This window comes from Centruroides vittatus, unplaced genomic scaffold (genome assembly GCF_030686945.1).
Source record: "Centruroides vittatus isolate TY-2023 unplaced genomic scaffold, ASM3068694v2 contig_549, whole genome shotgun sequence".
NCBI classification, from domain to species: Eukaryota; Metazoa; Arthropoda; class Arachnida; order Scorpiones; family Buthidae; genus Centruroides; species Centruroides vittatus.
The window spans coordinates 6,197,509-6,269,597 of NW_027122325.1; the positions used below are offsets into that span (position 1 = coordinate 6,197,509).

A 72,089-nucleotide genomic window follows, 5' to 3' on the forward strand; every position below is an offset into this window, starting at 1 on the left:
ATTGCTATTTAAAAAGTCCAATAACGAGTTGCGTAATTTTCCAGCGCAAGAGTTAAAATTGTTTGTGGCGTCATCTGTTGCGAAATTTTATTTTAAAAACCATTTATATTATTAAATGCAGTATTATGCAATGGCAATAAGCTTAATTTGAGGGAAGAAATGAGTTTTATCAAAAAAAAAAAAAAACCAAAAAAAAAAAAAAAAAATGTAAATGTTAATAACGAGTAAAATCTTCATTAAGTCCAACCACACTCGAGATATGACACGCGACTCTTCTCTATCTCACCACCCTTTGACCTATGACTACCAAAATTTAATAGCATCAATGCCTATAATAGGCAAATATTCCTGCAACATTTCAGAAATTTTCCAAAAAGCATAGGAGTTATTAAGCTTCAAAACAGGCAAAATCGTGCCACAAAAGACACTAACATCCATGCATACAGAAATTACCCTCCCCCAGAATTTTTTCATTCCTCGACATTTCAAGGTGTCCTAAGTTCAAAAATATTGGGTCATTTTTGCCTGACAGCCATACTTTCCTTCTGTTATAACAGTCGGGAAAGTAAAAATACCAAAATATTTAAAAAACACAGCAATGTTTGATTAGTTTTTTGTTTTTTTTTTTTTGCTGAAAATGTTACCTGCTTAATAGGCAAAGGTGGCAATTACTACGACACAAACGCGCAGAAGCGATTTTATATATCGTCTACTCAAAAGCCAGCACCCAAATATGAAATCTGCTAAGAACCCTCGTTGTTATTTATTTTAAACTCGGTCAATTACAAAGAGATAAATTGACTGTTACAACTGTTCAGACTGGACCCTAGTCACGTCCTACTCGACCAACATCGAAGAAAGACCCCACGAATTTCTCGCTTGTTACAGTTGATATCGACCATTATGATACTTTTGTCACTGGTCAATTACTGTGGACATCTATTTGTAACTGTTGAATCCAATGAAAATTTACTGTAACAATGAAAACAACAATTTTCGGGAACGAGAGCACTATGGAACCTTACGCCTAACCCTATGATTACTGATTTAAGAGATTCTATATCGACTGTCGGTTTTAAAATATCGATATTGGAACTGTATCTTGAAGAACATGTACTGTACAGTAAGTTGAAATTTCTCATTAATATATCCCCGTCTAATGGTCACGTATTAGTTTCAAAGACGTGCAGATCAGTGTATTTAATAAATATGATCCTTCCTGAACTTCTGACTACATAATAATGTTACAGTAGCAATAGCGAATTCCATATTCTCTCCGTTTCAAAAGTGCCGAGAACCATGTTGAAAGTTAAATCTAGATTCATCATAAAAGGAATTCATGCGCACTTATATATACAGTAATTATATTGAATCCTATTTATCGACTTGGTAATACGTAGATGAGCTTGAAATGAGCTCTTGACTACTAAAATGTTTCGATAATCTTATAAATGACGCTAGCAGAAATTTTCGTGGTGATGAATAAGTTATTTCAGCTCGTTCTTGATTGCTTATATCGTGTGAATTGTTGTCTATTATATTGAATTGCTATTTTTGAAATTTTTAAAAAAACTTTTATAGCAAAAATACTGATAAAGTTGTTTAAAATGTAAGTTAGAATTAATCATGTGAAAAGTGTGATTAATTTTCAACTATATTTCTATTTCAATATTGAAGAATAATTTTTGTTATATTTTAAGGAGTATGAACATATAAATAATTTATGAATTAATTAATAGAGCTTTATTTTTTATATTCTGTGCAAATAAAAACAAAAAATCGATTCTTTAGACATATAAAATAGTTAACAATAACCAGTTGCTTGTCTAAAGACTAAAGTATATATCATAGAAGGTTGCCTGACGCGTGATATATTATATCTTGTGTCTGCAATCTGTCGGCAAAAACATACATTACAGAAAAACTTTATAATTTATAAAAATGATTTATAATTTTACAACTATAAATTTTGTACAAGCTTCGAATCTAAACTAACATAGTTTAATATAAATTCTTTTGTTGATCCTGAAAAGAAATACAACGTTTATTGTGTTAATTCAGTGAAATAATAACAATGTAAATTTTATAAATATAAAATAAAAGTTATTGAATTTTATCGAAGTATTAATATTCTCAACTAGTTAATGTACTTATTAATTTTCTACTCTGAATATACTAATAGAATTTTCTGGGGAATGAAAGGACACACTCTATTTGGAGGATACACGAAACCCTTTTGATAATATTAATAGTTGGAAGAATTCAGGTAATATAAATATTAAATTTAATACTTCTTTAAGTGAATACATTCACGGTTCTTCAAATTATGCATTTATTATAGAAATTATTGCTTTGTTTAATTTTTATTAGGTCAGATCTTTTTATAAAATATTGAAGTTTTAATTATAGTTTCAAATTACTAATGGATTATATACATAATATGTAAATAATATTCTTAATGGAAACTTTTATAATTGACTAATGTGATATTGTTATTTTAAATTTAAACTCATTCATAGAAATGTTTATTATTGAAATATTTTTATTTTGTTATAATCTTTAAATCAAAAGTTTATTACTTAAGTTTTAAGTCGTTTATTTGATATGTATTCATCTCACTGTGTATGTTAAAATATGTTAACAATTGTTTTCTTACTTTACTGTTGACAACTTTATCAAGTTTTTCACAAGTTCATTTACGAATATGCTAAAAGCAATGATTCTTGTAGAATCTGTGTATTCAAAAATTCTCGAACTTTCAGGCTCCAGTGTGGTGGTGCCCACGCTGAACAGTCGTTACGGACCTACACTTTGCAAAGCGTAGAACATGAAATGATTTCTGTTGTCCAGTCGCCATCTCGAAAATGCGGAAGTGACAGGTAAAGGAAGCGTGCGGGTGCTGCCAATCGGTAACCGCGTAAAACTTGAGAATTTCCTTTTTCTAACAGTACTGTACATCGTTCGATCAAAACGGTTTAAAAGCTGAATAGTTATGATATTTTTAAATCGGATGATTCTTTTTGAAACACCCTGTATTATAATTTAGGCAGACTGACAAATAAAATGTTCAGTAGAGTTAATAAATTTTTTAGAAACTATGACTATTATAGGAGTAATGAATTGAGAGAAACTTCATTTGAACTTTTTAAAAACAGAAATAAGAAAGAGGAAGGCCGGTTACGACCAAAATGACGTACCCAATATTGCCTACGTCTTTTTTTTTCTGTTTTTGAAATAATACTAACTACTAACGCGCTCCATGAAAAACAGCTCCTCTGACCACCGACTTAATCACCATCAATTTTTATATCCGTGCGGTTTCACGCTCGTCTGACATTAGCCTTAGTGCTCAATATGTAAAACTTTTAAAATGCCGTGAAACTGTTAATTTCTTCATGTGCATGCAAAAGTACAATGTTACAAGACACTTTTATGTATTGTCTATTTTAAGAATTTTCTTACAATTTTGTAAGTTTAAACTTATTTGTTCTGACAATTTTCATCAAATCGTTCGTATAATTTTCATCGTTACGTTTCTCGAGAGTCTATTTCCGAAATTAGAGAAGGGAAATTAGAAGGGATTTCAATACGTTATGCTCATTTTTGAGAATGTATTCATTTTATTTAAATCGAATGATAAAGTTCTAAATTGAGAAGTATCCTACAGTACACGTAAAAAATTTATTAACGGTTTTTTTGTATTGTATTATTTATATAAAAATTTGGTTTTTTTCTATTTAAAAAAAAGTAAAATGATAGAAATTTGAAAAAGTCTAATAAAAGAAACGAGCAATTATTTATTGTGACATCGTCACAATGTCGAGCTGCGATTTTTAATCACATTTTTAATTTATTTAACTTAAAATATGTGCTCTCCACCTCAAATTAGTAGTGGCTTGCCCCTGTACAAAACACTTTTCCTGTTAGCAACAGAGTCATGCTGTCATCTATTAACTGCTTTCAGATTTGAATATAATACGTAGTATATTAACTGATAATTTGAATATATATCATATATTATATTCAAATTTTACCGCCTATTGTAAACTTGTACGTAATTAAAATTGCACATAAGAAATCAAACTTGGTGTTATTAGGAAAAAGCGTAAAGTTGGGGTTTTGCGGGGCCCAGGGCGCGTGCCTGGTGTGCCCGCCGTTAAATCCGCCTCTGGATAAAGATAAACTGGCATTTAATGTATATAAGTTTTCTTATTATGTATTAAAATTCTTAAATGCATTCACTTTATTAAAGTTGGAATAATTTAGTTTGCTTTAACTAGGAGTAGAAATTTTATGAAATTACTAGCAGATGAGCCCGGTATTGCTTCGGAAAAGTAGCGATAGCGAAGATTGAGATTATTAGATTATACCCTATCTTAACCGTTTTCATCGGGTTCAAGAATTAGGTCCCCTATTCCGAGGCTAATTAGAGAATTTTTAGATGAGTCTAAAAATATGTTCGATTTCCTGCAAAAACGCAAAAACCGCAGGGTAATCCGCGTCTAAAATAGTACCATAGAAGTCGAATTCTTCAGAGTAATAACCCTCTCCTCTCCCCAAGGGAGAAAATCCCTTCTTATTGTGCATTTACATGGTGTATCTTAACTTTGTACCAAATTTCAGCTTTCAGCTCCTTACCGTTTGGGTTCTGCACTTATTATTATTATCAACCTATCTCGATTATAAGATTAGTAAATCTTTAGATTGAATGGAAGTCTATTCTTGCCAAATTATATACTGTACATTTATCATGTATCTAGAACTCCTCTCTAGCTCTGATATATCACAGTAATAATAGATATTTATATATGATATTCTTTATTTTTGTTCTTAGTTTATTGCATTTTCTTGCCTTCTTCTCAATGAAGCTTATTCTATTATATTTCATTGACTTATATTTCTATTAGATAATCTGAAACCATTATTCAGTTGTCGTTCATGTGCCTAAATAATCCTCGAAATTTTTTCTTTTTATGTTTTCCGTCACTGATTAATATACTAATTACATTTATTGAAGCGGAGCGTTAGCAAAGCTTCTTCTATTAGGCTTAAAAAATTGTGTTCGTTCTCAATATCCGTTCAATAGATTTTGATTAAACTTCGTCATTTCCCATTAACTGTGATGCGGAATCCAAAAATGCAATAAAAATTTGGGATCCATGACTTCGTTTTCGAGATATAAGATTATTTCACGAGCACGCGCGCACAACGCGATATCGCACGAATCGTGCGATAACGTCACGCGATGTTTTACGGTCGCTAGCACGTCTTATATGGGCTTATAGAATCGAGTTCGTTCTCAACATTTAATGGATCGATTTTGATAAAACTTTGCCATTTTCCATCAATTGAGACGAGGAATCCAGAAATGTAATGTGGGTCCATTTAAATGTAAAAAATTCGGCAACAAATCTCTTAACTTTTCTGGTAACATTTAAAATTCTGGTGGCGCTATCCGTTACAATATTTCATTTAAAAAACGGCCCACCAGTGGCCAAGCGGTTCCGTTCCCTGAATACTGGGAGTTCGGATCGTGGGTTGGCCAGGAGAGGCTGGTCACGTGGAGTTTTCCGGGTTTTCTCCAAGTCTGTAACGCCTGAATAGGGCCAGTTACCCTTAAAAAGACCTCTCAGAAGGCATTATTCCTCGCGTACCAACAAATATAAAACATATAACTACGAACCACGTTACATAGCAATTTCGTCACACTTTACTACAGGGTATAGTCTAGCAGCTCTCATAGTCTCGCCCAACATGATAACATTTTTTTATTAAAAAAAAGTTTACATTTTCAATTATTACAAAAATGGCAAAAAGCTTAATTTTGAGGGTAGAGTGGGTTTTATTTAAAAAATTGCAAATGCTAATAACTAGTAAAATTATCACTAAGTCCGACTATACTCGAGATGACACACGACCACACCGTCTCCCCATCCCGTCGACCTTAAACCACCAAAATTTAATAGAGTGGATCTTTCTAATAAACAAACTTCTCTGCAAAATTTCAAAAATTTTTCACAAAAAGCACAGGCGTTAAGGTTCATAGAAGGTAAACAAAATCGTGCCACTCACAAGCACACACATACACACATATTAGCGTCTACACATACAGAAAAAACACTGGATGTTTTTGCATTTCTTGACGTTTCAAGATGTCCTGAGTTCAAAAATGTAAACATCTTGGAGGTCATTTTTGACCGATCGCCACACTTTTCCTCTATTATCTATAACAGAGCCAGGAAATAAAAAAATGGAATTCCCTAACTTCGTTTTCGATATACAAAGGTATTACAATGACAGTGACCATGCTCTCTGATGCGACGAGCGCACCTAACGGGATTTAGGCCAGGGGTCAAAAATAAAAACAGTATTACATGCGCCTAACGGAAAATAAATGCGAAAAACGAACAAAACACAAAAACAAAGCAATCGCCATCGATCTTGGATCGTCTCTCTATGCCTGACTAGTGCAAGGATCATGTCTCCCGTGGCCTGCAAGTACGAGAATAGACTCTTTTGTGGCGGCATGTGCAAAGTTCACCTGTCCGCATCCGTCAGGTACTTTACAAGAATCGCCTCTTCTGTGCCTAACAGGTGCAGAGATTGTTTCTTTCCTGCCGGTTCTGCTTTAATTCTATTGCAATACGACAAAGTCATGCGATATCCTGGTTAAATCCTAATATTTTCATATTTGTTGCATTCAGTTTGTTTCAATTTATGGCATTATCTGGAGATTTTTACTTTCACGAAGTGGAAGTTAATAAATTTCAGACTTTTCATTTTGTTGAGCCACAGTCTTTAAATGTTATAACTAATTTGATTTCTAATTGATTGTTATCTAAATTTATTTTATAATGAACATTTGATATATATTCTAAATAACAAAAGCTTGTTGTAATACGTTTTTCATCAATATCAAACAAGTTTCTTTCTTTTTGTAGTTTTGATTTTTTATTTTTCTCAATAATTTTATGCATTAATTTCTGAAACTGTTTACATATATTAATTTATTACTTGCTTAATGTATAGGGTGGGACAGAAAGAACGGACGTTTTTGAAATGACTAGAACTCTTCACCAGGTAGAGTGACAGATTTCTGGCAGGTAGCGTGAAAGTAGTGAGATCTTAGCATTGTCTTTTGAATTGAAGACACGGAGCCGTGGATGATAGAACACCTGGTGTTTACGTACGACTGTTTCCTCAGTCGTACGCAAAGGGGATCCTTCAGTCATACACATCTGATGGCAATACATTTCCGTATCCTTGCGTACGATGGAAACATATTCCCATCAGACGTGTGTGGTTTGAACAGATGGCCCAAACAGCTAGAACATCAATTGACATTATTCGTCGTCTCTTCCCTGATCGCCTCATTTCCAGGTTCGGGGACATTCATTGGCCTCCTCGTTCGCCCGACCTATATCCATGTGCAATTATTTCTTGTGGGGACACCTCAAGGCACGTGTATATGAGCATAAGCCCATTCTTTGCAAGAACTGAAGGAAGCTATTTGCGTGGAAGTCGCCAAAATCGCCTCCAGAAATGCATCACTGATAACAGACACCATATAGGAGATGTTGTTTTCCACACTTGATTCTGTAAAATGCTATTTCAATACTAACTCACATCTTCCAACATTATCTTTTGTAGTAACAATTACAGATGTTGTGATTTTTTAAAAAACGTTCGTTCTTTCTGTCCCACCCTGCATAATACTGTTTATATAATGTATACTGTTTAACATATTAATTTATTCTATCATCTCTTAAAACGTTAAAAGTTAAACGTATGAATTTTGTAAACAGTTGTGTTCTCAAAAAGTGCAAGAAATAAAACGTAATTATTTTTTCAATTTAACATTGTTAATCTTTAAACAATTTAATTTACATTCGTATTTTTACATATAAGTGTATTGTACTTATGTACTTTTGGCATAATATAACAATACATTATAAACTATAAGATAGTCTCAATTTTATCCATATGGATAAGCCAATGGACAGAAACTTGTATAAAAAGGAACTAGAAACAAACAATTATTTATTGCTCGTTTCTAGTTTCTTTAATTAAATTGCAATTGTAATGAAATTGTAATTTCTAATTTTTAATCACATTTTTCATTTATTTAATTTAAAATATATGCTCTCCACCTCTAATTAGTACTGTAGTGTCTTGCCCCTGTACATCATACGTTTCCGTTAGCAATGGGTCGTGTCAATCATCTTTCTAACTCCTTTCAGGAAAAAATTTTTGAATTAAAATAACGCGACTTCCGGTTTGTATCGGAAATTATTATATAGGGCTTCCTTCCTGCCTCTAAGATTTCCATATCTGGTCTTCAATTTCATTTATATAACACCGTTCTCGAGAAGTAAAGACGGACAGACAAACGACAGTGGGAATTTATAGATCTACAATTTTTTCAAATTGTAACCCAATTAGAAATCCTTGATGCCAACTATCCACGTGAAATTTCGACGGTTCAGATAGGATTCAAATTTGGGATGTAGAAATATAATTTACTATATAACAATTACATCGATTAAACCGACGTATAAAGCAGCATAAAATAGAACTAAAATTAAAATAAGACTTTAATTTAATTTAATACAGGAATATTTATAATAACAACGTCCTAATTAGTTATGAATTAGATATATAAAAACTGCAGAAAAATTCAATAATAAAAAATAATATTTTAAATATAATTCGTTTGCATTGCCTTTATACTTTGCCTGTAATTTCTTAACATTTCCTGTGATAAGTTTTATAATGTAATACTGATATAAAAGAACATTCACATTATTAACTGAAAAGGATATAAGAAGTAACATTATTTAAAAAGATTATATATCGGAATTTAGCAAAAAATGTGATTCCAGGATTGATAAGCAGAAATGGTCAAAAAGAGTTGATGTTATAACAGCTGAATTGCTAAGGCTGGAGGAAAAAAATAAACCGATTGCCAATTACCAAAGATTAATTTCTATAATAGTAGAATGTCGTGTCATGCGGCGTAATCACGCCTCCAAATCAAAATTTAAAAATCAATGGTTTGACAACTCTTGTTATCACCACAAACTTAAAAAGCAAAAAGATCTTAAAATTTTTAGGAAATTTAGTACTCCTGAAGCATTATCAAACTATGTGAAAAGCAAGAAAATATATACAAACTTAATTAAGGCAAAAAAGAAACTTTACTTGACAATATTAACAAAAAGCTAATAGAATCAAGAGACACAAGAAACTTTTGGAAAGTTATTAACAACTTTCGTAATACTAAATCTGGCTCCTTCAATCAAAAAAAAAAAAATTGATTATATTAAATGGATAAAATATTTCCAAAAATTTTCCCAGGAATACTTACATAATCAAAAGAATATTCACAAGGAAGATAAAATAGTTTACCAAATTAATCAGGACGAAATAATAAGTGTAGATGAAGTGCACAAACGAGTTAAGGCATTGAAAATCAAATCGGCTCCAGGTTCAGATGGTATTCCGAATTCCTTTATTAAATTGTTACCTCCCAAATTGATTCAATATTTAACTAGAATATTCAATAATATATATTTAAGCGGTATAATTCCAAGTAACTGGAAGGAAGTAATTTTTACTATGATTTTCAAACATTGCAGCAAAGCTGATCCAGCAAATTATAGACCGATTGCATTATTATCCAGTTTCAGGAAAATATTTACAGCACTACTGGCAGAGAAATTTAAACAATGGATAGAGGTGAACAATTACAAGAATCCGACACAATATGCTTATACAGAAAATGGTGGCACTCAGAAAGCTCTATTTGTTTTGCTAGCAATAATCCAAATACAACTATTAAAGAAGAGACGGAAGATTTTTGCAATTTTCTTTGATTTATCAAAAGCTTATGATTTTGTTAGTATAAAGTTGCTACAGGACAAATTAAAGAACTATAATGTAAGCAATTACTTAACTAAGATAATTGGTCAACTATATGGTAATTATAATGCAACTATAAATATAGCAAATATAAATAAATCAAAATAATATATGCTGGAATCCGTTTATGACTAGTAGAGGCTTATTGCAAGGTGATCCCTTATCTCCAATTCTGTTTAATTTCTATCTATTTGATTTAAATAACTGTTTCTCAAGGGAAGAAGATGGGATATATATTGACAATATATGTATACACTCAATGTCATATGCAAACGATATCATAGTACTGGCTCCCACCGCTGTGGCACTAAAAAGGAAGATTCTCCAGATAGTTGAATATTTAGATACTTTAAAAGTCAAAATAAATCCTGATAAATCAGAAATCATGATTTTCAGAATTGGAAATAATCTTACGAAAAGAGCTAAATCCTTTTACATCAAGAATAAAAAAATTAAAATTGTTAATGAGAAAAAATTTCTGGGTATAATCTTCACGTTTAACGTATCATTTAGTAGGCATTACAGATATATTACTGCTAAGTCCAGAAATCTAATGAGTAATTTAATAGCTCTATGCTGTAAGGCAAAAATAAGAAATATCAAAACTCATTTTCAGCTCTTCAATGCAATAGTAACAAACGCATTGCGCTATGCTGCTCCAATCTGGAGTCTAAACAATTTCTATGATTTTGAAAAAATCCAAAATATATTCATTCGAAAAACCTTTCAATTAGAATACAATACGCCAGGTAGTGCACTGCGCTTGGAACTTGAGAGATTCAAACTTAATACTATTCTGGTAAAAAGATATATTAATTGGCTTCAAAAAATAATTAATGCAGAAGATTTGTCATCTAAACGAATGTACTTATTATACAATAGATCTAGAAATATAAACATTCAACGGAATTGGATAACTCAATTATCGAAGATTTTCAATGCCTATGGATTTTCGATAGAACTGGTATTTGATTATCTCAAAAATAAAGACCGACGAATCAGTCAATTACTATATAAAGTCATGGAAAATTCAATAAGCCAAGATAATGAAGATATACGAAAAAGAAGAAATAACTCACACTGTAATGTAATCCTTAACTACCCTTATATCAACAACTATATGCTTTCAAATCTCCCATTTAATGTTAAAAAGTTTTTCATTCAGTTAAGACTTAATCAAAAAGGTCTAGTTATTATAAATAAATACATAAAATATAATCAATTTACCTGCTCCAAGTGTGGAAAAAATTATCAAAACTACACTTAATCTACGGATGTGACGAGAAGGAAGAACAAGATTTAAATATTATCAAGGATCAAAGTTATATCCAAAAGACGGAAATTGATATGTATAGAAAACTGGATAAAGTCAATAGTAATGACATTTATGGGTTGTATAATGTTGTCAATAGGTTCTTAAGGCAATGTGTTAATAGTTAATTAAGCCTCATGGCTAATTAATAAATTGAAAAGGTATACAATGTTAAAGGATATCTAAAATTGTAGATTATGTTATCCTAAAAAATGTATATTTAACCCCCCTTGTAACAGGCTAATGCCTACTACGCTAATAAACTCGATTGATTGATTTATATAAAAGAACAAAGGATATATCAATTCAATAAGTTTTTAGCAATATATAAATTTCTTGCGATTACACTTAAAAAGCCTGGTAAATAAAGTACCTCTATTAAAAGCTGTCGAGAGGTACAGTATATTTAGCAGTTCAAATGCAACTAAATTTGGTACGGAGTATTTCTAAACTTGCGAAGACAATCCAGTAAAACTTTAATATCACAACATACCACTGTAACACTTTTGGAGGCGTCAAACAAACATATTTTTGTATAAGACATTTAGGCTAAACAAAATCCTTAACACTGCAGGGGATACTATTTAACATGGTCCCCATTTTAAAGATTCAAAACCCGAAGGCGATGAACAGTATGTTCGATGGGTGGTCGTAATTGATACATTGAGATGCTACTCATATATCGTGTGTTACACTCTTTCAATTCTGAGAAATTTGCAACATGTCCTCAATAAGTTAGTTTTTAACTTCTCCACAAAAGAAACTGTTTTATCGTTGCTTTTTCGTACTTTCGCATATCCTGATTGCGTTTGAACTGTAAATATATCTCTAGACAAGGACATTTTAATTACGATCACCGGTTCCTTAAGTAAGTGCTAACTGTTACAATTAAGCATAAAAATGTGCAGTATGCGTGAAAACTTTCTTCAATTATACTGATTAACATAAAAAGTCTATTGCCTATTTAATAATCCAAATTTAATAATGGCTTCTTGATTAGGTTTCTCTAAAATATTAAATGAATTTAATTAAATATGATTGAAGATGCTGCATATTAATTCAAAAATGTAATCCTAGAGACGACAGCATAAAGATTAATTAGCGCTTTCATGCGAGTCCACATTCCTATTTCTATTCAAGTAAAATAATTTTTCGAATAGTGTACGTTAGTTAATAAACGGTGATATAGATAAATTCATCGAATACGTTAAAACAATTTATACATTTATGTGTAGATTATAAACTTAATAGATATTTTCCTCGAATATTGACAAAAAAACAGAAAAATAAAAATGATTAAAGCTAGGTTTTCACATGCAAAAATGGTTATTGACGGCAGGAACATACCAATTTAATTGTGCCAAGGAATACAGTACATCGATGCATACTTTTATTGGCTCAATGATTATTGGCACCAGTCAAGTGCCGTCACCTAAATTTGCATCTTTCTACAGGCAAAGAAAAAGTCTATTGGCGCCAATAATCGTTGCATACAGAAACCTAATTTTGGGAAAAAATTGAATTATTAAAAGTTTCAAAAAAGTATATAAAAATGTTTGTTGTGACATAACAAAATATATTGGTAAATTATGACTAGCGGTGCCAAGACATGACCTAGTAGAATAATAAATATGTGGCCATTGGCAAACGGACAAGCCAATGAATATTCCGTTTCATTCGAAACGGACAATGTCATTGGCTTACTCATTTAGCTGTATTAAAGCCGCTTTACCAGACAACTTATCCATTAACTTATCCTGTACTAACTATCCTGTTAACTTATCCTGTACTAATTAACTAAATATTAAAAATATAAAAAAAATAATACATGTGATAGTTATAATCGAAGCATCAGAATAAAGTTTATTTATTCAGACACTTCTTCAAGAAAAATTATTTATTTAAATACTCTGAAGATTGATTATTTTATATAACTAAACTTTTAAATCAAATTAATGAAGTGAAATAATTTATTAATTTATATGAAATGACAACAATTATTAATGTTTTTTTATGAAATAGCGATACAAGTTACTTTTAATCATTTATAATTTCGCTATCGTAATAATTCGATTACAGTTTTTATTAACTTAGCTCTGAGATTTTCTACTGTAGACGAATGAAAAAGGAAATAATCGTAAAAATTCATAGATAAATTTTAACAAATTTTATAAAATGTAACAAAACTTATCGAAATTTTTTTTTAAATTTATATAATATTTAATTTGTATATTTATTGTAACTTGTAAATCAAATTTGTATTGTAAATATTTACAAAATGTACAATTGTTAATATCTCTTTCTTTGCTTGTGATTTTCGCATGTTTTTTCTTGATTTGTGATGTTAGTATAGGTTTAATTATTCTTCACAAATTATCAAAATTGAAAATTTTAAAATAATTTTTAAAAATACTTTTTTGAGTAGACATAAACCAGATATATAAAACTTAAATGTGAATATTCAATAGCAGTTTTTCAAAAAATAAGAAAATAAAATATGCAATAAAGATGATCTAATATTCGAAAGTTTGTAGTAAATACATATACTTCTGTCCAGAAAAATTATTGTGGGTTTTTCTAAAATTAGCGACTTAAAACGTCAATAACTAAAGTGAATCAATCTTTATAAATTATTTCCAAGCAATTTCTTATCGATTCCTATAGTTTTAAAGATTAAATTTTAAAACTTATTTTCTGGGTCTTTTTAAAAGTTAAACAAAAACTAAGAGTTTAAATTGAAAATTTCATAATAGTATTGAAATTTTGTTATTGCTTTTTCAAATTTTTTAATGTAATATAATATCAATTATAATACAAAGCAATTTCTCGAATAAATTTTATAAAAATTTACAATTTTTCCTTTTTATCCAATATAGTAATTTAATAGCTTAAATAAATAAATAAATAAATAGGAAGTAGTAAGTATGGTTGCTGTGTATTCTAATTCTGTGTGTACCGTCTTTGTAATCCAAAAAATGATTCTGGTAGACGATCATACAGCAATGGTTAGGAAAATTTTCGTTTATTTAATCAAATGCATTTTGGGTTGGTTTATCTCCCAACCCCTCTTCAGTGCTGTCAAAGAATACAAAATATGGTAAGGTTTCCGACAATATTAAACATCACGTAAATTGGAATACAACAATATAAAACTTACATATCATATATTGTACGTTTTATGTTGTTGTATTCCAATTTACGTGATGTTTAATATTGTCGGAAACCTTACCATATTTTGTATTCTTTGACAGCACTGAAGAGGGGTTGGGAGATAAACCAACTCGAAATGCATTTGATTAAATAAACGAAAATTTTCCTAACCATTGCTGTATGATCGTCTACCAGAATCATTTTTTGGATTACAAAGACGGTATACACAGAATTAAATAGGAAGTATTTAAAAAGTTACAATTTTTGTAGAAATAAATGTATCAAATAAAATATCATATTACAAACTGTTTTAAAAACGTCAACTCTTTATTTTATTTATTTAACAAAAAATTGAAGTTTAATATAATATTATCTTTACGAATTTCCTATTATTAAAACTGATTAATCCAGCTGTTTCAACTTTTAAAAATAACATTTGCAAATTAAAGTTTCCTTTTTAATCAACTCCTTACCTTGTTAACCTCTTGCATGTTATATAACATTAAATCTAATCTTTCAAAACAGACAGCATTATCACTAAAATTAACATATAGTTATAAATTATCTGTATGTGATTTGAATACATAAATGCAGAACATCATTGAAAATATAAAAGGTTTTCTGTGTATAGATCATTAACTTTACAAACATATTGATCAGGTAGAATAAACATTTTAAAATGTTATTTATTTAACACTGTATGGCTAAACATTAGCTTTTGCTTATTTAACTTTTTTAATGTAATTGGAACATTTTCTAAAATTATTTTATATATTAAACACGTTGATTGAAAATTTTTATCACGGCTTCTATTTTCACTTATATAAGAAAATGGTGTTATATAACTTTAGGGAAGTTATATAAATCCCACAAACGTTATAGTATTTTAGAAAAAATTATGCATTTATATATATGTTAAAATATACATTATGAATGTATAAATCTCTTATATATTAATTGGAAACGTATAGATATTAACATATGTTTAATAATGCTGGTAAACATCAGTTTTACTTGTTGGAAACGAAAAACGATGAAAAAAGATGTTTATCTTACCATTCCATTTCTCTATAAGCTCATTCATTCGTCAAAGCTGAACAATAAAAGACTTAAACCTAGTTTCTTATTACTTCCGATATACTATTTCAGTAGCAAAAATTCTTCACAATAAAGATCTCGTTACACGAAATATTTCATTAAAAAATGTTGGAGATGGAATAAAAATTAATTGTTATGTCATAATAACTTTTGACATTTTAAAAAATCATTCACCCGCTATTTTCCAATTAAATTTTAGGCTATTTAAATTATTTGTCAATTTTCTCCGAATAATAAAATAACGTTAATAATAAAAACATTTTAAAATATTACGTTGCAAAAAATATATATTTTTATATTGTATATTCAAATATTATCTCGACGCCCATTGGTCCTTCACGAACAGCGCCATCTAGTGTGCCTTATTTAAGTGAGAAAAGATGAAAAAGTTGTTCAGATAAATTTGAGTGAGAGGAGATGCTCCCGTGTAATTGTATAGGTAAGTCAATCTTTATAAATACAAAGCAGTAAACACTAAATGTGGGGTAATATAATAATTTATATTAATTCGAATTTATTGCTTATAAATTTCGCCTTAATTTTATTATTATAATATAAATACATTTAATAATAATTAATGTGATTTAAAGGTTTTTATCGATATAGAAATAAAATAAAATTATGATTTATTTAGAAATTATTATATATTAAAGAAAATAAATATCACTCTCTATTTAAAAACTTTATAGTAGTTATTTTTATGTAATTTTATATTAAAATTATTATTTTATATATATTATTTTTTTAAGAAAACTTTTCAAAATTACATTTTGTAATATCATCCAAAGCTCTTTCTGAATAATTTTTCGTTTGGTCTAAAATTTCAGAAATGCTGACAGTCGATAACTGCTAGTAAGAATTGTTTTCCTTTTTTCTTATAGATGTCTAATCTTCCTTAATATCGAATTACACTTTCTCAAGGGTGAACGTTTTATCTTCTAACCTTTTGTCATTTTCAATGATTTTCCATTAAAACCATACAAAAACATAGAAGGAAAAATCTAATAAATATAACTATAAAATCTGTAATTCATTATGTTAATATATTAAAAAATCAAGCGTTTGACACTAGTAGTGAATTTAATTTAAATAATTTTTTTGAAATATGTAAGGAGGAAAACTGAAAATAATTTGAATATTTATTTTGCATAATTTACTTTTATTTAATATTTAATATTATATAAACAATTGAGTTTGGGGAATTGGTAAATGATTGTTAAATTTATGTAATCAGATTATTGGTAAATTTTTATATCGGAAAACTATTTTTTCTTTTGGTAATTGAACTTTAAAATAATAAATATAAATAAATAATAAACAGATAATCCTTAATTTTTTCTTAATTGATAAATAGATATCGTTATAATTATATTCAGTACGTGAATTGATTTTTAGTAATTTTCCATAAAGAATATTGATAAACACTTATGGTACTTAAATCATGTTTTAATTAATTGAAAAATAATCGTGTAGGCAAATGTAGTAATTAGTAAATATTTAGCGTGTATTTTAATTATTTTGTTGTTGTTTTTTTTGGATATAAGAGGCTATATTTTGTATATAAATTAATTCTTATGTTGTATAAAAATATGTTAAAATATAATTATAAATAAAATAATTTTTGTCAATATTTAAAAAGTATATTAATTTATAATTATATTATTTTTAAATATTTATAAAAATTAATATTGAAAATAATATATGTTTTCTATAAATTTGAAAGTCGAAAACTCATTTAATGAGTTTAAAATATTCGTAAAATTAATTATAAATTTGTAATTTTTAGTTTTATAACAGTTAATATAAATAATAAAAAATATAAATGTTTATGTAAACAGGTGCTTAAACATAAAAATTTTAATTTAATGATAAAATTATTTATTAATACTCTTTCAGTATCGTCTTAGTTTTAAACGAATCTGACATGCAATAAACAGGATCACCTTGGTCAAATCGCAATATTATTAATCATTCTTGGAAGTTATTGAATAATTGATGCAGTTTCTAGCTATATTTATTAAAATTTCTTTGAAAAATTCTTCTAAAATTACATATATAATTAAGATAATTATGACAAATTAAACATAAATTATGTCTTAGATTCATTAACGAAGGCTGCACTTACAAAAGATCTTTACACTTTCTTCTTCAAACTTTCTGTGAATTAATCTCTTGATAATTAATGGTTAAGACAGTTGAAAGAGCCGAAATATGCGAACAAAAGGTTATTTTGAGGATATTTTTTCTTAAATTTTAATACAAAAATTTGAAAAAGTATTTATACATCAGTTGATTTATTCAAGGACATTTCTAATTTACCCTGTTATGTATGAGTTGTTAAAGTAATGTAAATATTCTTTATAAATGTTAAAGATGGATAAATTCAAATATAGTATTTCCTTTCGTTTCCTGAATAATATTATGGGAATTTCATAATATGTTTATGGTTCAAATTTCATTAAAGCAATTTTCATTAAACTTTGTTATATTTTAAGAATTTAATAACTACAAATGTTTTCTCAAAATTTGTTTGACATTTTCTCAGTTTATTTCTTAATTTTTTTAGGATTTTATTTAACAAATATAAGATGTGTTTAAATTGAAGATGTTTCAGTATTTTTTGGACTTTCTAATTAATTAAGATTATTTTTCAGTATTAGGTTTTATTATTTTTTCAGTTTCATGTTTTGATTTAATTTTAAGAATTTAATCATCTTTAATTAAAATTAAAAAAAATTGTTTTAATTAAAAAGTCATTATCTCAAATAAAAATAAGGATTTTTATATACCTTACATATTAATTTAATAATAAAAACAAATTTTATTTTCAGCTTGTCCGAATGTAGTTTTATGATGTCAGTCTAATTTGAAGCCATATTTCTGTTTTTATAACAAAGGACAGAATTTAATTATGCTAATAATGAAAGACAAATCACACATAACATTAAAATATCTGATATACTCAGATATATTTTCACATTTAAAAAGTGAGAATATGTCTGAATATTTATTATAATGTTATATAGAAAGTAGTTTTTAAATAATTTTTCATATAAGCACCCAATAAATTTTTTTGATGCTTTTAGTCCAATTATCCACCGTAATTGCTATCAAAACTATGACATAAAATCGATTTTTTCAAATAAAATAATCTTCTCATCATATGAAATATACTTTTTACTTTTTATATTTTTTATTTAATTATATGGTATTGTAATTATTAATAATTAACGAGTTTATTAATATAGTTATTTTAAACTTTCATTGACGACATTTTCATTTTCCTTTTTCTATAAACTTCGATAATATTACATGATATTATAAGTTTATAATTAACAAGTTGTTTTCATTAATTGACATAACTCTTCTCGTATAAATATTTATTTTAATTCTATTTATAAGAGGGTATAATAAAATAATTAAAATATTAAAAAGTTTTCACTAGATAATCGGATATTTATGCATTTTTAAAAATGTAATTAAATTTCTATAAAGAGGGAATTTATTTTCTAGAATATTTTATGGCAACGGAATCTCAATTTAAGCTGACTTTATTTCGTCTTCATTTCTAGAATACTTAATGTTAATTACGTTAATTAAACCTTAATTTTCTGGATATAGTCTTAGAGATAGTTTAGCCTTTTGATAACTACTGTAAATACTTTATAAGCAAACATATTTATAACATATTTGAAACAGAAGCTACGTATATTCCTCATTATAAACGTACTGTACTGTACATATTTATTAACGTAGCATTTAATATATGTAATTTATTTTATTATAGCGACTAAATAAACTGATAATTCGGTAAAAATTAAACGAAACTGATTTTATTTTTATTTTTTCTTCATATTATGGTGATATCTTGAAGGCAATAAACGTTATTAATATTTATAGAAATGATGTAATAGCTACTTAAATTACTTTAACATAATTATTATTACTGTTATCATCTGAACTTTTTTTTTATAAATATTACTTGGATATCTTAAACAAATCGATGATCAGTTTAAGAAAGTTAAAACGATCGTCAAAAGAAGTTAAAAAGAAAATAGATTATCAATTTAAGAAAATCGTTGAGTACTTTAAGAAATTAATAGAAGATCTTGATCTAATTAAGGAAGTAAAAAGTTAAGATTTGTTATCAATTCGTGAAATTGGAAGAGACTAAATTAAGTTAATCTGAAAAATGTATTAATATACCGATTTAAATGTTTAAAAAATCTACTTATTAAAAAAAACTGTTTATCAAATAAAATATATATCATGAACATTCCTTTTAATAATTTTCACGGCTTGATTCATAAAAAAGTATCTTTATATTGGCAACTTTTTATGTTTTCTATAAATAACTGTCTGACAGCTTCAAAAATAAAAATTCGATTTTGAGATATTTATAAATAAATCGTCCCATGCCATAGCCCAAAGAACTTAAAACTTATGTTGCGATAAACTGCAAAAAAATATCATTTAATCTAGCTTACGACTTTTTTTCTATTATTGATGAAATATTTTAGATTGATTATTAATTTTCATGTGAAATATTTTGATCTAATTTTAGATTTAATGATATTTGGAAAATTTAATTAGTTCCAGTTTAATCTTTATATTATTTTTCTATTTTTATTTACACTATTTTACTAGAATGATCGCAAGTGTTGAACTTCGTGTTTAATTAAAAAGTTCTATTTATATTAATTAAGTCTACAACGTCGAATATTTTTTATGCGAAAAATAATCTAAATAATAAAAAAAACATTAAACTAATTTAAAATCATTAGAAATTTTTGATACTATAAAAAATGTATTAAAGTTCAAAATAGATTCCTCATCAATTTAACAATATATCGCATCTATAACAGTTTGATAAATGTTTTTAAATAAAATAAATACTAAAATTGTTTTAAAAAGTTTATAACACTTATAAATTGGAGGTATTAAAAATAGATTAAGCGATTTTACTTTCCTAAACATTAAATTTTAGAAAAAAAATAATGTTATTTTTAGAACAGCGAATAAAATTCCACAATAAAAATGTCACCACAAGCTTTATCAAGATTTAGAACTTTGAAGTAAAGTTTAAAATAAAAAATTATTCACAGTAAAAAACTCTTGATCTTTTCATCATTCTTAGTGAAGATATATGTTTGTAATTATAATCTTTTACTGTAAATCTGTCAATAGGATGTCGAGCGGAATAATCCAATAACAGAATCCTGATACATTTTTCATTATTATTATATCTAAGTAATTTATTAAATGAAAGTAAAAAAAAGACAGTACATTAAAAAATGTACTTTTTAAAAAATTTAATTTAAAAAGTGTATGAACTTTACAAGACTTTTAACGATGAAGTCAGAACATTTTTCGAATGACTGGAAGCGTAAACGAAAGTTGGCAAATTTATAAGAGGTAGCCGAGAAACAATGCTGACGTGTTAATGTCTCTGCTAAATCATCGTATATGTTTCAAATCTGAAAAACATTATCTGATTTCAGAGGTCGGAAACATTTATGCTTATTTCAAACGTGTTTTAAATTCTTTTGTGTTTTCGAAGTAATCAAATTTACATTTGTCTTTATAAAATTTGCAAATATTGTTGTAGAAAACGAATTTGCTGGCTTCCTTTCCATAAAAGTATGAGAAAATTATAGAAAAATTTTTATTGGACATTAAGTATTAATTATCTCATCTATATTGGTTTTGAAATAAAATGCTGGTATCAAATTATTATTATATATATAGAAAATGATAGCAATAGACATCCTTAGGATAAAATCCAAGGAAGCAGAATATTTTAATGGGCCAAACATCATATAATGCTGTCAATAATAGTAAATATGTATGGGAAAGATTTTAAATCATAGACCCCAGTGACAGATGATTCAATAATCCTACTGTGGATCACATGATAACAAGATTATATTTATTTGTGCAATGTTTAACTTATTTTATTCAAATTCTTTTGTGATTATTTACGGCTGTTTATTCACCAAACTATTCGGAAGGAAGCTTCGATCTAATATAAACTTTGCGATATCGTTGAAAATAATTTTTAAAAATTTCAAAACTTACTTTAAGTAACCGAGAAACAGATGGAAGCAGAGGCTGACAAACAAAACAAATACATCCAACACTACTTTTACACGGTAGATATGGCCCGAAAAATCCGTGTAAAAAACAAAAACTACAGAAAAGTTACTGTTCGTATGGGAAATTGGAGATTGGTTCCAGACATTAAAAACCAGTAAAAATAATACGACAAACCAAATCAATATAATAAGATGTATTTAAACAAACTATTTCAAAATCATCATCATTGGATGTTACTGTTTTGAAATTCTTAAACTTACTTCTAAGGATTACAGAGAAACGAAAGAAACTACAGTGAAACCTCGGTATACGTCTGCTTTAGAATACGTCCAATTCGGAATACGTCCTGTTTGGACGAAACAAATTTTGCTCGGTGTACGACTTTTGTTCGGTATACGACTTAATTCAATTATATGCGCCATCTATGAACAAGTAGAAAATCTATCTACTTGTACTATCGGTGTACTAGCACTATCGGTGTACCAGACCAGACTAGACGTTCGCGGTGCCAAGGTTTATAACTTTGTTAAATTTCTTCTGATTTTAATTTGTAAGTAAATTTTATTGTTTTTATTAATCATAAATTACAAAAAGGCAAATGAAAAGCAACAGAAAACTAAAAAAAAAAAAAAATGACTAGAATCACAATGGAACTGAAAAAAGAATTGTTGAGAAATATGAAGGTGGCATGTGTGTAGAGATTTAACTGTTGCATACCGTATTCCAAGAACGACGATATCGACAATCGTGAAAAATAAAGACATTATTAAATCAATTTCTAAACAGATTATTAGTATTAATTAGAGTTTGATTTGATTTGATTTTGATTTAATGATTTAAATAATATAATACAATATACTGTAATAACTTTAAAAATCTATAATAAAATTTATTTTTTTATTAATGTGCTCAAACAATGTTTAAATTATTTTACAACCCCATTAGTATACCATATCAAGAGGGGTTTTTACATCAGAACGGATTAATCATTTTTACATTACTTCTTATGGGAAAGGTTAGTTTGATATACGTCCTATTCGGTATAAGTCCAAACATCAGGAACGGATTAAGGTGGTATACCGAGGATCCACTGTATTTCAATTTTAGTTCATAAATCAAGAGGAACAATTATAACTTATCACAAAAATTTAACATATTTATATTGTTCGCACAAATTTTACTTTTTATTTCATTTTTTTCAAACAATTAGATACCAAATCATCTCTAACTTTTACATCAAATGGCATACGAAAACTATTTCATATTGAAAGGATTGGATTGATGAAATAAAGTAACACAACAAATAAGCGATCTGCCAAAGAGAGAATGACTTTCTAAGGACATTCTACGGGAAACTGGGCCCTATTTAGATATTTGAAAACGTGAAGAAAACCCAGAAATTCGACGTGACCGGCCCGTTTGTCAGGAGCGAACCCACGACCAACGTTTAGAAGTGTTATCTACTCGGCCACCGGCGGCTCCGTATTGAAAGAAAGCGAAAGAAACACAATAGAATAATCAAATCGTGAAACTTAAATTGATTTTTTTACATCAATCGTGAGATAAAGTCAGAACAAAAGACTGATTGTCGCTACACGAGTTGGAATAAGTCGTAAAAAACAAACCAAATCTTTAAATTTTCTCGAGCGTGTGTAGCAGCTTTAAATGCAAATTCGGATAAATTTTTTCTTTAAAAAGAGCGATTTTCCAGAAAAGGTGATATTAAAGATTTTTTTAAAATTAAAATTAAATGGAGATTTTCAAAAAGTCAAATTTATTGAAACGTGTTAAATCAAAACAAATCGTGTGAAAAGAGAATTGAATTTCTTTTCAGACCGTTTTACGTAAAAAAGTTTGTGTAAAAACAGAATTGGTATATTTAGTTTAGAAAACCCCAAATTTGATGCGTAAACAGAAATTTTAGATGATAAATAATTGATGTGATTTATTTTACTTTTACGAAGTTGAAAACTCGAATCAACAATCGACAAAATGTTTTATATTTTAATTCGAGAAATACCATCGATTTCAATTGATTAAACCTACCGCTTATAATAAACAATTTATCGAATATTTAAATAAGGTTTTAGTTACAACATAATAATTTTTAACACTATTAATTTTTTTTTCATATTTAACACAGATTTTATTTGTAAACCGCTTTATAAATCAAGCTTGTTTATCATTTCTTTAATATTTGGAAATTACTGAATTCATTTGTTAATTATATCATTTATCACATAAATTTTATATGATGTAAGAAAAGAAAGATTTCTCGACATTTATTTGTAAATACTAAAATTAAGAAAAAATATAATAAGTATACTCAAGATATAATAACGCTATTGTCATGTAATTTTATTCTCATAATTATTAATGAATTAACCTATAAATATAGTATTAAATAATTTTTGTTGAAAATCCGCTAGCATTTAACAGAGTTTAAAAAATTGATATATAGATTGTATATAGAAAGAATGTTGAAATGTGCATCAGTGTCAGTAGAAATGGTTTCTTTACAATCGATAACTTATGTTTCTTTAACCAATTTGGGTAAACGTTTAATAGTTTCTGAGAAGAAAACGTTTAAAATTGACAATAACAGAAATCTATTATACCATATCGCATCTAAACATTGAATGTATAAATTTTTGCCAGACGTGTATTAAATATAATTAAATAACAAATTTTTATAATTTTATTAAAATTTTAAATATTAATTAAGTTGTTTTTGCTAATAACAAAACAGTCTAATTTTTTTTTAATTTGTGTTTTAAAATGTACTTCAAGCAAGAGTGTTAGTTTAGTGTTAATTTTTCTGTCATCAAGCGATCTTCTGTTAGATTTTATCATTAAATGTGAATAAATTTGATGATTTTTTTTTTATTTTAAAACAAAAATCTATCTGAATCCAGAAATTTTATTTAAATTATTTCAACGTTAGCTAAAGAAGTCGAACAGGATAATTATATTTATCAACTGTATTGATTAAATTTATTAAATGAATAGTATCTGATACGAAATCAACTTTTTATAGCCGAATAAGTTATTAAACTTTTACAAAAGTATTTTAAGTAAACTGTAAGTATTTTTTTCCATCTGAAATTTACAGTAAATCGAATTTTTCTTTTTTTAATAGATAAAGAACTTAGAGACTAAATATTTATGTAATAACATTACGACTCATTGAAATGGAAACTGCAGAGATTTAATGAAATGATTTTTATTATTGTACGAAAGAAAATTTATATATACAGAAAAGAAGGCTTATTAATAAATTGTTCGAAAATTAATTATTAATACTCGAAAATGATTAGAAAGTGAACAACTTTTCGACTTTATCAAAAAAAAAAAAAAAAAGGTTATCTGCCAAACTTATTACTAAAAACTGGAAAATCCTAAATCATTATATCCAAACATATATTTTGGTTGATGTTACCTATGGTTCCAAAATGGCGGCTCGTCTCTGATTTCAGCAAATAGAAGAAAGGAAACAGTGGAAACGCACGTTTTAACCTGACCTAACCTATTCTAATAAATTACCATACTTATTACCAACGAAATTATTAGAATAGGTTACGTTAGGTTAGAAAGTGCATCCCCACTGTTTTCTTTCTTCTATTTGCTGGAATCAGAGACGAGCCGCCATTTTGGAACCATAGGTAACATTAACCTATATTTTTACTTTTATTATTATATATTCTCATATATTTACTCACATTTGATACAATATGAAACAATTTAGCATAATGTATTACGCAGCTTAAAGCTGCGTAATACATTATGCTAAATTGAATATTTTTAAATTTAACAGAAACTATAAATTCATCTTAGCTTTTTAGTATTAAAGGATATATTATCAGGATTCTTGATATTATCCGAATACTCCAGAAGAAAAAAAAATAAATGCAAATTTTAAAAATCAATTTGTAAGATTACAACTGAAGTAAAATATGACCATGACAGGAAATAAATAAATTTGTAAGTTTGAGAAGTGTTAAAATCTCAATTTAAATATTTCATTGTTTTCTAGAGTTTTAACAAAATTTTAATAATACAATTTTTAAACTAGAAAGATTAAGATTAAATTGTTAATATCGTGTAAATTTTGAATATAGTTGTCTTTGTTTATTTAATTTTAAACATTTTATCAAATTATAAAACACCCAAAATGAAATACAATATATTTTTATAAAACAAATTGTAAAAATACAAAATATTAAAGACTTATAAGAATAAAATGTATTGTAGTTTTTTTTTAAAATGAGTATTGTAGTCTTCTTTGTCGTCCTTTTCACGGTTACAGGAACATGATCCACATCATTTTATCAAATTTTTTCATGTTGTATCAAGTGTTAGTCGGTGTGCAACATTATTATTGATATATTTTTGATAAAGTTTTACTATGTATTACATTTGAGTACAATGATTTGATTTAAATATATAAAATATATAAATAGTAATATAATAATGTAATAAATAAATATATATATATTACATTATTATATTACTATTTATATTATAAAAATATTTGAATATCTTCGCTAAAAATTGAAAGTTATTTCCTACATTAAAAATAGTTTATATTAAATAAAATTAAAGTACTTTTTATTTGATTATTATAAAAGTTTTTATATTTATTTTTATAATAACTGAATATTAATAATTAATTTATTGTGTTACAAACTTGAAAAAATAGGAATGTTAAATGTTACATTGCTGCATTGCTACAGGTCTATATTGTTTCTAGGAAAACATATATTTTAATACTCGATGTGTACATGTAACATTAATACATTTATATCAAATCGATAACACTTAATTTACGAGAAATTCCATTGATTCGTTTTTTTTCTATCTCCTTTTGATTTACTTCCCGACGCGCTCCTATCCAGCTGTTGGTGGATGTTCCATTAGATACGTCGCGTTATAAGCTATTGTGCAATTTCAAAAGGAATTAGAAGTGGAGAAACTTTAGTGATTAGATTGATAAATTGTCATTATTCGATCCCTTGTTGCAATTTTGATATTATTAAAGTCACTTTTTGAAAGTAAACTAACTCCATATTGTTATACGAGTAGAGAGTTGGAATAATTAAAGTTACTCGCTTTAGGCAACTTTTGGAAATGAATGTATTTAACAATAGACAAACAGAACTATTGATAATATGAGTCTGTTTTCTATTAAAAAATTATGTAAGTATTGAATAGGCTTCCGTAAAATAATTTCTTTAAACAAAGAAAAATAAAAAATAACAATATTTACTCTGTACGTTCGTAATCTTCATAACATTAAAAACAGGTATCCGTAATTGATATGAGATTACAAAGAAAAGAAAGTCATTTATAAATTTATTTTATGTAAAGATAACCAATTTTTTGTTGTAATTGGTATTGAAGAAAGACAAAAGTCTACACAAGCTAAAAGGGAAGAGAAGAAAGAAGGAAAAAGACAGATCAAAGTAAGAAGGAAGTACCAAGGATAGCCTAGATCAGATATAGGAAAGGGATAAAAACACAAAAAGTATATTAATGTAACTACTAAATATATTTTAATATACATTGATAAATTATCTCGATATAATTGTTGTAGACAATATATTTTTCTGACAGAATGAATTCTTTAAATTCGTACTGTTATAAGTTATAATTTGTTTATTTCTCAATAAAATTGTAAATCTTAAGCTAAAATTTTTATTTCAGTAATAAATCTTTATAATTTTTTTAAATAAAAATAAAAAATTAATACATATACGTATATATTTCGTATATTGAATTAATCGAGACTAGAAACACTCATCATGTTTTAGATATTATCAAAACTGTTCGTCAAGTATAGAAATTTACTTATTACAGAAGTAATGAAGCACAGAATAATTCAAATTGTATGTATGAAAAATAAATAACACTCAAACTAAAGAATTCTATAGCGGCCATTAATCAGATTTAAAAAAAGAGAGAAGAATTATCCTAAATAGGATCGAACAATATCATTGAAAGCAAAAACATCATAAATGCCACATTCATAATAAATGCATTCATCGCATATACAAAGAGAATGAATAGTCCATTCTATTTGTACGAAACGTTTATTTTACTCCAAAAATGATGAAAATTAATGCAATATAACAGTTAAAAAATGATTGATTAATTAACAAACAAATAACTAATGAAATATAAAACAATTATTCTTTTTTTAGGGAAGATGCGTATGAAAACTTCCCAATAACTTTAAAATTCCAAATATATAACTTGCATAATAATACATTATTTTATTTTATTTTTAATATTTCAAGTCATTTTTTATGAATAAATTTAAATTGATTCTAAGAAGCGTATTATTATTAAATTAAAAAATTCTTTAGCAGTAAAAAATGAGCGAAGAAAATTCTATTCTTCTTCTTCCCTTTCTTCAAATTATATTCATTTAAAAGAAGTATTTAACACTCAATTTGAAATTTTTCAAGTATTTCAGTTTTAACAAATTAAATCCTTTCATTTAAATAAAATAAAAATTAACTTAGGTATTTTCTTTATAAAAAATAGTATTCAATATTAAAAGTTATTATTTTTGTATTAACTATTTTAAAAATTTTGATTAGAATTTAAGTAATTTGTTAATTTTAAAGTTAATTTAATTTCTTATGTACACGATATTATAATTAACTTATACAGTATTTAAAAACCTACTTTGCTATTTAATTATTAATTTTTTTAAATTTGATTTTAATGAAAAATTTTATTTAAAAAATTAAAAATTCTCCTTTTTAAATTAAAAAAATTAAATCTGTATAAGATTAAAACATTCTTATGTTGAATATATTATTAATTCATTTACTTTTAATATCTTTTACATATTATCGACTGATTAAATTTTTAAAAAATCAACGTTTGCAATCTTGAACATAAAAATAAATTTTTAAATGACATTCATTTTTTATTATTTAATTTTCATGATATAATTGCTATTAATGTAATCAAATTAATGTTCCAAGACTGATTAAATTTAACGATTATTTAAAACGATGTTAAAAGACAAGAATCTTTTTTACGTGAGGTTAATTTATAGGAACATTAATTTTTGTTAAATTCATCCTGCATATGAAGTGTAATTTAACATAATGAGAATAAATAACGAAATATAGCTTATATATATTTTTTTTATTTGGTTAAGAATAACGTGAAAACACATATTACAATCTGTGATCGAAAATTAAATTAATGAGATATAATCTCTCTCAATTAATAGAATACAGTTGAAATTACGAGTACAGAAACACCCGCTAACTCGAACAATTTTTTTCAAAATATTTTACTGTATAATAATTTAAGATTTCTTGGCAATAGAAATATTATAATTAACAGCTGTTTTCATATCTAGAAGTCTTTGCGATACCGTAGGCTACATTATTTCACTAAAACTGTACATTGCGTATACTGTACGATCATAAAAATTTTTGAACTTTGCTCCCGTAAAAATAAATTTAGCAGTATAACTTACTAAATTCCAGTAAAACTTCTGTAAAAAAAAAAAATATCTATCGTAATAAATTGATGTATTCTATATCTATCTCCTAACTTTCCACGTCGTCCCGTTAACTGTGACTTTCGTAAACTCGGATGGCCTTTAACCAATATTAATTTAACTTAGCGAGAGTTTACTGTATTTGAAATTAAATTAATGTGATTTATTCACAATTAACAGAATCCAATTGAAATATACAAGTATTTGAAATTTTTAAGTCGTGAATTTTTAGGTTATTATAGATTGTGTATGATCATGCGGGCGATCTGCCAAGGGGTAATGCTCCCGGGAGGTGCCTTTCGGGAGGAGTTTCAATGGGAATTGACACCTATTTAATTGTTAAACACGCGAAGAAAACGCAAAAGTCCACGCGACCAGTTCTTTGGTCTGGCACGAATCAGCCACCGGCAACCAGAGTTCAGTTTTGTCTACTCGGTTACCGATAGATTTGGTTTTTAGGATTTTCAATATTTTAAAAGCTTTATAAAGCATTCATTAGGTTCAAAGTTTTATTTAGAAATTTCTGAATAAAAACGTAGTTGTTTCACACAGGATCTAAATCGGGACCGTAAAAACTAAATTTTAATTGTATTTTTCCAGTTAATATTAATATTTAGAAAACTAAGATTTAGTTACAATTTAATGAAGAAAGCAATTTATTATTTCTGTAATTAAATAATTCTGTTATTGACAACATTATAAAAAATTTTTTAAATAAATTAATATAAATTAAAAATTTCAGTTAAAAATGATTAAATTATACTTTAAAATATCTTTACTTTAATCATTTCAATTATCAGTATTAAATCAATAAGACTGAGGAAGATAAATTAAAAAATTAATTATCAAATACAAAATACAAAAGTTTTAATTAAAAATTAACGTAACTGATCACTTCATTATCAAATTTTGATTTTCCTTCCAATTGAGATCGTTTTTAAAATTATATTGCTTATTTATGGTTAAAATGATTGCCAGATTTTTAATCGGAAATGATCGATATATTTTTCCAATTGTGTTGATTGATCTATCTACTATTTTTCATATAAGTTATGATTAATGATATCATTGTATCCTAAAAGAAAAATTATTTTAAATGAATAGGCCTAGATTCAGATATTAGAATCTATTTTTGCTGTCTGAATTTTGTATGCCGAACTCTATATTTGTAAAGATTATTCTTGAATGACGTCATATTGATTAATTTGTCACAACCTTCTGATCTCCTATGGTGCAATTTTGGATCGTTTCCAATTATCATTTGGAAAAAATCATTTCTACTTTTGTAAATAGCATAAAAGTTATTCGTTAGTGAATCAAGTTTTTGAAAGAAATATGTTCTTAAAAGATTTCTTTATATTTTAGGAACAAAAATATACTTCATTTATATCTTTATAAGTGAAATATTTACTTATAAAGTATCCATTAACGACGTTTCAAAAATGGTATTTTCGGCTTTGTTGACGATAACTGTATTAAGTACCCAAGTAAGTACAGTACGTACATGAATTACTTTTTACATGAAGTAAAATAAATAAATGATATTAAACTATTTTTAAAACTAGCAATCAGAAAATTATACAAGTTATATGGAGGATTATAATGAGTCGACTGCCTCATTAACATCGATTTTATGTCGAACTGAAAGAGGTGTTTCTTTGCCATTTGACATCTACAGAAGAGACACGTGTGCTCGATGCTATAATTATCTTCCGTCGTGGGCCTTTGTTGATACTGAATGGAGATTTATGTAAACAGTAATTTAATTACAATAAATAAAAACTATAAAACGAAGATTAACTTAGTTAACTTCTAAATCTAAATTATATTTTTTTTTAGTTATAATTATCGCACCGGTGCACTGAAAGATCCAAGGTCGAATATAAGTTACTTAATAGATCCCGGAAATTCGTCTCATCCGATATTTGATACGTTTAAAAATAAAGTATTCGTCTCAAAATGGATAGAATGTTGTCGTGCCGCTGTTGCATGCTGTCAGAAAATGCTGAAGGATCTCATTCCTGTAAACGGTAAGAGGAACTTACAATTGTAAAGAATTTAAATTTGTAAATTAATGTATGAAATAACTTGTGCGCTTTAATTAAAGAAACTCTTTATTGCCCGAGAACATGGGATGGTTGGCAATGTTGGACAGATACTCCTTCGGGACAAGTTGCAAAATCTGTTTGTCAAGAGCATATATACTTTTCTAGCGAGCCGCCATCGTGTCCAAGTAAAAGTTAATAGTGTTTTACAATTTATTTAAATTAGCAAATTAACTGTATGTAATTTTTTAGGATACGCTATCAAAACTTGTATGCCAAATGGGAAATGGTATTTACGCAATTTTTATAAAACTGAATGGACTAATTACAACGAATGTGGAAGAGTTCAGGTAGATACTGCGTAAATTCTGAGAATACTTATTCGTAAATTGTCATATTTATTATATTTTTATTTAGGGAATACTACGACTTCAATATTTTCACATAGCGACATACTCTATATCAATATTCTTCTTGATACCGGCTATATTCATTTTTATCATATATAAGTATGTTTATCAAAATAATGTTTATTATTAACGTTTTTATATAAATTTTTATACTAAATCTATTTATAATATTTTAAAGACAACTGCAAGTATATCGCATTACCATGCATAAAAATCTCTTTGCTTCACTACTCTTAAATGGAATCTTTGTCGTTCTCTTTAAATCAATTGTCATGCTTGATGAACTCGATAATTTCGATAATACAACTACAATTTTGGATCAAAATGGAGTAAATTTTATTAAAAATTATCATACTTACTGTTTCAAATTTTATTTTATTCATCGACATATTTTGATTCCAGCCGGGATGCAAATTCCTCTTTATCATAACTAAATATTTACGAATGACTAATTACATGTGGATGTTCTGCGAAGGATTATACTTACATCGATTGTTATCAGCAGCATTTGCAGAGCAGGAAAGTCTTGTGCTTTTTTATGTCATAGGCTGGGGTAAGTACTGTACCTCTGAAACATTTATAATTATCTAACTATTTTCTTCTATTTTTAAACAGCTATTTACTTTGAATCTTAAATTTTTCAGTATTTCCTATCATACCTGTTGCCATTTATGCTTTTCTGAGAGAAACGTTTGCCAACGAACAGTAAGAGTTTTAATTACTAAGTTTTATTAAATTAAATGTCTATTCATTAATTACAGTGAATAGATTGTAAATTATCTCTGTAGAATGCGTTTACTCAAAGATAACCTTATGAGCGTTATTTTAATTTAAAACTCGGCGTTTTAAAGAATATTCTCTCGTCTTTCAAACTATTTTAATTTTCCTTTAAAGTATTTCTTTGTTCAAGTTTGTGAAAACAACTTTTATCGTTTTTTTATGTTTGTTTAGATATTCATTTTAAAATTCCTGCATGTTTATAGTTTGTATGTTGTTTTAAATTACGATTATATAAATTAATTTTTCAAACTAAAAGAAAAAAAACTCAGGCTATATTTTACAGATAATAAAAAGATAAAAAGTAATTTATTTTAATGTTTATTATTGTCGTCATTCATAGAAAGAACTTACAGTTACATTCTTGAAAAAAATTATGCTAATGCTTTATTTTTTCCTTCTTAGTAAATTTGCATTCCATTTAATTTAAATATTAAGATATGGTTTAATTAATAGGCTATGTTACTAAAGTAAACGTTGAATTAGAGGTAACGAATACGAACAGGCAACTATTTTATTTATTATGCTGAAAAATCAATGTTGCGGAGTGGAATGTAATATAAAATTCAGCAAATAGTTTTATCTAAAATCCTTTATTGTACAAAAATTTAAATTGAGTTTTATAAAATAATAATAATAATAATAATAATTTAAAACATTTTACTATATAATCTAAGAACTTAAATTTACGAAAAGAAAAATGAAATCGTTATATTATAATTATTTAGTTTTATATTTAATACGTTAATTATATTCATATATCATTATAATGCTTTATTTGTTTATATTACAAGCTAGAGTAATGCAATAGAATAAATGTGTCATTAAAAATACAATACAGGAGAGTTTAAATTCTCCTTTATTATAATTAATAAGTTTAATAACCTGAAAAAGTTTATTTAATTCTCTTATAAACGGCGTTTATTATAAAGATCTTGTCATTTATTTTATTAATGAAAAAATTAATAATATTCTCGTGTAAATTTGAATTTCTATGAAATACCTTGGTTGTGGAAATTTATGAAAAATTCACCGCATTTATTCAATATTCGAAACTTTTTCTTTCCTACAACATAGAAATCGTGTTGACTGAATATTCATTGTATATTTAAGTAGGCTAAAATGTTTCTTCACAAAACTTCTAATGTTAGAAAAATCTTTATTAAGTAGAGTCAAGCAGACTAATTTAATACTTTATCTTGTATTTTATTTGCTTACGATTTTCAGTTGTTTTCTCTAGTAAACTATTGAAACTGACTTATTGCTTCCAAGAAGAAAGAAATTAAAAGAAAGAATTTGATTTTGGCATTTTCTAGTTAGCTGTTGAAAGAAATTTTGTTATTGTGTTTACTTTCTATGTTGATAGTATTGTAATTACAGAATTGTTTTTCTATTATAGTATATTTACAAAATAATATTTTTGTAACTAACTAAGTTTAAAATTTTTTAAATTTTCGAATCTTTCAATCTAAAGATTTACTGAAAACAAGTTTGAATCAGTTATTTAAATCTTTATTTAAAATATTTAATATTTAAATTTATTATTGAAATAATATTGGATCGGATTGATGGTTAAGACAATGCAAATATGGGCGATCTGCCAGTGGCGTAGCGAACATAACTGGCGCCCGGGGCACGACACTTTATTGTCGTGTGCAGTTGGTCTTGGAGACCATTTGGGCGCCCCTCTGCGAGTGGCGCCCGGTGCATGATAGACCCCCTTGCACCCCCTCGCTACGCTACTGCGATCTGCCAAGGTCCCTCACAGGAAGGCTTTTTTTAAATAAGAAACTGTTCCCAATTTAGCTGTTAGACAAGTTAAGAAATCCGGAAAACTCCACGCGGCCAGTCCGTTGGTGAGGTGGGAACTCACAACCAACTACAAGTGGTTGTTTTATTCACTTGGCCATTGGTGGATAAATGTTATTATAACTTTTTCTATTATAAAATGTTAACATTGACGATCATCAATAAGAAAAATATGTAAAAGTAAAAAAATGGTTTCGTTCTGTTGGTTTTCATTTACTACTGATTTAACTACTGTAAAAATTATTATTTGAACAAATGCAAATTCCTCCCAATTAGTTGAGCCTGTAATCAGAATGAGAAGACTGAAGAGTTTCTGCCTTCAGTCTTTCTTTCTTTAATTTGGTTAAATAATTTATTACATTAAAATTTTTTATGAAAGCTTTGAACAAAAACTAGTTAAAACTTTATTTAATTCAATGTGTTTCAAGTAAAGAAAACTAAAACTCCGATTAAATGGATCGAAAGAACATGACTTGGAACTTGTTTTATTTTAAAAAATTTTCTGTTATCTGTATTCGCATACTACCATATGTTTTTGCTCCCTATTACATTTATATGAAGAACTTAGACAATATTTTCTGGAAATAATAGAATGAATAATTTAAATTTAAAATAAAATAATAACTTCGCGAAAGTTACATTTCTAAAACGCATTTTTAAATGTCATTATATATTACCTAATTGTACAAATATTTGTACTAAATTATAGTTTTTCTATATTATAAATGAATATTTCTGTATGCCAACAATTTTACCGAAAATCAGCAATGAAATTAATCTATTTTTTAGTTTATCACATTTATTCCTACTCTAAATTTTCTAATATTTACTTTATAAGCAAATAAAGTGTATACTTTAATAAATATTTTTGCATTTTTGCGAAGCTAGAAATTATTCTGAAATCAGAATAAGGTTCATCGTTGTTCAATAAATCATTTAATATTATAAAAATTACATGGCGATAAAACATATCTAGGTAAAGATCTGTTTCTTTCCCTATCTGGTGTTGCATTAATTATATCCTTCCTTTTTCCTTCGGATCTTGTCCTTATAATAGTTCTTTCACTTAAACTAGTAGAATAAGTTTCTCGTTGTTTAGTTGTTTAACAACTTTAAATGTATTAAATTTATTCCTTGCTTTAGCATCAAACATTTTTATTACATTCTTAAAATAAGAAAAAAACACAACAAATTTTAAATATTTCGAAATTAAAAACGAAACAAACAAAAATTGTTAACTACCTCATGAAAAATGGATTGTTTCTCGACAATTATAAAATATCGGGTTCGATCAGTCGCGACATTACATTGTCGCAAGTGTAACATCAAATATGCCATTCGATCAACTGAATAGCATATTCGATGTTAAAATTATCGTTGTTTCATCTAATTCCTTTACCGAATACTGATTTTCGAGTTCGATGTTTTGTATCAAAAGCAAATGCTAAACAAAACATAAAAGACACAGGAGGTAAAATGTTGCTGAAATTAAAACGCAAACAGTTAAACCATAATGATAAAAGACATGTAATAATATGTAGAGAAAAGAAAAACAGAATGATAAAAATGTATCATATAAAAAATATATAAAAATAAAATGAGTATTTATTTATTTGTGACATCGTCAAAATGTTGGACTGCAATTTTTAATCATATATTCAATTTATTTAATTGGTCTGCAATTTGAAAAAATTGTAACCTGTAAATTCCCACTTTCGTCCGTCTGTTTGTTGTCTATCTGTCTTTTCCTTAATCTCAAGAAGGGAATTGGATGGAATGGAAACCTTAGGGGCAGGAGGCTCTATTAACTATATGCGAACTTCCAATGCACACCGGAAGTTACGTTACTTTAATTCAAAATTTTCCCTTGAAAGGAGTTAATAGATGACCGGCACGACTTTATTGTCAAAGGAACAGTATGATGTACAGGGGCAAGCCACTACTACTTTGATGTGGTGAGCATATATTTTATATTAAGTAAATTAAAAAGATGACTAAAAATTGCAGCCCGGCTATGTGACGATGTCACAATAAATAATTGCTTGTTTAAAATATGTTCTCCACCTCAATTGAGTAAGGTCTTGCCCCTGTACATCATACTTTTCCTGTTAGATGATCGGCACGACTCTATTGCTATCTAACTCGTTTCGGGGAAAAATTTTTGAATTGAAATAACGTGATTTCTTGTTTGCAACGGAAGTTTGTTTATAATTTATCGGTGCCTTCTACTCCTAAGCTTTCCATGTCTCGTCTAGGCTTTCATCTTTCTAACTCTGTTCTCCAGATTAAGGAAGACCAGACAGTAAGAATTTGTAGGTCTAAACTTTTTTCAAATTGCAGCCCAAAAAGTACTTCTGCTATTTAAAAAAATGATTAACATATGCATATATAATTAGAATGTCACTTAGCGAAGAAAGATGAATGATTTCAGAAAATTCATTTAAATGTGATGTTAAGTACGTTATTCAAATGCAGGCATCTTCCGATTAACATCAGTAATCCATTTCTAAAAGCGACTTTTTGCGTGAAACACTAACAGTTTCCAGTTAAGTGAAAAACTTATAATGTGTTATAACATTAATTAAGCATCCAAACCAATTTCCTGAATGTACTAAAACACAGTAAAACGCTTATATGTAAGTAATGAATTATCCTGTATGACGTTAATGCTTAATGAATTGTTAATAAATTGTTGCTTTGCATGCAGTAAATTATACAATTTGTATGCCTTACCATAAAATTATGTTACGATACGACACGGCAAATAACATAATAATAAAAAACTTTGTAAAAATTTTTTGATAAATATTAAAAAACTAAAAATTTAGAAATAAATGTAGACAAAATTTATGATAAAAATGAAGGAAAGTTCCTATAATAAACTGTTATTCATCAAGTGAGATGAAGACTTAAAGCTTGACGCGACGCACTTTTAGAATCCTCTACACATTATTCTGACGTTTTGCCAAATGCATTTGGAAAGTAACTGTCATTTTCTACATAATGTTTTGTTCAAAATGGTGTTAAATTATTGGGTCGTAAATATGGAATTTTCCTGTATTAACGTCGGCCGAAAAGCGTTGTAATGAGAAATATTCGAATTCTGTGAAGTTTGGGTATTTAAATACAAACCTAATTCAAATATAAATTTGAACATTTACATTTAAGTTAAAACTAGAGAATGATTTTATATAATTCAGTTTTTTATTTATTAATATTTTAGATTTGATGTAATATTATTTATTGATTTAACTACTATTAAATCAAAAAATCTTTACTATTAAAGACTAGCCTATTTAACTTTAGTTTAGTATATCAGAAACGAATATAGGCCTATAAGGTAAAGGTAAATGCATTCCGCCTTCCTAAGAGACCTGGATTCGAATTCGATCAAAGTTTCACTATCCCATTCCTTATAACCGATCCCATTCCAAAATTAGATCATTCGTATTGGAGTATGGTGGTCGTATAGCCTAAACTATAATTCTTTTTTCTCTGCGTGTTATTGGCTTGCTCCCGTAAATAAAATCATTTTAGAAGTACAATATTTATTTTAAAAACTTATTATTGATTTTTGTGAAACCGTGTTGTATTATTCTTCGAAGTATCAAACACAAATTCGTGTTAATAACAACCACTTGGCTTTTTTCCACCTTTATTTAGTTGATACGGTACACACAAAGGCCTTTATTTAGTTGATACGGTACACGTTTCGGGCCTTATGCCCGAAACGTGTACCGTATCAACTAAATAAAGGTGGAAAAAAGCCAAGTGGTTGTTATTAACACGAATTTGTGTTTGATACTTCAAATTTATTATTATTATTTTCGTAATTTCTCTGCGCTTCAATAAAGTAATTTTCCTTAAAACGAAGAAACTTTCGTAAATGTCAGATTATATTGAAAACAGTTTTTAATGTAAATTTAAGCATTTATTATTAATTCTATTTTTCGCGTTATTTATTTATTATTAAATATTCTGTGTATTTCGAGATGCCAACGTTACTCTCGATTATATCAAACTGTTCTTCAAATCAGTATAGTTGTTTCTCATTTAAAAATATATAATTAATTTTATATAAATTTTTAAACTATATAACATTATTTGCTAATAATATTTATATGATAATCATTTTAAAAATTCTATTAAAGTAAAAATTGTTAAATAAAAAATAATTTTAAAATTAAAATTTTAAATATTTTAATGAAGACATGTTGTGTCAATAATTGTTTAAGGAATTCAAAGAAATTCAGTCAAATAATTTTAATTGTGATTGTACTAGCTTAAATATTTAAGAATTTTGGGGAAAAAAACGTCAAATTGAATATAAAGATATTTTTAAGTAAAAAGTTTTTTAAAAATTTTAGTTTGTTTTCTTCTAATAAAATTGTTCATGTAAATGTTGCTTAAAAAATGAAGTAAACAGTTACTTAAACTGTAAACAAAAACTCTAAATTGCGAAATCTGTTTAATCTGTCATTAAACATAAATGAATTTTAAAATATTATATGTAAACATTTTCTAATGTATAATATAATCTAAAACTCTTGATGGCTGTGTTATAAAATATTTCCGTACTTCTGTAAGAATTATTGATTGATGAATTAACATGAAGCGTCAGCACATTGTAGCTTATATGACCAGCCACAATTACGCTCATTACAGGCGGACCTAAATAACAACGAGGTCGACTAGTATGGGTGAATGATAATGCTGCTCATGCTAAATTATGGAGACGAACGGTGCTAGATTGAGACGAGGATGGGAACAAGCCCACGCTAAAATCATATTGTCCACCTATCCTACCATCCTTAAATAATTTATTCAAGTCTATCTAAACTGACTATTATTGAAGGTTTCTTTAAAGATGAAATAATTGTTCGCCAAGTAATTATACGTTCTCATTAAATTTTGTAAAATAATACTTTTCGTAAGAGATCCAAGATTGAAATTCAATTAAATTTTAAGATTTTTCATACATAATTCTTACTGGATCGGTCTTCCTTACTCTCATTTATACTGTAAGTTAGCTCAGATCAAATCGCTTCATTAAAAATCAAAGTTATATGTTATTAGCAAGTTCATTGAACATTTTCGTCCTAAAAACTAAATAAGATCGTTGAAATAAGTTTAATTATCTTATCTATATAATTAAATCTTTTAGATATATATCTTGATGCATTGTATGTTTTTCTTTAGTTCTGTTTTCTTGTTACTAGTGAATTTTTGATTTTCTCTAAAAATTTCGGTTTTTTAATTTAATTATCATATACTCTTTTGAAATGCCCTGTTTTCGAAGTTCCTTTCCAAAGCAGAACAAGTTAAAAATAGGAAAATTTTTACTTTATTCTTCAGACTAACTGGGCATTTATCTTGGTCACTATGCATAATTTTATTGTATATTTCATTCTTTTCGTGCTTTATCTTGATTGATTGATTAGTTATCACAAGTCGCCATCATAATACAGGCTATTCGACCGATCCAATTACATTAAGTCGTGTCAGCATCATTATGGACTGTCCTGAATCACAATGAAATCAGTCAAGTTTGAGTGAGAAATGAAGAACAACGCTCTAACTGATACTACCAACGGAAAATTAGTGTATGGATCATATATTCGAATTCAAATCTCTCACAGCAGTAAGTTTATATTACTGCACGACTTTTATGTACAGTACTATACTGTACATTGTAATATTTGTTTTCTTATCGAATTGACCATAATTGCAATTATATTTTAAATCTTTTTGTAAAGTTTTTTGTTTATATCTCCATAACACTCAGTGATAAAATGAATCAATTATTTTTATATTCATGGCTATTTAATTTTTCTTAAATATTAATCTATATTTTGTTTCATCGTTACTTCTTCAAATATTTTTTATAACATATATTTTCATCTTAATTAAATATAATTAGTAATTAACGCAGTGAAGATTAGAGAAGAATATAAAATAAACATCAAAGGAAACTACAAACTATCGTGAAAGCCACAATCGCAAATTAGCTTGTTTCCATTAGTTATAGACTATTAAATTATCAATAGCCTGTAACTAATAGGAATAATAAATTCTTTTAATAATTCTTTAACGTCTGAACTTTCCCTGAAGTATTCTTTGATCGGTTGTACGGTTTTTTAAATTTCTGGAGTATTTCATCTTCGGAATTTCCCGGGTTACCGGGATATTTTTATAATTTAAGAAAAACACTAATTTTACGGTTTAGCTAGCTTTTTTATTCTTTGGAAAATGTTTATCATTTCAACTTGCATTGTATATTTTTCACTTTAAAAGATTTACAATGACTAAAAGAGTAAAATCCTTTATTCCAATCATAATCCTAATACAATTCTTTTATCCTAATTCTTTACGAGTATATCGAATGTTTACAACACTATATAATTATTCATTAAAACAAAGTTTTTCATGTAATAAAGTTTATTACATCGAATAAAACTTTTATCAGTAAGCCTACTTTTAATCATTCAGTGATAAAAAAAAATTTAGCAGAAGAAAATGTCCTCCCGGATTCGACAGAGGTTGGGCGGAATCGAATTGAGGATACAACATGGATGCCTGATAATGCAGCTTTATTAACTGTTATCTCAAACAACTGCAACTCTTGAATAAAGACTTAACTCATTTTTATTCTTACCTTGAAAGAACGAAAATGTACTGAGAGACAGTTGACTGTCTTCAATAACTTGCAGTTTCCAACATGTCCATCAATGTCTTAGAACACTGAATGTCCTGATTTTTTCTGACTCTTCATCTTCTATTTTTTTCAGTTTTGCCTTTTCTCCACTGTGGGTACTAAGAAGACCTTTTTGATCTTATCTATTATAAATTTGGCCGGATGGTAAGGAACGGAACTAGAAATATCCCATACTTCCCGCCCATGAAAAATTCCTGGGTTTGCTCGCCCTGAATTAACTCTTGGAATCCAAGAAGTGAGCTTACATTTCTAGTAATTTCAAAGACTACTATAAATGTAAACTTGTACAAAAAGTTCGATTAAGTGTTGCCAATAATAATGCCTTTTTTCAATACTTTGAAATCATCCATGAAATCAGGATATTTAATTAAGTAAATAACACATTTTTTCGAAGTTATCAAACATACACAATAAATTTTACAGGAGAAATGGAATATCTTATATATAATATAATGTTTATTTAAATTTTTTAATAAATAAAAATATTCAATAATAATATTTGCCTAAACGTAACATAATCAATATATTTTAACTTATATTAAAGCATTGTACTGTACATTCAAAATTCAAAAGATTTAGTACTTTGACAGATTTTCCGGGATGAAATATAGGCAAAATACATAAATGTCTGTTTCTCTTTATGAACAAATAGAAATCAAGCTTAATAAAATCTATAGAAAAGACATCGAATTTTTGTTTACATTTATGTAAATATCTTAATAATATGTAAGTTTTAAAAAATGGCATCAAAAATTATTAAAATCTTTATAGTTGATGACTGATTTGGATAGTAAAGCTATTTATTTAAGTTGCCAGATGTCTCGGTTTTCCGGAATTGTCCCAGATTTTTTCCGTCTACCTTCTAGCAGCAGGAGAACTTAATTCTAAAAACTGTTCCTACAATAGAATTTCTTTTTCTTTTTCCACATTTTAAACATATTTCTGTCGTTGGCGGAGTAAAAATATTCATCTAATGCATGCCCTGGAATTGAAGCGTCCCAGTATCTTTCGGGAAAAACTCATTTTGTCCCAGATTTTATCCCCAAATACTTGGCAACTCTACATTTATTCAGTGTGATAAAACAAAATATCAACCGATAATTCTTGTTTTTAGTATTACAACACCTTAACGATGATAATCATAACATCTCTTGAAAAAAATCAGTAAATCTGTCTTTGTTCTAGTCTGTTACAAATCAATCAACAAATCAATACTTTAATTATTATGCCTTTGTGTCCTTTTTTTAAATGAATCAATAGTTTTTATTAAAATGTTTAAGTGTCATGAATTATATTTAAATAAAATGATTAGCATTTGTTTACTCATAAATAAAACATTTGTGTCAGTTTTTTAAATAAACTTTTAAAAAAATGATAATTGTTTACCTTATCGTCTTGTAAATCTGAAAGTTCACTTTGAGTTCCTTGTAATTTTGTTTTGTTCTGTTCAGAAAATAAACCTTTGCGTGTTTCACTAAAGTTTATCGACCTTCATTCATTATATTAAGATAAGCTTTCATTTAATATCGACTATAAGGTTAAAATATTAGCTTTTTTTGTGCAACTATTATGTTTTTTTTTTATTTGTGACAAAATCTGTATTAATAACGTTATTTGTATTTGAGATCAATTCTAGATACATTTCACTAAATAAAATATCTGAAAAACCCATATAATTTCAAATGCATATGCTTCTCTCTGTAATATTGCTCGATAAAGTGTTAATTTAAAGTTCATTGAAAATTATGAATTATAATTAAATTATAATTATATTTTAAAAAATTATAATTAAAAATTGTTCTTTCGAAATACGTTCAAAGACAGTTACGACCAAAAAGGAGGCGTTGAAATCGAAAGAAACTTTATTAGCTTTATTAGTGTGAACGTATTAGTGTGATGTTAATAAGTGATCACACAAAAAGCAGTCTTCTATGGAACAAGGATACAATTTAAAAGAACCTTTAGTATCTCCTCTTACCTAGATATATGAAGCAATACGGTCCGGTATGGATGCGTACAGACACCATATGCTATTCTGAGACAGATTTGCCCTTAGATATTGCAATTGTCAATCCCTCACATGTAAGAGATCTGGAGTCTCCTCTTGTCTCGTAAATGCTTGAAGTGCGGCCGAACATTATCTTGTTTGTAAAATGGAATTTTTCAGCTGTATCATGTAACACATGATGCCTTATCCGCCTCGGCCGTCCGGTCCCGTGGTAAACATCTCAACCCTGCCTACGCTTTGGAGCGGCACACCGCCCCTACAGCACAGCTGGTGTGATGGTCTGGGGCGCCATCACATATGACAGTCGTCATCTCTAGCAATGATCCAAAGGACCATGACAGCCCAGCGGTATGTTAGTGACATCCTGCAGCCACCTGTGTTATCTCTTATGGCAGAGTTTCTAAGAGTCATTATTCAATTCGACAACAGCAAGGGTGTCATATCTCCGCCACATTGCCACACTTCCTGGGCCTACCCAGTCTCCTGATTTGTCACCGATCAAACATGTCTGGGACGCCAAGTTGGACAGCCTAAGAATTTGGCCAAGCTAGAGAACCGCTTTCCGCAATTGTGGACTGAGATGCCGCGGAACACCATATGGCACTTGTATGTCTTCATGCCCGCCACAATATCACATCGTGTATTCAAGCTAGAGATGACCCAATAGAGTGCAAGAACCTTTTTTCATTTGCAGTGTTTCCTGTAATAAATGATCTTTTGGCTTTCATTTTATAATCACTTCTTGTATCATCGTTACTCTCACACATGTACAGTACAGTACAGTACAATTTTGTTTGATTCCGACAACTTCTTGGTGCAAAATTTAAAGACTGAAATGTACAGTAAAAGAAATTTATATTTTTAAAAATATACCATTAAATCTTCTTTATATCACACAATGAAATGCAGTACAATCGACACAAGGCTTTTCTTTACATTCTTCTTTAATCTGCTTTTCTATTTGCAGAGTTTTTTAATCGGCAAATAAAAAAGCAGATTAAAGAAGGATGTGAAGAAAAGAAAGCCTTGTTTCGATTGTACTGCACTTCATTGTGTGATATAAACAAAATAGAAAGACAGATATGGTTTCAAATTAGGAAAATTATTAAATCTATTAATTATTTAACATATTATTAAATTAATATAGAAGCTTTTAGCATTTTAGAAATTTATCGAATAAATTATTTAAAATTATCAAAAATAAACTAGTAAATATAAGAGATTTTTATTTGATAATTATTAATAATTTTTATTTAAAAAACATCAAAAAATTCTCTTTTAAGATGTACATTTTAAATCGGACTTCATCTATACCTATTTTAACAGGCCAGACTTTACTCAAAAGACAACTTTATTCCTATTTATTTCTATTACAATTATGTATTTCAGAGCAGGAAACCTAGCTGGCTTGTCTTTAGATTATTTGAATTAGATTATAATAGAAATAAATAAGAATAAAGTTGTCTTCTGAGTAAAATCTATCCTGTTAAAATCGGCATAGATAAGATCTAATTTAAAAACGAATTTTTGAAAGTTTTTAAAAAATTTTAAACCAATTTAAACACTTGAAAACAATTTTATAAAAGTTGTTAAAAATATAGTACGTTTAAATTTTAACTTAACTTTTGAGTTTTTACTTTATCTTATGTATTTAGTCAAAGCTAATAAAATTATAATTAAGTTATACAAATTTTAATATACTATACAGTGCATATGTAGGATAGTTACGGGTAAAGTCCGTAAATTAGATAACGCTAGTATTAACCGAATAGTGCTAACTTTATCCAAGCTTTTTGGTTAAAGCAGATAACAATTTATTAAATTTGAACTTTATCCGTATGAAGCGCGCTTTATCCGAGTCAAAAGTGTTGACATTAACCGAAAACTGATGGAAAAATTAATAAAATTCGGGCTTTATTCACCCCATTTTCATTAAAACAAAGTAAAAACGTTAGGATTTCACTTTAGTCGGATAGTCTGTAATCTTCCCAATGCAGGTTGGATGGATAAAGAAGGAATTTTGTTTTTTAAATCAAATAAAATTTATTAATTCTTTATTTCATAAAAAGTGAAATGAACGAAAAAATTATTTTATCGAAATATCACTCGCTAAAAATGTTGTAAACCTGAAAATTGCAGATTTAATTTAAAGTAATAAAAAGAAGTATTTTAATTTACAGAGTACCGATAGGTACTGTACAGTATATAGATGTTAAATGATATATACCGGGGGTTGATCATTGTAAATACAATTAAAAAGAAGATCCTCTAGTGAAGCTTTTTAACATTTTTGATTTTTGCTTTTTTTTTTTTTTTTTTTGCAGCACTTGGTCTCAAATAAAAGAGTGTCGCAGTAAGTTTTTACGTGATCCTGTGTGTTCGAGAAAACTTTTAAGATACTCATTTTTGTATTTGTCTTCAATTGTGTTTATTAATACAATGGAGTCCTGGAGTTGACAAGTGCTTTTTAAGAACTTTATCGGAAGCATGAAAAATCACCAGATTGAAAAAATCATCGCCATACCATCTATTGACTTAAAAATCTACCAATAAATTGTTAGCTTGGTAACATTGTTCTGTTCTCACAATTCACACAGCAGCCAAAAAAATACAAAATGCTCATCCCATGGAAATGCAATATCTATATTCAGATCTATAGAAATAACGATACGACTCCACAATATCCGGATAAAGCCCGAATTTTAAGTTTTTATTCTTCTTTTAACTAAAACACTTGTCTAAAGTTAGTATTAGCCGGATAATACTGGCATTATTCGATTCACTAGCTTTATCCGTATAAATAGCAGGTATAAATGTATGCACATATGCGCTTGTGTGTGCGTGTTTTGTGAACAGTAAACACTTTTAAATGTAACTTTTAAGAAAACTAAATATAAAACTTTATATAAAAATTTTCAAACATAATCATTTATATTTTAAAAAACTAAGTTTATTTCTATGTCAAAAACCTCCATCAATAAAAAAGTAAGTGGCAATTGAGTGAAAGAAAGTAGCATGGGGACAAATAGTTTTCGATTTAAAAAAAAAAAAATACTGCCACAAAAATGATATGTAACTATAAAGAAGAATGACAAATAAAATAATATGGACAGAAACTGGAACGATAGGAGATTGTCAAACCAATGCGTGATAGAAAATATTTTCTGAAAGAAAATATGTTAGAAAACCATTAAAGCAAAATAGAAAATGTGTTAAAAATAAGCAATTCTCAGAAATCTCATTTCTAAAGTAGTTAATACATTTAAAATTGTCAAGTTATTTTAAATAAAATATTTCCTTATAACATTTTAAAGTATATACAATAATATATCCTTAAGAATTTTATAAGAATATATAAATCAGCTTCTTCGTTCTATCTATTAGATTCTATCAGGTCTACATGAATTCATTGTTAAATATATAATAGTTTTATTCTATGTCATTTATTATGAAGTAAACGTCTTTTTGAACGTGATAAATTTGGAAAGTAATAGAAAAACTTTAGTAAAATATTGTTACGAAAAATGGGCAGTCTAATGTTAAATTTGAAAGAGGAAAAACAGTTATAACATGTTATAAGAATTTAATGATGAAACCGTGCTAAAAAACTGTTTAAATGTCAATTAGCAAGAAAAAATAATTATAAAAGGTAGGCGTATCTGACAATAACTTTTTAATAAAATTTTAATATTTTCTAGAAAAATTTTTATAATTATTTTTCTAACTTATATTCTCGAAGGACCTCTTTTTTCCTCAATGTCTGTTATGCAGTCAATGATTAAGGTTTAGATAATTTTTGATAATTAAAATTTAATATTGCAGGTAAGCAATTATTCATATATAAGAAATTTCGAAAGTGATGTTTCAGGAATCGTAACTAATTACTTTCAAATAATTAAAATTATTTTAGATATTAAATTGTTATTATTTTTTAAAAAATTGCAATAAATATTTGTAAATATAATTATAATTCACAGTAAGTCTAAATAGATCATCCCTTATGTAAATGTTAATTGCGAACTTCTTTAACTGACTTTCTTTAACATAGATACCGTATTTTGATATATACAGTAGGATCGAGGAATACCTTTATTAATATAAATATATATATATGTATATATAGTATATTTCTCTTATTGTAATCTATAAAGGACTTTCTACGTTTTAGAAACTATATCATTATTGAAAATATTGTTGAGAAAGAAGCAATGAATTTTGTTATTTTGTGCATACGCTTATCTAAAAATAATAAATACAATGTATTTAAGTCTGACTACATTATTTGTATTTACGATTTCATTAAAATAAACGTAATTTCTGTAACTCTTAAAATACTTCCTTCCACTTCGTGTTATCGACAATGTTTTCTATATAGTCGATATCGTCGGCATTTATTCATGAATAATGCAGTTTCTAGAAAGCTTGTTCAAAGCTTGAGAACTTTTCTGGCTTCCCAACATGATGGAGGAGCAGAATATTTGCCCTTGACAGTATTTATTTCTTTCTTGTCGTCATCGCTTGTTTCTTTCGCTTGGTTTTCGTTATCTCACCAATGAGGTAATCTTCAGATAAGTGTTCACAGACAGCATTGTCAAAGTTGACAAAAATCTTCGAATTACACTGGCCCCTCATTAAGTTAAAACAACGAGCGAGGAGACATTCCTCATTTCATTCTTTTCGATACAGTAGATGGATTATGATGGAAATTCCAATTTATTCGAAGTATCAACAAATCGAAATCTGCTTTTGCAAAGTAATTTACAATGGTGCTTTGCAGAATTTCATTTCAAGCTTTATTAATCATTTGCATTGCATCTAGCAGATTCATTCCAAATTCAAGTCATCCATCTATAATAACATACATCTTTTGTACGATAAGTATCCGTATCGTAAATTAAAATTTTAAATTATTGCCTGAGCTACAGGTCGTTGCAACATAGAAGTCATACTTAGTTAAAAAAAATTGAACTGTCGTAACTTTTACAGTGGAAATCACCAAATGACCATTGTAATTCTCGTGAAGATAAAAAGATAATCTGTTTTTGTCAACTATGCAAGTATCTAACTTTGCCAGTTAGCTAAAAAAAACACTGACGTCATCCATTGTTTTTTATTTGCTGCATGTCGTATAGGTAACATCTTAGCATGTAGAAATATCGAGGCTTTAAACATTATTTAATTAATAACGAAAGCAGTTTTTCATTACCTGTCATGTTTCCTCCCAAAAGAACAATTACACATTCTTTGCTTTTTTTACCTTCGTGACATAAATCACTTTTTGGCACCATTATTTTGCTTGGAAGACATTTAAAAATAAGCTCGTTTCCTCTGCATTGAAAACTTATCTGAGCTATCGTTGGTAGTTTTTGGTAAGCTTTTCAATCACATCGCTCTATTCTTCTCTTGCAGTTCTGCATTCTCACCATAGATTTTTATTGAAAACTATTCCGTGCATTTATCCAACCACCTTCTGCTTGATTTAAATTCGATGTTATCCCATCAACTTGTTCAAATTATTTAATCGTTTTTCTAATAAATTCTTTATCTGAAACAACAAATAAGGTCCCAGTGAAATGAAAATTAACAACAATATACAAGAGAACTTAACACAAGATTCAGAATGAATGTTATGTATCTAACAAAGCTCTTAAAATTGATCTTGAAGAAAAGAAACAATAAAATATCTTTAATAGTCAATGCAGTCCAGGGGTACGGAGTATGGAACAAAATACATATTGGAGCCCTATATCAAATTAAACTATATATTAAAATTAAAGAATTAAACAAAAAAAAGAAATGAATATAGGTGGCCGAAAACTTTTTTAGAATTCAGTAGAAAAATGTTTCTGAACAAAAAATAAATTTTATACTCATTTATTAATCTACAATATATATTTAAAATTAGTTTGTAAATAGTTTTAAAATATATTTTTAAATTTATCTACATTGTATGGGGTCATTCAAATTTGATGTCATTACTGGAGCGGGGATATGTAAGATACCTTATTTTTGGACTACATCAAGAAAATGATTGGACTTTCTTTTATCTAAGGATTTATTGTGTGCTAGACGTTTTATTATAATGACTAATAAAAGCAAACATTAAATGGATATATACAAACATCAGAATTATCATATTTCATTTAAATTATTTCTATTTTTCAAAGTGATAAATGTTCTAGCAAACTCATATTTGGGAATTTTTACGTTTTCAATATGCATTTCTACAAATCTTTTCTCTTATAGAAATTATAAAATTTTCAGTAATTTTATTCCATAAAGAAAGTCTCAAAGTTCTCTCTCTATTTTATACTTATTATTTATGCTGAATCATTTTCCATCTGTATTAATAATTTTGAATCATATGTAACAGATATAGAAGCATTAATTAGTAAATAAGGATGCACTTCATTTTTTGTGCTAACCTATGGCTTTTAAGATTCGTATTCAATGCAGTCCCCATAAACTATCATAAATTATACAGAAAAGGGCTTCGTTTTGCATTCTTCATTTACGCTGACCTTCCATTGACGATCACTTCGCCAGCAAAGTATATAATTATGATTCAATGTGATCTTAATATATTGACGTTTCGTCTTAAATTATCAAGCAATCAATTTTTGTTTTTTTTTTCCTAATAAAGTAATAAGTTATAGATGAGGCTTTTATTTCAGCATCAGTTTGTTCGGCTGTGTAAAAAACTGTCGTAATTTTTAAAATATTTCTTATTTTTGTTACAATTTCTATTTTTTTAGACAAATTACTGTCTTAGAGCTTATTACTAAGAGCTTGCTATTCATTTATAAAAATGTACTAAAATATATTTTTAATATATCCACGCATTTTCATTATTATTGATATTTGACCCAAGAAATGACTACATGCTTAAGATATATCTAACTGAATATAAGATCATCTATGAAAACAGGATTAATGCTATGACTAGATTAATGGCTAGCGATAACCCATTAGCCTATAAGTAAACTGATCAACGAAATCAATCTTATCAAAAGTGCCTTGCATCATTTTCATTCCAAAATACTGAAGATAAATTAATCTTATTAATGTAGTTACATAGGAAAGTCGTGTATGGAAAATCGTATGGGACATTTCTGTCGACTTTAAAAATCATGTTTCGGGTCATTTATAACTTTTTAATGAGCAGAGGTAACCTGAAAGTTTCAATGACAAAGTTAAAAAGCACCATTTAATTAGTCTAAAACCATATTCTGAATTTAAATAAACACATTTAGGACTACATAATTTGCAACTTTAAATTTATGCGGTCTTAAATTTATTTGAATCCGGGAAATGGTTTTAGACTAATTAAATGGTGTTCTTTAACTTTATCATTAGAACTTTTACGTTACCTCTGCTCATTAAAAAGTTATAACATAAGTCACTATCATTTGATTTTATCAAAATTGTTCTCCCAATGTTATAAAATGCCTTATGAAATAACGTCCTTTAACATAAACAAATTATTTTCTATTTTATATAATTTAAAATTGAAGAATTATCTTAATATCTTCAACTTTATAAATTAATAGCTTATTGTTTAAATTTTGTGATGTTAAGATCTCAGTTACATATTTAAAAATGAATTCATAAAATCGTAATGGTTTGAATAAATCTTATATATCTTATCGTTTTAGTTTGAATAAATTATCTAATTTGATATTTTTCTCGTGATTTTAAGGTACAAGTTAGTTAGTTATCTCATCGGAATATTTAAGCGTTGATCCGGCTAATTAACTCTAGTCTCATGCCAGTATAAATTAATTTTCTAAGTTTAGTCTAGCCGTTTCAATCAATATCAAATCTTTATTCAGCTCCAAAATGAATCTGAGATGTAGACAAATGATTTCAAATACAATATTCTTAACTACATGTTTAACAAATTTCTATTCAACTTCATCCGCAGGTGACTTTAACTGCCAAGGTTAATGAAACGGGATAAAGCCAAGTGAACTAAATTAATCTTTAATAAGATCTTTAGTTTTAATATAAAATATTTGTTTTAATTTGTAATTAGTGTTCAATAAAATATAAATGCATTTCTAATAATTATTTTACAATAATTTTCTATTCAATTCCGTCCTAATGTGCAAAGTTGGAAAAGCAAATATTTTAAATTATTACAGAGACAACAATGATAAAAATGATAACTTTGGTTAAGTTTTTCTCGTTTTTAGTGATAAATTTAATACAGATCTCACGACAAGTTCATTCAATGTTATTTTAGTTGTTGGGCGATGCCTGCTGACCCTTACGAATGGACTCTCAATATACCTAACATGTTCAGTTTGGTGGTAAGTAACTTACAACAACAAACAGATAAATTTCTACTTTTTATTATAATCAATAATTGATTTTTACTTCTAACTTATAACATAAAAATTTAATTATTTTGTAGTTAAATTTTGCTTTTCTGTGTCGAATTATTCAAGTCTTAGTAACAAAACTGAGAGCCGTTCACGCCAACGAGCCAAGTCAATATAGGTATTACATATATTTAATGAGCCGAAAATAAATATCTTTGCCTGTTAAAAGTTTTAATAAATTAAAATTATTTTAAAGAAAAGCCGTCAGAGCAACATTAGTGTTGGTGCCGCTATTTGGTCTGCATTTCTTTCTAGTTATTTATCGACCACAGTCTGGTGGCTGTGAAATGCTCGATGCTTACACCTTTTTTACTTACACACTGGACGGATTACAGGTTTGGATAATTAATTTAAATAGTATTCATTTTGTAAATGTATATATTTATTAATTTATTAAATATTAAGTAAATTGATTTACGGATAAAAGCTGGAAGGTTTCGTATTCCGTGTCATTATTTGTTTTGATCAATTGTAAACGCAGAACTCATTTATACGCACGTGTTATACAGAGTAAATTGTAAAAGTTTCTCGCAATGTCTGGCTCTCTTTCTATTTATAACTTTAAAGAAACCAATAACGATATTTTGTTAGAATTGAAATGAGAATACGTGAAATACATTTCTTTCTTTCATAACGAAGAGCATACGAAACCGAATATGTTTCCATATTTATATTGTTATTATAGACACATTTTACACTTGCAAATATCAAAAGTGAAAAATCTATAAGCATGAAAATATTACTGATTTTTACTTAAATATATATATTTTTTAACATCTTTGTCACTCGTTTATCCAAGGAAATATATCACCACTAAACAATATCCAATAGATCCAAGTAAATCCACTTGAAATGTTGTTGCCTATAAATATTCAAAGCAGGTTGAAATACCCGCATATTCCTCAAACAGAAATAGATATATATTATATATATATATATATATATATATATATATATTTTACTTTATAAATATATTCAATTTCAGAATCTATTAAAAAGACGTCAAATAAATTAATTTATTAAAGGTTTAAAATTTTATATATTAATAGACTTTTCTTTGAAAACTTCTAAATAAATCTTCCACTCAAATGTAAATAGAAATTTAAAAGTTTATAAATTAAATCTTATTAAGCTACGCTTTTATATTATAAAGAAATATAACTTTTTGAATTTTAATATACTTTAATTTATATTAAGCATATTAAATGAAAATATTGATTTAAAAAATAAAAAAATATTTAAAACTATAATGTATTTTACAATATGCTTTTATTTCTTTAATGAATATTTTCTTTGAAATAAATATTATCGTAGAATTAGTGAGATAAACGAATTTATAATGGTAAAAACTTATAATTTTTCAATCAAAATTTATTAAAATAAAAATTACTTGACATCTTCTTCATATATTTGAAAAAATAATTACAACTTGCCTTCGAATTATCTTTCTTTTTAAAAAAAATTCTTTTTATCTCTTAACATTTAATTATCTTAAAATGTAATCTCTAAAAAATACATCACATAAAATGTATTTTAATGAAACTCTGATATAAAAATAGTATTACAATATCTTATATTTAAAACCTGAACTCATTTAATATTTTATTTTGTAGGGTTTTCTCGTTGCACTTATATTTTGTTATCTGAATGGTGAAGTATGTATTGATTTACTTATACGTTTGTTTTATTAACATTAACTGTAAGTTTAAAAATAGTAAATTAAGTAGTTTATGAAGAACTTTTATAAATTAAAATATTGGAACTACGCAAATCAATATATAGGGCTTGTAAAGTTCATTTTTTTTTTGTTTTATTTTGAGTGAAATAATTTCTTTAAATGATAAAATAAATATGGAATGTATTAGCATCCCTCTCAGTTGGTCTTGTCATTCGCAGATACAAATGTTGGTCTGGAGGTCGATAGAGAGATACAGATTGCAACAGAAATTACCATCCTCAGATTGGAAGCAATCTAATCGTTCGTATCATCGACCGAAAAGTGGTTCCAGCTGAGAGGGGTTCATTCTTCCATTTTTTAAAACATGTACGTTTAATATAATATTCAAATACGAGAATATTTTAATAAAATCTTAGTATTTTAATTATTAATTCTTTTTATTAAAAACGTTTTCTCTTATTAAATAGTAAAATTAATATGAAATATTTTGATTATATAAAAATAATCAAATGTTTTAAAATTTTTTTCAGATTATATCGTTACTTAAACGTTCCTATAAAAGGTATCAATTAAGGCAGATCTCAACACAGAAATCAAGTGTTAAAATTAGATTAAATCGTTTATCACTTTGTACAGAGATGTCTAATATGTTCGAAAACAAAGTTGCGAACAATGGGAATTCCAAGTAATGAAAGAACATTCCAAATATTGCGTGAAGAAAAGACATTTTCTAAATTTCAACTTTAATTTGTAAAAACTGTGTTTATTATTGTCATGGGAAATCTTACTAATCTGTTTACATTGTGTTTACAAATAAAAGCTACTTTTAATTTCATGTTAGTATTTTTATTTGAAAACTTACATGATTTCAATTTTTTTTTTAATGTAGATAAAAACGAGCAATTAGTTATTGTGGCATCGTCACAATACCGGGCTGCAATTTTTCGTCACAATGCTCGCAATTTGAGTAGTGTTTTGTCCCTGTACTTCATACTTTTCCTGTTAACAATGGAGTCACGCCGGCCATCTATCTAACTCCGTTCAGGAGAAAACTTTGAATTGAAACAACGTGACTTTCATTATAAACTGGAAGTTCATATATAGTTAATCGGGGCGTTCTTCTCATAAGCTTTTCATATCTGGACTAGTTTTTCATTTAGCTAATTCCCTTCTCGAGATTATAGAAGGATAGACAGCAGACGCCAGTGGGAATTTACAGACAGACGCCCAATGATTCTGTTTGCTTTTCTGTCATTATCTATCTGTAACGAGTGATTTTTTATTATTTTACCGGTTGATAAATCATATTTTATCAATATTGTTTCGTCTAATGTAATCAAATTAATAATATATTTATACAATAGTAAATTTTTAATAATAAACGTTATTTAAATGAAGTATATCAAATAATTTTTGGGAAGAAATTGATAGTTTTAATAATTTATATTATTTTACAAAGTTATTTAAAGTGTTATAAAGTTATAAAAACATATATATTACAAAGTTATTTAAAGTGTTATAAAGTGTTGTAAAAACATATATATTATGAATATTAAAATATTTCGATTATTAACTTTTGAATTGAACAATAATTTATTCATGTTTTATTTATTTATTTATTTCATAGGAAAAAATTTACTCGAGAATTTTATACTTTAGTCCATAAATAAGTTTGATGTATCTGTATTTATGTTAAAGAAGACAATTCCTTATTTTATTCAAGTTTAAATTGCTTGAATTTTTTATTTACTTACATCAGATTTTGTAAATAGTTCAAAACATTGTTGCTATAGTTCAAATAAAAGCAGGAACGAAAACTCGAATATTTCAATCATGTTACATTTTTTTTATAAATTTAACAAAAGTTTATTGAGGAAAACATAAAAGTTTCTGTATTACAGCATATATTTCTGAAATATAACCATTATGTATATTTATTTAATTTAAAAAACAAAATTGTCTTCAAAATTTATTTTAATTTCAAATTTAAAATTTACCATCAAGTTTCTATAACATTGCTGATTTTAATATGGAAAGCAGATTTTAAACATTATGCATTCATTTATACCTTATAATAAAATATTTAATTAAATTTGAGAAAACATTTCATTGTTATTTGTCAGGAGACGTGGTTTTGTATGATGATGCTCGACCTCATTTCTCCTTCATCGTTCGGATGAATATCTTCTTCGATCTAATGAATTACTAAAACAGCTTGTTGAAAATAATAGGAAAACTGCTGAAATATTATAAAAGTGAAAATTATTAAAATAAAAATTAAATATCATGCAAGTAACTGAATATACTGTTAATTAATTTTCAAAATTTTATAATAAAAAACAATACGTAGAATTATCAATAAATTGCTATAAACTTTTAATTACAGAAATGAGTACAAAAATGTCATGCTTAATGGTTATTTCCGCCCTGTGGATACTAAGAAGGCCTTTTTTTTCTATTATTATCGGATGTATGGCCAGGCCCACAATAGGTGGAGAGGTAATGATTGACGGGGTCCAGACTCCCCGAAAAATTGCTGATGTTTTTCGATCGCCTGGATTCGATTCCAGATCCCCAGAGTGGTAGGATGATGCCTTAACCTCGTCGGTCAATATATCCCACTTATTGCACTCTTTGAAAAAATACAGTAAAAGCTGCTATAAAAGTTTATTGAAGCTATCTAAAATACGAGATGGCTTCTTGCGGATTCATTGACATGACAAAAGTTTTAAACCCACAAGTAAAATACAATAGGATACTTTTAATTAAAACACATGCAATATAATATGCCATGATGCTTTATTTAGATTTGTCATTTTTTATATGTTTCTATATATTTATATAAATATTGAATGGCGAATTAGACTTATATTTGATTTTTATTCTGGAATAAAAAACTTATCTGATATTGCATATTTAATTTAATTATGCAAGTTACTTTGTCAATCTAATTTTTAACATTAACAAACAGAAAAAGACAAAAGAAATTAATAATTATAGAAAATGTATTAGAAAATATATATATATATATATATATATATATATATATATATATATATATATATATTAATGACAAGAAGAAATGAAAAATGAAAAAGAAAAGGTGTGTGCATATGACATTTGCCATATGCCATGCTCTACATGCCATAAATATATCAAGTAGAAAGTCAATTTTTACTCTTACTGTCATACATGTCATCTGGCATATACTTTTAACTTGATTGAAATAAGAAATGACACGGTAGGTTATGTGAAAACATACATTACTAAAAATCGGATGTTCAGCTAGTGAAAGGTGAAAAAAATCGACAGTTGGTCGACACTAACAATCATAATCACATACGGATCACTGGTCTGAAAGATTGGACGCTCTCTAGAAGTATAATCAACAGAAAACGATTCGATGAAACACGAATCAAATTTCAAAATAGATTCCATATTTAGTAACATAAAATAGGGTTAGATTGTTTGAATTACAAGAAATGCAATATTAAATTTCTTTGGAAATATTGATCTACATTGACACAATTTCGTGGACTTTTCTTTATCACGAAAAGAAACAGCTGGCTCTTCCTAAACGAAAAAATAATCAAGTCAGATAAAATTAAATAAAATATTAAACTGTCAGTACACATTAAAATTTAATAGTACTATAAAGTGATACAATGAGCTATTTTTTATTTATTCCACAGAGAAGTTTTCCGGTAATTAATTAAGATTTTAAAAAGCTTTAATTATAAATTTCAAGAAATAATAATTATTTTATGCCTAAATATTCTATTCAAAATTATATTTTTATGATTAAAAATATCTAAATTTACTCTTGAATAATTTATCGTGGAAAGAAAATATTATTTTGATAATTTCTAAAATATATCATTAAGAACGTAATTTTCTTGTGGTATTTGCTTATTTTCTAAAATTAATGGCCTAACATTTTAGTTGACATTTTAAAAGTTTAAGAAGAAAGTTTTAAACTTTACTCTATAATTTATATAAAGAAAATAGATTTTATACAAGCAATGTTAAATAGATTTATAAATAGAATTCATTAATTTTACCTGTGAATAAGTAAAATTAGAGATAATTACATCAGCTTTTTGTCGACAGAATTCAATCTGAGAAATTTAAATTAAGAAGTTGAACTTTGTCAAAAAGATAAATGAAAATTTATCATTACTTCAGGCTAAAAATATCAACAATTTCTGTTTAAACCACTTTTAAACTTGATTTATGAAACAATTAAAAATATATATATTTCACTGACAGTATTCCTAATATATGCAAATTTAAGGAAAAACAGATATTAAAGAGTAAATTCGACCACCAACAGATTGAATTATTCTATGGTGAGGATTCTTCTTGATTATTCTTTAACATCCGTTTCTTTATCAAATGTTCACGCTGAAAAAAGATGTTGAAATATGCACCTGAATTAGAGAAGTTGGAAAGAAATCGTAATATATTTATTCTAAAACGGACGTTAGAATACAATTTTCTCGTTTACGAAAATCATTTTGATTTTCCAAAATTTAAAGTTAAAGTGTGGAAATTGAATTTTTCTTGAATGAATTTTAAAATTTCATTTCAACTTAAATTACCAAAAAGTTCTCGAAACAAAACTTTATCTATTATTTTTCATTTATATTTTATTTCTAAATGAAATGTTTATATAATTTTATCAAAAATAATTTTATTAATTATTATTGATAATTAATAAATAATAAATAATTTGAATAAATGTCACCGTTAGCAGAATGACATTTATAAATAACGCAGATTTAAACGTCACAATCAGGATTAAAAGTGATGTGTTCCCATTGTTGTGAATGAGCATTCGATGAGCATTTGTAAAAGACTTCCAAAGGAATTTTTTTTTCTACTTGGGCTTCAATTCGTAATGTCATTACTAATACATTTCGACCCGAATTTTTTAATTTTTATTAAGATTTTTACAAAAATTCGATTCCAGAGAGACTTAATTAATTTGCTTACGTGTGGGCGGAGAAGAAGTTCTAAAGAAAGATCGACTCTACTAATGTTAATTTTACTCCTATATTTGTGAATGGACGTATGTAAGAAAACTTCAGAAATGATACTTTTTTTATAATTGTGGTGTGCCATTTTGTGTTGCTTAAATATAAGTGATAGACTTGGCACTTCCGGCAGAAATTCGTTAACAGAAAGGATAAAAACTCCTGTTCCAGCGATGCCTGCAGGGAAAAGCCTGTCGTGAGTGTCAGCCCTTCTGTCATTGTGGAATTACTTCGTTACATTCATAAACAATTAGAATAATAATGATATTCTTCGCTCTCCTGTTCTTCAAATCGACCGTAAACTAATTCAATTTAATTTAACATAGACATATTTTAAATAAAGGCACATTTTAATCTTAAAAGAAGGTTATAAAACATACTTTTCGCCAAGAATTAAATAAAAGTAGCTCTTTGAACAGTATAAAAGTCTATAGTTTGAACTAGGCACTATATAAATTTTAAATTTCTTAATTATTAAATTAAAATGTTAAATACAATAGGTTCGCCTACTGTCGTGTATTCAACTTTCGTATATATTTCGTCCGGAATAGTGTAATATCACACAAATAGTAAATATATTTTGTGCTTTTCATGTGTCCTACCTTATAAAAATATATTATATATAAAATTTTGTCTTCAAATTACTTTCAACTACGTAATTATATAGAGTATTACTATAGTCATCTATCTAAATTTATTTCAATGTCAAGAAAGATAATACACTTATATTATTCAATTACAATTGGGGAAAACATACAAGATATTATTATAGATTTTAAAAATTCCTAAACAAATAATTACCCATTTCATCTTCTATTCTTTTGAGATCTTATTATTTATTTAATAGCATTACGAAATAACTGCAGTTCGTTTAAAAATAAAACTATTAGGCTGAAAAATATAAGAATTAATATTATTTTACGTTTCAAATATTATAAATTTTTATTATTTATAAATTAAATATAATATGATATCTTACACGTGTTTTTTAAGATAAGAGTTATAAATAACATATTTCAAAATAGAAACTTTTTCCAGTGATAAGTTGAAATATTTTTTTCTTTGTTTTATACATTATTATTTCGAAAACTTGGATCTTTGCATCCTTTATTATTTTTTTTTTAAAGGAAAAATAGAACATACTTTTTTAACTTATAAAAAGAATTGTTTTCCACTATTCAACATGAATATGTTCTTTTTCTTTTTGAAAATTGCTCACTATTTTTGTTTCTGACTTCTATAGTTTAAAAAACACTTATATAATTTTCTCTTTTATAGTGAAATATTGCCATTGTTTCATTGTTCTAAAATAAATATAGACTATTTCACAAATAAAAACGATTTAATAAAAAAAAAATTGTATTAAAATATATATATCAAATGATAAATATTTAGCCTTGTAAAATAATAAAATGTTAATTTAAGTGAATAGCTCATTATTTAGCACTTAATAAATATAACTATACTAAATGGCGCAAATCTATAAAGAATATTCTATCTATTAATAAAGCTTCTAAATTTTTGTCTGCTAAATCAAGGATCTTGCAAAAACCTTAATATTTATTTCTTTTTCCAATATTTTAGAGCGATTTATAGCGTAAATTGTATGCATACATTATATTAAGAAGTTTTAAAATATATATTTTTACCTAAATTATTTACATTTAATTTTTTTAAATATCATAAACTATTCTTTATTTTTGTTATTAAAATAAAAAATCAGATTTTGTAAGCCATAAAATTAGTTTGTAGAGAAACTAGTTATCTTAATTGCTCATATAATATGAAAAAAACATGAATTTATGGCTAAGTATAATCGTTATAAAATACTTTTCTTTATTCATCTTTAGTTTTACTTTGCTCTTACAATGATTAAATAAAAAAAACTGGTTTTCATATAAAAATACACACACTTCTAGCATGAAGCGAAATAAAATGATAGAATTTTTCTTCTATTCACAGAATTGAGATTATTATATTTGGAAGAGAAAGACGGTAAAACCTTTCATAAATTATGTATAAATAAAATTTTATGTTATCAAATTTGTTGTTTCTTATATAAAAGATTATAATTTATAACATTCTACAGAACAAGAATTGATATTTTTCATTTATTTTATAAAACAATATTAGAAACTCTCTAAGAAATTTTATAATCCAATATCCAGTACCCTGAAAAGGATAAATTAAATATAATATTCTTTTATCAATAAATAAAATATTTTAAAAGATTTTATAAATTGTTTATGAACGATAAAAATTCTATGATTAAAATGTATAAATATATATTTGATATAAAAAAATTTCTATGTCGAACTTGAGAGAATCATTCATATTTTATATCCTGTGTCAATTGTTGTACATCATTACAATTGCTTTCATAGAGATTTCACTTATTGTCGAATTTCAAAATTTAATAATAAATATTGTAAATATTTTATTAAAAATATGAACTAAAAACCCATTTATTTATGGAAAGAAGCTATAATTACATTTTGATAGAAGTAAATAATTTAAAAGCTCGAATAATTAAATATAATTTATTTCTTTTTTATATATGTTTAAGAACTTTGTCGCTTTTAATTATTATCAAATTTTTTCATAGATTATAAACTGCCTAATCAATGAAATTTGAGCTGTCAGGAAATAACAGTCTGAGAAATATGATACGACGTTTAATATTTCTGTAAGATAAATGACACTTTCTGCTTAGTAGTTGTTTGAGAACTTGACAATATTATAAAAAAAACTAATATAATAAAATTCAAATCTACATTAAATTATTATGCTGATCCATTTTTTATATCTATAATTTATACAGTTTTTTAAACTAAAATTACAACAAAAACTAATAAAAAGTTTTCTTCCATTTTTTTTTTTTAATTTTTACTTGAAAGAAAACTTTGGAAATGTTTTTTTGTAATGGTACGTTTCTATTTTTTAGTTTCAATCGCTAAAATAGATTATCATTAACTCTTAATTACTATTTATACATATTGTAATTGCCTAATTAGCAATCTTCTTAAGGAAAATCAATCAAAAAGTAATTAAATTTGCATAATTTGTTAATGGCTGTTATACTTAATGATTCTGTTTTTCTTCACTAAACGTCTATAATGAAACAATAAATAAGGTTAATTTCCGATATTTGTTTACGAATTATTTTAAATTGAGGACTTATGTAATTTTTAGACAACAGTTTTATCTACTCTTCACTTTTTCTTCTTTTATTCAATTATTATAATTATTAAAAATAATTTTTTAAATATATATCATAATTAAGAATGTTTAATATCGAAGAATATTTACAATTTTTTTTTATTTTTAAAATTTAATAAAGCATTGAAGGAAGAAAAAATTGGATAAACTCGTCTAATCAGCAGCCATGTGTCAGATTCAATTTATGATTTATAAATAATTTTTCTGAAATTAAAGCAATTTTTCATCACAAGAATTATATACAAAGTTAAAATTAATTTTTAAACATTTCATATACTTTTTTCGATCAATGGAATTTCTAATTACTCTTCATCTTATCTCCTGATTATACATATAGGCCTGTATATATATATATATATAAAAAAAGGTTAAATTAATGTAAATATGTTGTTCATTAATGATATTTTAAATAATTATATTTAAATTCTTTCTTTTCTAAATAATAAAGCTTAACTTTATTTTTCGAAGGATGTTTGATTTAAAAATATATAAAACTTAATTGTGTAATTCAATATTGATTTTACTAATTTTAAAATTAATTAGACTTTACAGAAAATTAATATTTCCTGTTGATTTATTAATATATATAATTTTCATTTCGAAACACGATATTTAAGAATTTATCCGACAAAATTATTTTTATAAAATAATAGGATAATTTTCATCATTATCTCAGTAATTATCTCTTATATGAGAACTTATTATTCTTCTGAAGTAAACAACGTTTAAACGATTTCTCTCGTTGTCTCATTCTATCTTAATGGTACATAAAGATGAAATAATTCTATTTAAACTAAATTATCGTAAAAAAAAATTACGATATATTTAAAAAGACTTTTATTTATTTTACATTTCTTATTGATTAATAATGAAATAAAATCACTGAAATATAATATCCATTCTGAATTGTACGTAAAGCAATTTTAATAAATTCACTTCTATAAATACTTTAAAGAGAAATATTAGAAATAAATTTTTAATATAAATAATTTTATTCATTTTATATTTTAAAAGATTTTATAGTAAAATGATATATTTTATTAACAAAATTGAATGAAATATTTTTTAAGTGATTTAAAAAATATTAAAAACAATAAAAAAGAATAAAATTTTCAAATTAAGTTTTATTACAGCTTTTTTAAAAGATAACAATTGTTAAATTATATTTTTCTTTATTATATTACGTTAAAAATATATTAATTTTTACTGATATTTGTTTATTTAAAAAGTATCTTGGGATAATTTATGCTGGTAATAATCTATTTAGTGACAGTGTTGTAGCGAAAGTTTTAAAAAATTTATATTCTTTCTCACTATTTTTAATTAAAAAGAAATCATTTTTACCATAAAAAGATGCATTTTATACGATTTTAAATAGTAAATGATTAATTTTTCTTAAGCTTAGATTGTATTATTCATACATTGACCATTTTCTATGAATATTTATTGATTATTTTGCGTTTTTCTAATCTTCCTTTAAATAAATTTTAACAAATCAATTTCCTGAAATGGAGTGTACATAATACGTGTATATTTCTTATTTTTACACGTTAAATTTATATGACAATAACATTAATTTGCGTAATCAATTTGTATAATATTATAGAATGTAGAATTCATATAGAATTAATTCTATAATAGTTTCTGATTTGAGGAAAACCTTACTTAAGCCACTTTTTAGAAAGATAATAAAAGTAAAAATTAGTGCATGAATGTACTGTACTTTATAAGTTTATTAGTACATTCATTATTTAGTATATTTAGTATATTCATCAGTGGCTTCTATGGACAATAAAGGACAATTGCCTGAGGGGGCTTTAAATCAATTTTTTATAAACTCATAACTGTAGTAAGAGTATAAAAATTTAAATTTAGCCCATATCTGGGGACTTAACACGTTAGTCGCATTAAAAAGTAAACGGTGATATGAAGAAAAAACGCCCTACATGGGACCCCCTAATTCAAATTTGCCTGGACCTCCATGAAGTTATAACGTACCACCGATATTCATATAGATATAAATAAGTTAACCAGCATATAAACTAGTGTCAAGATGATCGTTTTTGATATATGCGAATATGCTGCACAAAATTCCTATATCATAAATATAAATTTATGTGACAACAAACTGTTACATATCATAACAATCAACATTTTATGCGTTACTATTTCATAAAAGTTGATAAATATTTAATTTAAAAGACAGTTCTATAGAATCTCTAAACTGAGAAGCTTCTGTAGTCTGCTAAAATTGTAAAAATGGAAAAAATAGCCAATAAAATAGATCAATTTATAGATTTTAGTTTGAAATAATTTATATTGTACTAAATTCTTTAGCACTTTATTTATATCCGTGTAGAAATCTATAAATCACTATGAATGAAATACTGTATATAAGTATATAGAAGTTACATGGATATTGACGTTGTAGCTGTTTATATCGATTGCATATTTGATAAATAATCTATATTAGTGTATAAAAATACAATGTACATTTGTAATTATAAATTATATAAAATAATTTATAAAAATAGTGAATTTTTACTTTTTGCTACTAAAATCAGGTGAGAAAAGTAGAAAAATCGATAAATAACTTGTAAAAATTCAGTAAAATATTTTTTAAATACTGTAATTAATGTTATCTAATAACATTCCGGAATTAGAAAAGTAATACCGAGAAAACTAAATGAAGTGAATCAGTACCGGTATTTATTTTCCGATTGTAATTTATCCTCTGCGATTATCATCCTTACAATTTTAATTAAATGATTAAATCTCGTAACACAATTAATTAGGATTTAAAACATTTATTACATATTTAAATACTGAATTTAAAACATAAAAGATGATAAGAATACATAAATCTTTAAAATAAATTATATAAAAAATGATTTTAATCAAATAAGTAAGCTATATTAAAAAGGATTAAACTGATAGGACTTAAGAAATAAAATATTATAATTAATTAACTAATCAGTTGTATATAATTATACTAATTATGTTTTTATTACTTGTATTAACTACATTATCGGATATTTTATTTACTGAAACAGATAGGAAATAATTTAAAAATTACAATATTATAATTACCAATAGAATAGTTTATATGTATCTAGTTTGTTGTGATTCTTTTAGTCATTACAAGAGGAAATTATCAGTAAAAATAATATAAACATTCAAGGTTTAACTTGAAAACTTAAAGAACAGAGCTAAAATTTAGTATATAAATATCGAATCTTGCTCTTAAAATATAACGGAAAATAAATAGTCCAGATAAATATGACGAACACAGATTTAATTAGCTTTTGTTTATTTAGGAAATAAAAATTTTATTTCCTAAACAATTGTAATTTAAATAAGTTATTCAACTCAATTACATTTTTAATAAAAATTTCATAACTTATTTTTATATAACAATTGAAATATTTAATTCAATTTAATATCTTTCTTAGTCAAACAAAAATCAAGTTTGCCCTAAAGAATTCATTTATGTCGCTGAATAAAAAAATAGGAAATACTCTTTATTATTTGACTATCAAGATTCATATATTCTCTCGATTGTTTATTTAAAGGATAAAATGTTTGTGATTATAAATTTAATTTTAAAAAACATTACTAAATAAATGTATTATTCAAAAAATTTCTGCATCCGTTACAGTTTCGATTGTCTACATGATTTATAAATGTCTTTATTTCGAATATCTACAGTTTAAACATAAAGTACATTTCATAAATATAGAAAATAAATTTTTAAATACAAAAACAAACTCAAGCGATTTAAATCAATATAATAATGTAATTCAATATAATGTGCTTTAATTGACACATTCATCATATTTTGCAGATGTATTCTAACTTGTTCTTAAGAAATTTTAAAAGTATTTAAATTTATTTACAAACTAAATACATCACAAATCTTTCTCAACCAGTCATTTAGTTGTTTGTGATATGTGGAAAAAAGTTTGTTCTATTTGTGCCGATTGCGAATGCACATACAATCAGTAAACGTCATAATATGGCAACTTTTAAAATAATTATCACCGTGAAAGAAAATAAGATTACCGGTGTAGCTTTAGAATCGAGATTGGTCGTGCTGATTCAGGCTCACGAATGCCTGTGGAATTTTAATTCTTCGCTTTATCGAAGAGAAGATGGCCCACCAGTTGCCTAGTGGATAAAACCACTGGTCGTGGGTTAGCCTCTCACCAACGACTGGTTACGTGGAGTTTTTCGGATTTTCTTCAAGTTATTAACAATTAAATAGGAGCCATTTTCCCATAAAAATCTTCTGGGAGGCATCTCCTCTCGGCTGCTCACCCATGTGTCGCGCTGCCATATACGAATAAAACCACCAATCGAAGGAAAGATAAAAGAGCATAGGCATGGCCTGAAATAATCGAAAGTCTCGGCATTGTTTGTATTATTTTTAGATTTCTGGATGAAAAATGATTATTTATAGTTTAGTTACGACAATATTATTTTAAATAAAGCTGAAGAATTAAGTAAAAAGTACCATCACATAAGAACGACATTCCTTCGCATTAAAAGAAAGTAGAAGATAAGCAGGCAAAATGGATATGAAGTGGTGTTGGTTTTTTATAAGGTCACGTGTTTCCGAGTTGCAACGCCAAAGAACAATGAGAACACATCAAGACGCATGTAACTCGTACTCGTTTCAGTTGTAGTGTATGCGCGGCTAGAAATCGTAGGTGCGACCACTGCTTTACGGAATTTCAGGCTTTAATTCTACTCAGTACCAACATACTGTACAAATGGTAGCAATGGTAGCACAACTACTAGATTCTAAAATAATAGTTTTTTATGCTAATATTGATAATATGCAAACTAGTAATATATCAATATATATAGGCCTAATTTATTTTCGTCTTTTCTCTGGTCAAGTTTAATTTGTATGTTCTTCATCACGAATATCAACTTAATTAGAACACAGGCAGAAAATAGGAAAATAAAATTAAGTTAACAAAGCCTCGGGGCGGCTCATTAAGACCTCGCAGGTTGCTCATAACTGATTTAAATCGGGTTTGCGGCATGAGAAAGTCAAACATAATAAATGATTATTGTTGAAATAATATTGCAAAAAATGAATTAATACAAAGTATTATCATATTGTCACTTCTGAATGCAATACATGCATCTTGGCCATATTTAGAGCTTATCATAATATTGGTGGAAAGGTTTTTTTTGGCAATAATGCTTATTATTCCATAAAAGTGTTTTTAAACTCCTATGCATTATAAGAAATGATATTTAATAACAGACCTTCTAAAGCATCGAGAGATTTTATAGAATAACAGGTTCAGTAAAATTATTATCTAAATAAAAAAACATACCTTCAAAGAGAATTCTTAATTAATAATATCAAACTATTATAATCATATTAGAATAGTTTGATAATACTAATTAAGAATCCTCTTTGAAGATATTTTTTTAATAGGCCTACCAGTGGCCAAGCGGTTCCGTTCCCTGAACACTGGGTCTCGCCCGGACGGGTTGGCCACTTGGATTTTCCGGGTTTTCTCCACGTCTGTAACGCCTGAATAGGTGCCAATTACCCTTAAAAGACCTCCCAGAAGGCAGTATTCTCCGCGCAACGACCATCATAAACGCATATAACTACTATTGCATGACAATTACGTCACACTTTACCACGGGGCTATATAGTCTAGCTCATGCCCAACTAGCCAAGACAAGACAAGATTTTTTAAAATAAAACTTCGCATATAATATAATATATACATTGAGTTCAAAAAATGTAAGTTTTTTATTTAATATAGAAATTTTCTGATTTTACAGAAATATTTTATTTCATTCACAACACGGATGTACTTTACAGTACCATTTCGTATATAAATCATCATCCGATCTTTATCAAAATATAGACCTATACTTAATTCAATTATTAAGCAATTCAGAATGTATTGTTGCTGTCATGTAGTACTTTTTACTATAATTTTCTTAAACTTCTTCCACGTATGATTCATTAAATCATGATTTGTGTAAGACGTAATTGTTGTTTAGTGCAATTATAACATTTCGTAAAATTTTCCTTTTCATTTACTGAGAGATTTTTCTTTTGATAAATAAATAAATATTTAAGCCAATTTGTTTAATCTTAAGAAGAAATTAATTTAAAATTATTAATTGCAAAATTGTCATATTCACAGATTGGCCAACCAGAGCGGTTAAGTATAATAATTGCCCCAGCATTATAAATTCAATATTTATGCACACAAAGACATTCAAAAAAGAAAATACTTTTTAGCTCAATAATCGATTTTTTTTAAATTTAATGTATTTAACATATGTAATAAATGCTAAGCAAGCGTAATTAATTATAATTATTATTTCTTATTGTATAAATTTATTTATTAAATAATGAGTACGTTTAACGTATAACATCGTACTGTATGTCTCGAAAAAAATGAGACTAAGATACATGACGGAAACAAAATAAAATTATAACTGTCTTGTAAAAATAAACTGGACAATGAATATTTATCACATGCACATAACTATAAAACCGCAAGTGTATAAAAATAATATGTATAAAAGTTTAATAATTTGAAGAATTCAAGTATGCGAATTGGTTTCCTATGACATTTATTCATTTTATTTAAATTGTAAGTAGGTCGTTAAATCTTAAATAGATTTTTAAAAAATCTATAAAAATTTAGTGTTTTCGAAAACATCACAAGTAGTCATAATAATTGGCTGTTAGAAGAACGAGCTAGTCATTTCATACGACTGATATGCAATCCTAAAACTAATCTCCAAAGACGTAAACGTGAATTAAATTAAGGTTTGATTTGGTGGATAAGGTAACGCAACACAAAGGAGATCTGCCAAAAGGATGCCTCTCAAAGGTACTGTTCTTTCTTTGAGAAACTGGCTTCTATTTAGGTGTTAGACACTTGAAGAAGACACGAACCCGAGACTAATTACCAGTATTTAGTGGTTTTATGCCCTTGGTCACAGATACCGCATAAATTAAAGAAAATATTTGAAATATTACTTACGTTTGCATGTAAAACGAGTAAAAATTTGATTTGAGAAAATTTTTTGTGGACTAGATCAGCATTATATCGAATGCAATTTAAACAATAAAAAACTATTGTAGGCTTATCGTTTGCACTTAACAAACATTTTTTTTATCTTTTGGTTTAAATTATTATTAACTAATATATAATAATATATAATTGAAAACCTTTAAAATATAAATTTTTCTAAACTTTATCTCAAAAACGATTTTCCTTTTTAATTTTAAACGCGTCTATAGCATGTTATTCCAACGTTATTAGTTTAATTTACATAATACTTAACTTAAATCATATGTAAGTCATCTTGAAAAAGAAATTATTTGTCACAATGTTTGTAAAGACTTGTATTAATTACAGTTGAAAATATCATAACAAAGCAAAATAACTAAATTTCACAAAGTTATTAACAGATCACTCTACCTTATAAACTTAACTTTTGGAGTTCATTTTTTAAAGATTATATATTATAAATATGCATTATATTTTTAAAAAATGAATTTCAAAAGTTAAGTTTATACGGTAGAGTGATCTGTTAATAACTTTATGAAATTTAGTAATTATATATATATTTCTTTTAATTTTTGAGCAATCGTCACAGAAAGACAGATTAACATTTTCTTCATTACAGTGTAAGGATTTAATCCGAAATATTTACAATTATATTTTTATTGAAATTAAATTAATACATCAATTGAAAACCTACTGTATTTGATTTCAATAGCCACAGATTATTTCTGTTTTGTTTATACCCAAATTTTAAGGAGTGGAAAAAGTTATGTAAAATACCAAACATGACTAAAATCTGGAAAATCACGGAGAAAATCAAAGATAAATTTATGTTGAGACGATAGAAAATTTAAAACGAGATTGACGTTTTCACTGCTTTGAAATAATAATATTATAAATAATTAATGATTATAAAACTGCTTATAAGCGGTTGTATGAAATCAAAAACAAAGTTTATCCTTTTTCGCTTTACTTATGAATATTTAAAATTCATATTGTTTATTTATTTATTTGTAGAAACCAATGTTTAATATATCAATGCTATAATCAAAATATAAAAAGATAGCTGTAAAATTACCTGTAAAGAATGTTGTGATAATAATAATCCCGAATTAAATAATGGATCTTCAAGATTGGATGGGATTGATGGGGTAAGGCACACAAACGATCTTACAAGGAGGGTGCCTCTTGTCTCTTAAGAGGACTTTCTACGGGAAAATTATATATTACAATTTTGAAAAATTTATGTTCAAGTGTCGACGGCCGGATGGCCAAGCAATCAAAATGGCAGCCTATCGCTCTGGAGGACTTGGAATCGACTCCCGACGGATCTAGAAAACCCCAGGAAATTTTCAGGTGGTGGTCCGTTCGGATATTCGGATCCCATCCCTCACCACCCGGCGACCGGGTGGTGAGAAATGGGATCCGAATATCCGGGCTTAGCCGAACTCATAACGGGCTTGCTAAAGGAGACCAGACCCTCTTAGTACCTACAGGGCAATAAGAGTTTAAAAGGAAAAAAAACCATCTATCGTGAGTATAAATAAGACTAATAGAAATTTCTCACGTTTAGCACTCTATTTCAATATCTTATCATTTTATGCAAGAGATTTACAAACAAATTAATATGTAATATTTTAAATTGAATACTGTAGTTATATATTTTACAATACATTATGAAATTGAAATTGAACGCATCTTTTATTATCTTTTAATTCTTAAATAAACAAAATAATAAACTGAACTGCATTAGAGAATTAATTTAATTTCATTGTGCTTTGGTCAGTTTTAAATGAAATATTTTACATATTCATAAGTAGAATTATCGTAATTCAGTCACTTTATTGAAAGTAATAACGTGCAGCTGCTCCAAGCAGGTTTAATCCGTTCTTAAATAATTTTTAAAAATATATTTCGATCAACTGGCTTTTTGAGCCACACTGTATTTCTTTCTTAAAAACAAATAGAATATGTAGCATACTTTCAAACTTTTTAAAAACGATCCAATACAATTAAAACTTGGATTAAAAGTGTGGTATAGATTTTTTTATTTTCACTTTTGATTTTTTCGGTACAAAAGTACTAAGAGGGCCTATTTTTGTACCCATCATGGTTCGACCAGGCCCACAAGGTGGCAACCGAATTTAACAAATCAGGGACAGAGAGCCTATGAAAAATTCTTAGTGTTTCTCGAACACTTGAATTCGATCCTATGTATAGTACAACAGAGAGGTAGGCTGTACTTAAAAAACCTAGACCATACGGCCGTCGTGCTGTAGCTATTATAATATATTTCTCGATAATTAGACAATACAATGAAATGAAATATGAACAATCTGAAGAGTTTCATTGACAAATGATTTTAATTTGATCTTACATATAGGCATTACAGTACCATCATGGAAACTCGATATTCCGTAAAACTTGTCGTGTTCTTCAATAAAAAATTACATTGTAATCCAATTATTTTCTGTAACTGAACACTAGAATCAAATAAGTTATCGTTCTTCATTGGCGATACTTGATAATAGCATCGATTCCACGTGTTAATAAAGAATATAATTTTTCTCCAAGATGCCACTGCAAAACACCACGAGGCGAATATCACTAAGAATTCGAAAGCAGCCACTAAACAGTTAATACTTTTTTAATTAAAATTTAACCACAAATAGAAATAGGGACCATTGATACGTAGTTAAAACGTATATAAATTTGAATACATAATACTTTCATGAAAATTCCGCTATTTAGACTAGCATCATTACTATGCCATAAAACTCGTCATTTTCGATAACCAGTCCACATTAAGTCGAGTTTATAAGACTCTACTCTAATTTAATTCATAGTAGCCTAACTTACGTAGGATTTTTATACATTTTCTTATGGATTTCAACTTGATGAAAACGAAAAATATACCAAAAAAACTCCTTTTCGTCATTTTTTTTTTGTTTTTTTTTTGGTTACACTCAAGTTTCTGTTTGTATTTAGCGTAAAATTCCTAGTTAACTTAAAATTTAGTATTCTTTTTTTTATTTAAAAAATGGCCTTAAAACGAAGACTTCTCATATTAATTTTATCAATTATAGCTGGACTTGGCAATAAATAAATAAAAATGTTAATGGTTGAAGAGGGTAGTGTTAGGAGGAAGGTCGCATGATCGTGTAGAAACAGGTTAAAAGTTGATAGTGAGTAATATTACTGGTGAGGTTGAGCATGTTTCGACATGTTATCTGAGATACTAGGAATAAATATAAACAACCTGCTATTGGATTAGGTCATGTTTCAACAAGTTAAATAAGTTCAGTATCTCGCTGGCCATCTAATGCCACACTCAGTTTACATCCAGCATTCGAACGCTACTGTGCTTGTATTTTTATTTCTGGAATATTTCTGGCTCGCAGAGGTTGTGTAATTTCTCCCGACAGCTTCTGTTATGTTTGTGGTGAATACACGGTGAAAAGTAACAAAGTGCGTTTGTGAAGAAAGTTTATTTTGCGTATTTCAAATTGAAACTGGGAGAGATCAAGACAAAGCATGGGCTCGCATAAGGTGTGCAGAAGATGCGAGGAAGATCTTCGTTTCTGGTTTAAGGGTAAGAAAAAATCATTTCGTTTTGGCATTCCTATGATATGGGTGAACAAAAAATTCACACAACTGACTGCTACTTCTGTTCGGTAGATGTTAAAGGATTTAATACAAAAAATAAAAAGAAAATATTTTACCCTAACATTGAGTCAGCTCATGGTCCAGCGTCACATGGTTCTGAAATACCAGTTCCACAGCCATCTTCTAATTTGGATGACATCCTGAGTGAGTCAAAGGACTCAGACACATTAGCTTCC

The 72,089-nt window shown here is 26.9% G+C and overlaps 1 protein-coding gene across 2 annotated transcripts; it reads left to right on the top strand.

The window, feature by feature from the left end:
• Window positions 1-15,897: 15,897 nt before the first annotated feature.
• LOC136978654 (calcitonin gene-related peptide type 1 receptor-like) lies at window positions 15,898-53,763 on the top strand. 2 transcript variants are annotated; one of them, XM_067274395.1, is made up of 16 exons: window positions 15,898-15,920; window positions 30,468-30,589; window positions 30,668-30,852; window positions 30,942-31,132; window positions 31,210-31,335; window positions 31,400-31,497; window positions 31,565-31,656; window positions 31,736-31,886; window positions 31,960-32,110; window positions 32,202-32,262; window positions 51,112-51,178; window positions 51,283-51,368; window positions 51,447-51,585; window positions 52,864-52,905; window positions 53,147-53,294; window positions 53,459-53,595. In XM_067274395.1, the coding sequence occupies exons 1-15, from the start codon at window positions 15,899-15,901 to the stop codon at window positions 53,261-53,263; spliced, it is 1,650 nt and encodes a 549-aa protein (XP_067130496.1). In that variant the 5' UTR covers window position 15,898; the 3' UTR covers window positions 53,264-53,294; window positions 53,459-53,595. The 2 variants fall into 2 exon arrangements, with proteins under 2 accessions (XP_067130496.1, XP_067130495.1); XM_067274394.1 differs by lacking the exon at window positions 53,147-53,294 and having other exon boundaries at window positions 53,459-53,763.
• Window positions 53,764-72,089: the final 18,326 nt, after the last annotated feature.

Bases quoted from the DNA above. Each gene is read 5' to 3' on its own strand.
- LOC136978654 (XM_067274394.1), top strand. From the start codon at position 15,899: ATGCTCCCGTGTAATTGTATAG. The intron at 31,657-31,735 runs GTATGTTTATCA...AATATTTTAAAG, and splicing joins TTCATTTTTATCATATATAA to ACAACTGCAAGTATATCGCA. The intron at 51,586-52,863 runs GTTTGGATAATT...TTTATTTTGTAG, and splicing joins ACACACTGGACGGATTACAG to GGTTTTCTCGTTGCACTTAT.